Genomic DNA, 70,256 nt, shown 5'->3' with positions numbered 1-70,256 from the left:
GGTGTGGTTTCATTGTGTTAATCTTGTTGTTTTTCTCTAAACATTCTTCTGGTTTCCCTCTGATAGGTCAACTCGCAATCAAGGCATTGTTACTGTATGGACAGATATGATTGGAGAGTAGTAGTCAATCACGCACAGGGCTTTATTCCTTTGCACGTATTTACGACAGCTACTTGCACGCATTTATAGCTAGAGACAAAATTGAAGTCTCATGGTCACATGCCCTCCACCAACCCTAGACAGTAGACAGGGAACAATCCAAGAAAGGCCACGGTAATTTTTCAGATTTGTTCAAGGGTTGTTTGGTCTATCGCAGTAGATTATTTGCCTTCTTCCGTTCTCAACCAAATAGGTCCTTTTCAGACGGGTAAGTTTCCAGATCTCGACAGGAGGCAGAAGAAAATGAAAATGAGAAAATGAAGCAGTGCCCGAGGCAGCAATCAAGAAGCTAACCAGCTCATGCACAGCTGATGAAGCTGAAAGCGAAGTCTATGACCACAGCTTCCTCACAGATCTGGAGACTCCAGAGAAATGGAAGCACTTGACCTAAACCTCCCTCCGCTGTAATCTGAAGGTGCATTTTTGTTACCCCGTTTATTTTCTTGCTAGTGTTGCTAAAGATCTTTTCCCTAAATCTGGATCAGATTTTAAGTTTCAGTATTTATGTTGAAGCAGATGCTTCCAAGTCTGATTTGTTAAAACTCGGGGGAAATTGATCTATCTAGGTACATTGTTTCTCTTTCATGAGAAGAAACTTTGACTGTTGTGTTAGATTTGGTGTTTTTGCCTCTGATTCTGCCAATGTCTGTTTCTTGTTCATAGAATATGCATCCGAGCAGTCTAAAATCGGCTGTTCGCAGATCGTTAACCAGGTCGCTTCTATTTCCCTCTGATGATGATCATGAAACAGTCCAGCCTAGAGCAAATGGGAATGCCAAAACAGCAGCTCGCCGAGGCAGAAATCCAACTACTGAGAAGGGTAAAGAAGAAGAAGAAGAAGAGAAGGCCTTGGCTTACAGAAACAGCAGTGACTTCCAGCTTATGCAGGTGTCAAGAGAAGCTCAGAAACTGACACAGATGATTGATTCATGGTCAATGGCTAGACATGTTGCGGGTAGATCAGAATTTTTCATGGAAGATCTTCTTAAAGGTGCAGTAGGTCTGCAGGAGTCACTGGGCATGCTTAAAAAGCTTCAGGATACATCAAAGAAGATGCCCCGAGCCAGTAATAATCCAAAACAAGAAGTCTTGAATAAGAAAGGCACGGAAATGCCACCACAAGAATTGTGTTTTGAAGGATTCAGAGTCGGTGATTACCGAAGAAGGCACCATGAACCACAACCTTCATCTGATGACTTTTCAAGGAATTGCATGGAAGAGCTGAAACAAGTCATAAAAGAAAGTCTTTACAAAGATAATATACTGTCTGATGATGATAAGAACTCCTCTAGTAGGTCAATGCGATATGGTGCGATCAGTAGTTTGGAGGATAAGTGCTTAAACACTGAAGTACACTATTCATCTGGGCAACCAAAGAAAGCTAGATCTTCAAATCTAGTTGCTAAACTTATGGGTTTGGAAGAAGCCTCCTCAAAAACTATTCAACCTATCAGTAAAGAAGAAAAGGATTTTGTCAGCCAAACGAGGCCTAGGTTCAATGTAGAGATGCCTAAAACAAGGAAGTCACATTTTCTTGTGCAGACTAATGCTCAAGAAGATAATGGACCAGATGACTTCATCGAAACTAAGCATCTCAAAGGACTTTTGAAGCGAAGCCAAATTGGAGGAAAAGGACTAGAACCAACTTTTTTTGGTGCTAAAGAACTAGAACAGTGTCGGGCAAGCCTACAAAGGATTGATCAGCTGCCACCAATTGTGATAATGAAGCCTCTGCATTTGCACCATCGGAATACCAGTGTTCAGAATGAACTTCCTGAGAAGGCCTTGATACAAGAAAGGATCCAAGAAATTAAATTGGGTCAAGTGAACAATAGATTGGATTATTGTAAACATACTTTAGCTGAGAAACAAGAACAGAAAGAATTTAAGCATATGGAAAAGGATGTTGCTGAAACATTGCCCTATTATGTTACTCCCTCTGTATACAGCAAACAGATAAAGAAAAAGGTGATTGTTTCTCACAGGCTGAACGATGAGGAGAAGAAACCATCAAGACTAAATGTGAAGCAGCAAGAAGAAAAGGGACCTCAATCAACAAGGATAAAAATGCTTGTGCAAGCAAAGCATAATGGAGAAACACAACATCCAGATTTGGGGTCTCATTACAGAGTTGGAGCAAAGTCAATCACCGATTCTTCAAGAGATAAGACTAAGTCACAAGTAAAAGCAACTAGGAGAGCTGCCATGACCGTTACTGCAGTATGTCTGTCTCCACCTTTGAGATTCATTTATTCATTTATCATTTACTGCGATATTCAAAAGAAGTAGCCGAGTCAACCTGACCTAAATGTGCGCCTAAGTAACTGAATATTTTCACAACGAGAGATCCATTAATGATATTGATAGACCTAAACAAAAGATGTCTTGGCGTTTTCATCGCATTATAATTCCTAATTCTGCAAATAATGAATCATCTAGTTAGTTATTCTTAATCGAGTATCACTATTTTTTTCCAGATTGAGGACAAAGAATGCTATGATAATGACACGGCGATTAAATATTGCATTCAAGTGAATGATGTTCCAAAACCAGTAGGTGGTTCCAACAGCAGCAAACTCGTTGAGCAGATGAAGAAAGTGAAGAACTCCTTGAATTCAGGTAGGCACAATGATTCTATATTCTGATTCATCTAGAATTTTGAGAAGATTATCTTGATTTCCTCTTAGTGACTAATGGGCAACTGTCTATGAGAACACATGCAATTTGTACAAAACTGTACAATGAAGTTATCCATATGTTTCTCTTGGCTGCAGACAACCTGAATGAAGACCATAAAGCTATACCGAGGGCCTACCAGGAAGAACGAAACTCTAAATTCACAGAAGTCATTCGTCCGCCTGGTTACAAGAAAGTTGGAGCAGAAGCTTCAATAGGAGATGATCTCAAGAGTGCTTTTCTCAGCAGCCAATCATTTCTGAGTTGTGTAAAAAATTTATTCAGTGTCGATGCCACTAGACCCATCAACTATCTGAAACAAAGCACAAACAGTGATAGAAAAGTGGACCCACCTAAGCTATACCTCGACGTTTCAGAGGAGCTAATGGCACGAAAATACAACCAGTTGAAGTATACAATTCATCCCCTGCTGCAAACCCAACCATGGGGGAGGATAACATACTTGTCCATTGACAAATTGGTGGAGGAAGTTAGTAACGGGATCAGCAAATTGATAAGTTACAATGATGTCAATGGCGTCGATGCTGGTGAAGGTAGTCTCCACATAAGGTTGGAGAGAGAGCTAATGCCCAAAAATACTGTCATAAATTCTGCATGGGACATCGGATGGGAGTGGTGGATATGCTTGGAAGAGGCTGACAAGGTTGTTGATGAAGTTAGCAAGCAAATATTCTCTCGGCTGGTTGAGGATGCTGCATTGGAGTTGACACGAGACTGTGCCAAGTGAACTCTCTTTTTCTTTGTCACATAATATCTAGTTGTTGTTATTATTATGAAGATTGATGTATTAATTGTACAGGGCAAATCAAGTGTTATATAGAACTTGTCCTTATTGTCATTGAACTTCCTTTTTTTTTATCTTTCAGGTCCTCAAAAATACAGGAGCCCTTTACAACAATTCTATTCCTGTTTCTTTGTAATGAGAAAAAGGATAAAACTTGGAACCTATGAAAGATAACTAGGCAATAGTATTAACTGCAGTTCTAGAACAAAGATCACTAAATGAACATCTACACATCATTTTTCAGATTCACTCTGATTTACTGTCTTTGCAACAGGTACTTTGAACACGAGGAACTTGAGTCTTTCCAAGCAGAAGTAAATGAAGGTGCCTGTTGAGTGGGTGAAGAAGCAGCCGTAACTGCAACCCACAACACACTGCCATCTGGGACCATGTATCACATCGAATTCCTGCAACAAGGACACTCAAAATTACTTATTCAGAAGATTAGAAGAAAAAGAAGAAGATGATGAAGAAACATTTTTGATGTGAGCAGCTATGCCGCTGCATTCAAGGACATCAAAGAGATCAAGAGCTGCGTAGGCACTGGACATGGCATGCAGCTGCATATTCAATGGCATGTCTGTATCCAGGATCACTGCCTTTCCTTCCAGCATTTCTCTTCTCTGCAGTTCCAGGACTATTTACTCTTATTTGCTCTCCAAATTAGATGTTCGACGGAAAGGAGATGAGAGGGAAAGGCTTTGAATTTATAGACAGGACAGAACTCCAGCTTGGCTCAATAAAGGATGAAGTCAAATGACGACCTCTGCGATTTCAGTGGCGAGATTGCTGACTCATATCATCGTCACTGCTGTGATCTTTGTTTCAATTTAAGTGGTCAAAGCTGGCGCCCAGGGATATCGTGCAGTGATAAATAATTAAATAATCAAAATTTAAATCTCAATAAGATCGAATATATTGAAAGTCCATTTCTCAAAATTTAAATCTCAAATAAATTGTATTTTAAATTTATTAAATAGACAGAATGAAAAAGAAAGATCATTTATCTAATATTATTAAAGTTGGTGGTTCTTGACCAAATGTCATTCCGCTATGTTTGGATTTTCTGGCGCGGAACAAAAGTTGCTTGGTAGAGATTCATATAGGGATTTTTTTTTATAATTATGGATCCTATGAAAATTTTTTATTGACCAGAATAAATTGGAAAGCTTAATATTTTTAATTCAACTGTTTATTAAAAAACTTTATTTGTTAATTCATTAAAACTAAAGTTTAATTTTTAAATACTAAAAATTACGAAGACACTTTTGCTATGTACCATTACTAAGGACGTTGAATTAGAATATATGAGTGTCCGAATAATGGTTATATATATATATATATAATCCGGCGGTAAGATTTCCTTTTTCTAACATCGATATCTGAAGTATGTTTTGAGAAACATGGATGCTTTGAGAAGCTTGGATACTTTGAGAAGCTTGCACCCACCTCTCGGGGTCCTATATAAGGACCCCTAAGCTTCAGCGAAGGTATGAAATGATCCACACTGTAGCTATAGTTCTCGGTGTCTTGCTCTAGTTTTCCTCTCGCTGACTTAAGCGTCGGAGGGTCGTCGCCGGGAACCCCTTCCCGGCCCGACTTTGTTGCAGGTTCGTCGGACGTCCATCTCGTCCATTCGTCTACATGAAGCCAGACAAAGGGCGCCACGTCTCCAACCTTCATCAACTCATAGTTCAAACAGGATCAAATTGGCGTCGTCTGTGGGAACGCACTTGAATCCGAGCAGAGGAGATGGAAGAAACTGGACGCCAACTCATGGTGACGCTCTCTCGAAGAACTCGACACGCTCATCCAAGCGCGAGCGGCTAAGATGGTGGAGCGGCAGCAGAAGACTCGCTGGCGAGTAGCGCTGCAGGCGACGTTGCTTCGGGTGGCCGAGCGGCCCTGGTTCGATATGGGGGCAGAACAAAGGCCCGATCGACACTCAAGTGGAAGCACCGCGACTCGATACCGATCCATCGGGCTGTTCCAGACACCATCGAAGTCACGCAAGCCAACCTCGACAGGGGGTCTTCATCCGACGAGGCACCTATCCATGACATCCGGAAGGGCAAGGCACCCCGAACGGAGTCATCCCAGCGGATCAACCGTCAATTTTCTGAAGTCATCCTAAGAGACCACTACCGAGGCACTACACGCCCCCCGCGATCGGAGAATACAACGAGACCAGCGACCCGGATGATCATTTGGGTAAGTTCGACAACACTGCCACACTACATCAATATACAGATGACGTAAAGTGCCGAGTGTTCCTCACCACCCTTTCGGGATCGGTACAACGGTGGTTCCGGAGGCTACCGGACGGATCGATCACCAATTTTAAGGAGTTCCGAACGGCTTTCCTCCATCATTTCGCGAGCAGCAGGCAATACTAGAAGACCAGCGTTAGCGTGTTCGCCATCAAACAAGGCTCGAGGGAGTCGCTCCGAACTTACATCCAGCGCTTCAACCAGGTGGCCATGGACATCCCGACGGTCACCTCGGAAACCATGATGAACACGTTCACGCAGGGGCTTGTGGACGGCGACTTCTTCCAATCGCTCGTCCGAAGCCACCACGCAGCACGACCACATGCTGAACAAGGCCAATGAATACATCAACGTAGAGGAAGCTCGCGGCGAGGAGAAAAGAAGCGTCGTCCGAGCCGCCGACAATCGCCGAGCGGAAGCCCCCACTAGCCACCAACCACCGAGGGGACCTCGGGCTGAGGGAGCCAGGCCACACCACGAACCCCGGCCGCACGTGGTCCAGCATGTGGCAGTCGATCGACCCAAACCAAAGGGAAACGTATGGACTCTCATGTTCTATTCGCTTCACTAGTCAGCCACCCACAACACCCCGAGATTGTCGAAGCCTTCCACCGATCGCTCACCCCACGCCCCGAAGCTATCGCCGTCGATCACCTTCACCCGATCGGAGACGCCGACACCAGGATACCGGACGGCGAGGGGCAAGGGAATCGCCCGAGCGGCAACAGCAACCGAGGGTCAATCACCAAGCTTTGCAAGAGTGAGCAAGACCTTCCGCTCGGGAGGAAGAGAATAGAAGCAATGCAGCTCGAGGCGAAATCAACATCATCGTCGGTGGCTCCACTGGAGGAGATTCAAACCGGGCCAGGAAGTCACACGCTCGGTAGCTCAGGATTCACGCTGTCAGCTGCAACCAGGAGCAGGCAAGCGGGCCTGAGCTTAGCTTCGGGCCCCGGGACCTCGAGGGAGTCGAAGTCCCCCATGATGACGCCCTCATCATCCGAGCGGTAATAGCTAATTATACTATTCACCGCATATTTATTGATACAGGCAACTCGGTCAACATTATTTTCAAGAAGGCGTTCGATCAACTTCAAATTGACCGAGCCGAACTATTGCCGATGACGACCCCGTTATACGGGTTCACGGGCAATGAGGCCCTCCCGATCGGCCAGACCAGACTGGCTATCTTGCTAGGGGAGAAGCCGCTCAGGAGAACGCAGACCACTAACTTCATCGTGGTCGATGCCCCTTCCGCATACGATGTAATCCTGGGGCGGCCGACTCTCAACGAGTTCCGAGCGATCGTCTCAACATTTTGTCAAAAGATAAAATTCCCCGTCGAAGATCAAGTGGGAGAAGTCCGAGGAGACCAGCTGGCGGCTCGACGATGTTATGTGGAAATGGTCAGAGTCGAGGTAAAGGCCGCCCGGAAACCTCCATGGATCGAGCATCCGACTTGGTGGTGAGTCAAAAGGAGAGGCTGGTCAAATGCCTCCAACAAAACTACGATGGAGACAATGTCAAGCGGAGATTACTCGAACTAGATCTCGTGGACGAGGCACGAGCCAAAGCAACCGTCCGGCTAATGGCGTATCGACAAAGGATGAAGCAGAACTACAACAGAGTAGTAATTCCCAGAGCATTCCAGGTCGGTGACTGGTATGGAAGAAGGTGAAACCGGTCGGCGATGTAATTAAGCAAGCTGGAGGCCCCCTGGGCAGGGCCTTTCAAAGTCATCGAGAAGCTTCGATCGGGTGCCTACTACTTGGAAGATGGGGACGGACGGGTGCTAGAGTGACCATGGAGCGCAAATCATCTCCAGCCGTACCGAGCTGGGTGAAAGGTACGCCAGTGTAATGCATTTCGTGTATGTTCCGTTTGTCTGTATCCTTTAGTTGTTGGAGTAAATATTAGAAAAAAGGCAAAGGGTACGAGTTTTGTGTGTCGAGCGGCGAACCCCCCGGCCGGAAGACCGTCGAGCGGCGACGTTAAACTTTAGGGTTGAAGCGGCGAACATAAATATCCCGCTCGGAAGACTGTCGAGTGGCGACGTTAAATTCTAGGGTCGAAGCGGCAACCATAAATATCCCGTTCGGAAGACCGTCAAGCAGCGACGTTAAACTCTAGAGTTGAACTAGCGACTATAAATCCGCTGGCCTGAAGACCGTCGAGCGACAACGTTAAACTCTAGGGTCGAAGCGGTGATCATAAATATCTCGCTCAGAAGACCGTCAAGCGGTGACGTTAAACTCTAGAGTCGGTGTGGCGACTATAAATACCCCGCCTGAAGACCGTCGAGCGGCGACGTTAAACTCTAGAGTCGAACCGGCGACTATAAACCCCCCGGCCCGAAGACCGTCGAGCGGCGACGTTAAACTCTAGGGTCGAAGCGGCGACCATAAATACCCCGCTCGGAAGACCGTCGAGCGGCGACGTTAAACTCTAGAGTCGAACCGGCGACTATAAACCCCCCGGCCCGAAGACCGTCGAGCGGCGACGTTAAACTCTAGGGTCGAAGCGGCGACCATCAATACCCCGCTCGGAAGACCGTCGAACGGTGACGTTAAACTCTAGGGTCGAAGCGGTGATTATAAATACCCCGCTCGGAAGACCATCGAGCGGCGACGTTAGACTCTAGAGTCGAACCGGCGACTATAAACCCTCCGGCCCGAAGACCGTCGAGCGGCAACGTTAAACTCTAGGGTCGAAGCGGCGACCATAAATACCCCGCTCGGAAGACCGAGCTGCGACGTTAAACTCTAGAGTCTAACCCGCAACTATAAGCCCCCCCCCCCCGCTTGAGGAACGCCCAAAGGAGACGCTGAAACGCGAAACGAAAGAGGAATTTTAGAAGACGGGAGGAAATCAAACCAACCCGCCCGGGATATATGACTATCTATGTTAGACCAAAAAGAGTAAACCAGCAAAGTGCAAGAAAATTTTCATAAAACAAAAGGGAAAGTTCGTCGACTGAGTTGCATAACTACAAAAACACTTCATTCTAGAAAGTCAAAAACATCCTTCGGTATAGTGGTAAGAAGGGCAGCATGGTCACGGACGGGGAGCAGGAAGGACTCCGGAAGATGACCCTTCGCCTTCAGGTAGTCCGTCGTTGCTGTAATAGCCAACTCGAAGGCGTGGACGAGCCGATCGCAGACCTTCTGAACGAACTCATCCGAACGGATGTACTTCTTCCTCAGTACAGCGAACCGGTTCGGCTCAGCCTCCTGATACTCCTTGAGAGCAGAGAGAGAGGCCTCAAGGGCCTCCCGAAAAGTCTTCAGCTCGTCCTTGAGATTCATCACCTCGGCCGAACGACCCTTCTTCTCGCTGTCCAGCAGGTCCGCCAACTCCTTTACCCGTTGTTCCAAGGCGCGGGCCTCCACATTCTTCGTCTCCAGATTAGCGATAGCGTTATTTTTCCGAGTGGTCGCGAGTTCTATCTTGCGATCATATGTTTTGACTTGCTTTTCGAGCTGGCCAAGCATGTACGCTTGGTCAGCCGTCTTCTTCCGCTCGGCCTCTAGCAACTCCTTGGTCTTGCCCAGCTCCTTCTGCAACTCGGCATATGAAGGGCCCTGGGATGAGGGTGGCCCGCCAGAAGTCTTGAGATGCTTCAGCTCTTCTTCCAGCATCGCCAGACGAGCGGCAACCGCCATGTCTTCCACCCAACGCTAACGAAAAAGGAGCTTTTTAGTGTCGAACGGGGAGGCAATGCAAAGAAGTTTAGGTGGACAGAAGACTTACGCCAGTGACATGCCGCATGTGACTGTTAGCTAGTAGACCAGTAGGCATTACGACAATGCGAGCTTGGGCATCCGCCCATACCTCGGCGAGTGGCCCCCGGATGACGATCATGTGCTCAGGGGCCGTGGCCCGATCCGACTCTGCCAGGTAATCCTCGGTAGGAAGATGCAAAGTGGCCTTAATGGTACGGCTCCTGCCCGGCGTCGTGTGAGCAGACGCGGAGGGATCGGATGCTGGGGCGGACGGCGCTGAAAGCATGGCTGAGCGGCGAGGCCTCTGAGACGCCGAAGGCAAGGAGCGGACCGGTTGAGCCGCGATGGGATCTGCCGGCAATTCCAGCTGGGAGGGGGTCCGGTCGAAAGAGAGGGCCTCAACAGATGGTACCTGCTCTCTCGGGAAAGGAACGCCCGCCCGCTCGGACGCTTGTATCGCGGAAGTGGCCGAGCGCAGGGCGCCTCCATTCTGCGTCTCTTCCGACCGAGGGGGATATCATCTTCTGTTCGGAATCACCGGTAGTCGGACCCCTGCTGGTGGTTGCCTCGCCGTCGCCTCCGTAGGGGCGGTCGGAGCGGCCGACTCCCCAACGTCCGCTTCACTCTCACCTTTGAGAGTCGACCGAGCGATGTTCACCTGCTCCATTCCCTTGGCCGCTGCTGCCTCAATTGCCGCTTTCTTCTTCAAGATACCGAACAGGATGGACTCCATCACAATGTTAGTGTGAAAGAAAAATAAGAAAATCAGTTAGACGCAAATTATAGACAAAGATGAACTTCTTACCGAAGGTGTTCGGGAGCTTGGTTCGGCTCGGGCTCAGGCCGAACATATACATCACCCCTTCTGGTAGAAGCTTATTGATATCGAGCTTGAGGCCGACCAGCATATTCGCGGCCTGGAGATAGTTCGGCCGGGTCTTGTACCTCTTCAGCTCGGGGGAGGTCGGTGGTCCGACCTGCCACTTATTCAAGAAGGGGAGTCGTCCGGGAAGACGAAGGAGGAAAAAGTATTCCTTCCAATGTTTGTTGGAGGTGGACATCTTATCGAAGAAGACCAAGCCGATCCGAGACTAGAACAGATAAGTGTCCAGCTCGGATTGCTTGGGGTAGTAGAAGCAGTAAAAAACCTCCGTGGAGGAAAATATTGTGGATTTTGAATAACACAACAACTCCACATAAAAGACCGAAGGAATTTGGTACCGGTGACCGAGCGGAATACCGAAGAAATTACATACTTCGACGATAAAAGGATAAAGAGGAAAGTGCAGACCGGCCACAAACTGATCGCGGAAAAAATAAACAGTGCCGAGCGGCGGTTTGTGTGGCCGAGCGGAAGGCGAGGGCAGAATAAGTTGAAAATCAGAGGGAAGATCAAAAGCGTTAACTAGGCCCTCCGCGTCACGCTGATCGAACCGTGACTCCATGGTAGTATACCACGGACCGGGGGCGAGGTCTGAGGGCTGGGAAGAACTAGCCATTGCCGGAATGGTGGAAAAGACGAAGTCAGAAGAAAAAGCAAGGGGCTCAATAGGGAAGATGAACGGAACAGTGACCAAGAAGCAAGAACACGGCGAAGAGTGCAAAGAAAACACAAGAACAAAGGAGCAAGAGGCAAAGGATCCTTACAGAAAAGAGGACGGTTGAAAGAGAAGGCGAGAAGTCGCTGGGGCGCTGAGACTGGTTCGCCGGAGCACTGAGCGCAAAAGGAAATTCTTGAACGCACGAACGCAAAGATGCGGCAGAAGAGGGCGACGAAGGCTTTATAAGGATGGGTTCGATTCTTCCGAGCCGTCAGATGCAGGTCACAGGACCCGAAGCATGTATCCAGCCGCTCATTTTAAACCGCTGAAGGTCCCATCGGACGCGCCGCCGCCGCCGTACAATGACTACAGTGACGACACGTGTCATCAGGTCACAGGAGCACATTTAATGAGCCCCATTACAGGGCAGGGGCTGCGTGCTCATCCTGAGTGGTAAGAAGTTGCACACATTCCCAGGAAGTCCCAGGGACGTCAGCGTTGACCGCTAGCGGGCCGGCAGGGCAAGCATTAGTACTAGGTCGAACGACGTTAGTTGACTGCCTAGTGGCCGAGCGGGAGAACATATTCGAAGGTGGCAAAGCGGCCACCACTCGACCAGACTCGTAGTCCGGTCTTTCGGACTTGGCGCCTCCTTCGACTAGACTTGAGGGGGAGGCATGTGATCCGGCGATAAGGACGGGGGACCCGCATAGGAGGAGGTCAGTGACACGTAGGAGTCAAAAGTCAAGGGGGTCAACCCTAAGGTCCTGCCGAGCGGAATCTCTTAGGCCGGACGAAAGACAGCTCGACCATAGGTCGGGTTTTTGACGCAAGGTAAAGGAGCTTCTGTGCCGATCGGCCAAGCCGCCCGACTGAGCCACAGATCAATGTGGCGCAATCTCATCCGAGCACATGACCGGGGGCCTTCCCGCTCGGTCCGATACACTATATCCTGCGCCGGGAGCGTCCGACCGGACCGCCCGACCCAAATAGATGAAAGATAGAAAAGGACAAAGGGGACAACTGGGGAGATCAGCTTAGAGACAGCTGTCGCCGACAATCGGCATGGTTGGTGGTCAGGCCGTACACAAAATCGTACGGTGGAAGTTTCCACTGTCCCATCAGGGATATGTTCGGACGGTTGCGGAATGACGTCAGATGCGCTTTTGCTGACATCGATGTCTGAGGCATGTTTTGGGATGCGTGCACACCTCGAGAAACGTGCACGCACCTCCCCGGGGTCCTATATAAGGACCCCTATGTTTCAGCGAAGGTATGAAATGATCCACACTGTAGCTATAGTTCTCATTGTCTTGCTCTAGTTTTTGTAACGACCCACCTTTTACACTACTGCTACTACTCTAAAGGTGGACGTTACCTAACTACTACTCTACTTAACAGGTATGATTAAAAACCACATGGAAACCCTACCGAAAAATTTTGACAGAATCTCCCCTGTACCGGTGACCAAATCAACAATACAAACAGTGTATACTTAGCCACAGGTGGCTGGAACATATAATTACACAACCACACAGTAATAAAAACACAATAACTCAAAGGAAACTATTCTAGCAATGGTAAACAACACAATAACTCCAACAATAGGACATATCATCCTACAAGTACGGAATAAACTCAATTACAATCCCAACTTCATAATAGCGTTTAAGGAAAACCAAAAAGAACTCTAAACAGAAAGGTCTTGACAATTCCTTAGCAAACTCTTGATCTCCCCATAGTTCAGCCATCACACACCTTCATCACTACCACCTTGTCGCCTTCCTTTCATACTTTAGCTTTTCCTTTATCTGCAGTAAGAGGAAGTGCAGTCTATAAGCAAAATTTGCTTAGTAAGCGCTATCTAACTCACAAAAACATGAATATGCATGTATACAGAAAGATCTAGAAACTATATGCTCTAAACGAAAGTAAAGCATAAACATAACTGCTCACGTCCAACCAATAGCAAAGAAAAGCTAAAGAATCTACTCTTGTAATTCTAATAGCTAATCATGCTATACATGGATAAAACTGCATGTTGGAAGATAAACCTAATCATGCTAAATATCAAATCAGGAAACAATTAAAACTAATACTGCATGCTAGAATTCAAATGAACTAAACTTACTGATTCTAAGCATATGTGAAACTTGTTTCATTTGTTCCAAAACTTATTCTTTATTACTTCAAAACAATAATAAAGTTCTTCTTGATTAAAAACTTATACTTTAATACTTAAAAATAATAATCAACTTCTTTCTTGGGCCCAGGCTTAGTACCAATGTGCGCTCCCTAATAGAAACTATGGTAGCTAATCATCAGTCCTACGAGGGTAAAGACCTTGGTCTTACCAGGGCCAAGATCTTGGAATTGGTCACCTGGATTTGTTTAACGACAACCTTGGAGGTCGGGTACTAGCCTCTTTAAAGTAAAATACTTATTATCTTTTATTACTTCTTCTTTAAATGTCTTGACATTTAACAAGCAACTTGTGTGCCAAAATTCCTAAAGTCTTGACTTTGGTAATCTACTTAAGGTCTTGACCTTTTTCTTTCTTTTCTTTATCTTTCTTATACATGTTCAAGTAAAATACTAGCCTATTCCAACATGCTACAACAGATTTAAAACCAAGGAATACAAAACTGAAATCTTTAGGCATGCTACAGCAGAAATAAATCAAAGAAGAAAAATCTGCATTTCTAAAAACTACTTACACTTAGGGAGTAGTTGTTCATGCTTGTTAAAGTAACGAAGTAACTAAAACTGCAATGCTAATAATAGGGCTGATCATGTTTGTTAAAATAGCAAAGAAAACTAATTATATATACTCAGATTAAGGGCTGTTTGTGCCCTCTAAATAGCACAAAAAGGTCTAAACAGAAAATGCTAAACATAGGGTTGTTCGTGCCCATTAATGGCACAAAAAGATCTAAACTGAAAATACTAAACATAGGGTTGTTCGTGCCCATTGATGACACAAAAAGATCTAAACTTGTATACTAAATATAAGGGTTGTTCCAACTAATTAATAAAGCATACGAAACTAAATCTGAAACTGAAAACCTATACTTAGATACAAGGTTAACAAAAGGAAAACTAAAGAGAACTAAATTTGCAATTCCAAGGAAACTAGATATTTGATGCAGGAATCTGAAATGCTTAACACCTACTGTACATGTCCAATTAATTGCAACCTAACTCAAAACTGAATTACTATCTACCAGGTCTGAAGAAAATCCAAATCACATGCTTAAACTATCCCACTTACTTCCTTCCTTTGTGATTCACGGTAGCAAACTCAAACACAACAGTACTGTGGTTCACGGTAGCAAACTCAAACACAACAACACGGTGATTCACGGTAGCAAGCCCTAAGCAACAACATGGATTCTATACAATCTTCCAAAAACAAAGGAAGGGTTTCAAAAACTCTTAGTAAACTCGAATTCCTGAACAGCATTCATGCAAGGAAGAAAAACCAATCCCGAAACCTCAATTCACGGCAGGATTTCAAAGTTCAATCCTTTCTCATGGCATACCCATAAAAACACAAGGAAAACACCAAAAGCTCGATAGCTACTCCTACTGCAGGCGAGTAAGCAACTTACCTTAGGCTTTTCGTGAACTTACAATCGACGGCAGCTTCTAGGGTTAGAGCGGCCGGAAAAAGGCCTAGCTCCGTCGCTTTCTCCGCCCGAACAGTGGAGTCGCCGCCGTTCGCAGAAGATTTTGAGAGGAAATTTAGATTTTCCGAAAATAAAAACCTAAATTTCTTTTCTTATATTTTCGGTTCCAAAAATATCGCTTAACTACTACTGGTTTCGATTTTCTTTAAGAAACATTTGCTTGCTCACTTGGTCAGCCTGGGCTGATAAAAGCTTGGCTGGGTCGAAGATCGGTAGTTCGAATCTTGCCTCAGCCCCTTATTTTGGTATTTTCGTTTTCTTTTATGGCTTAATGTTAATTCTGACTTAAGATCAATTAAGTTCCTATTTGTTCATAAAAAGGTTGTTGACCTGTTGGCTGGCCGAATTGGTTCAGGTCCGAGGTCATGGGTTCGAAACCCCGCTTCAACACATTTATTTTTTATTTTTTTATTATTTTTTTTAACTTCTTCTAATAAAAATACCAAACGAACTCCAAAAATTGAATAAAAATACTCTAAAAATTTTTAAAAATCTCTAGAATATTTTAAAAGTATTTCCAAATATTTTTAAGCACATTTAGAACTCAAAATAGGAAAAATTGGATTGTTACAGTTTTCCTCTCGCCTGACTTAAGCATCGGAGGGTCGTTGCCGGGAACCCCTTCCCGGCCCGACTTTGTTGCAGGTTCGTCGGAGGTCCATCTCGTCCCGCCGTCTACATGAAGCCAGCAAAGAGTACCACACCCCCAACCTTCATCAACTCATAGTTCGGACAGAATCAATATATATTATGATTTTTAATGCATATATCATATTAAAAAATAATAAATATGTTATATTTAATATTGTATTAATTATGTGAGGACAAAGTTTTCCCTATGAATTTGTTATTTTGAAAGATAATTAAATTAAATAGTAGTAATTATCTATAGTTTGGTTATTTAGAACTAAATCGGTAGATTCAAATCGAGTGATTGGTGCACCATATGGAACCGGTTCAATTATTGGTTCAAATACTAGGGCATTAACCTCAGTCTCTCTTCCCATTGCCCGACGCCGCAGTTGCTCTCGTTGCGGAGCCCGGCGAGCTCCGGCTGCGATTGCTGCGAGCAGCGCCGAGAAACTTTGCTTGGTCGCTCGTCGGTTGCTTCAGCGAGCGACGCTTTGCTTCGGCCCTTTTTTCTACCTAGAGGAGTGTGAGCGACATCTTCTCCGGCGAGCATCGCGCCATGGCGAGAAATCCGCTCATCCGAGCGCACGGTCAGGGAGCTAAGTCTGCGCGTGAACTCGAGCATCCGGTGGATGCATTCTGCCTATAGCCTCCCGAGTGGCAGTCTCCTCGCGACGTTTTCCTCTCCATGTTGGTAATCCCTAAGCATTTTGTTTCTGTTGATGCATGGTTTAGAGTACCTTTATTGAGTAGATAGAACTTTTGTTAGGGTTTCGAAGTGTCTGGCTTACTAGATTTCTTGACAGTGTAGTGGCGAGATCTGAACTTTCCTTCTCTGATCAGGTGCGTTCGTGTTTTTTTTTGTTGTATTGGGCAGGCTTTGCATGGAATTATAGTTCTCCATTTGTCAGTTGTCGTATTGAACTTTTTATAGTTGAGTGTTGATCATGTTGTGCTTAATCTAAATAATGATACAGTAGAGTCGATTTGGTGAGTTGGCGTTGTGTAAGTGGGTCTAAATTGACTTGGCTGGAAAATAGCATGCTACTGGAGCAAGCCGTGGCTCAGGTTAATAAATGTTGAATTGGGACTGGGATCATGGGTGGCTAAGGTTGGAGGTGTCTTATTCGAGTTCTATTGTTGGGATAATTTTAAGATTTTAGGTGGCTTTGAGTTTGACTACATATTGAAGTTGCTGAAACATGTGAGTTATTGTTGTCGAAATCAGTGATTACTTCTAGTTGTAGATAAATATTGCTAAGGTTTGGTCTTGACTCATGGAATATGCATAGAAACTGATTTATCTTGTTCATTTATCTATTTGATTTGCTTCTGCTGCTTTTATTTTTTTGCTGTTACCTCCTTGTTTGGATTCTTGTTGATTGTTAATGACTTGCACACGATGAATCACACTGGATAGTGAGATGTGAAATAGCATGTGGTTGTATTTGGTGTTTTATTAGCTATATTTGCAATTTTTCTTCCTCTTTAATAGTTTGTGGTTTTTTACAGGTTTTTTTTGCTATTGTGTTTTATATGCTTGTATTTTATGGATATTAGGGGTTATGTGGTAGACAAGATAATCACTAAAAAAAGCAAATGATGTAAAAAATAATAATCAGATAGAGATTTCATCGTCTAGCTATGCTTTTAGTTTTAGCCCAAGGTGTCGTTAGACATGACCGTAGTTGAAGTCGCAAAAAGTAATAAATAGCCTTGCATTGAAATCATGGAGTTGATTAACCATGTAATACTAATAATTTGTTCTTAAAATTCTTTTGCTTGGTTTAGATACGTATAGGTGCATCTATTATGTATTGAGTGACTATGGTTATAGAGCCTGATTGATAGTGGTGACTGCCAGCAAATAGGCCCATTAACAATGGAGATGACAACAACAAGAACTATGATAATGCTGTCAAAATTCTTCTGCTCTACTTCTTCATTCTAATCTTGCTCCTTAGCCGTGATAAGTGTTTGTCACATCATGATTTCCAATTGGCATGTTGAGGACTTCAATCATTGTTGGGAGTAAAAGTGTAAAGTAAAAATATAAAATTTAACAAAAGGAATAATATGGTCCCAAGATTCCTTCATAGGATCATCAATTTCGTGAGAGATCTAACTCTTAGGCCAGGTTTCCTACCAAGGAAGGAAATACAAAAGCAGGAAACAACTCGGGAAAGGAAGGGTAGGGAAAAATTTTACAGGAAAAGAATTGTGAATTTTTTTTCATTTGTCTCTTTCAAGGGGGAAGGAAAGAGGGAGGGATACAACAACAACAATAACAACCCAGCTTTATTCCGCTAGGTGGGGTCGGTTATATGGATCATTTATGTCATTGGGCACTATCCCTTACTATATCATCATCTATACTTAAATAAATTTTATCTTGTTTTATTGTTGCTAACCAAATCTTTTTTTGATCTTTCTCTTTCTCGTTTGATGTGTAGAAAGGAAAGGAAAGAGGGAGGGATAATTTTTAAATTTTATTTTCCAAAAACATACAATAAATCAAAAATAGATTTGAGAAGAAAAAAAATTGATTTTTTTTAATTGTCCACCCAAATTGGTTGAAAGCAATATAGAGAAAGAATAGGAAAAGATTTCTCTTGTTTTTTTTTCTTCCTGAAACCAGTCACATGAATAGGTTCAAACAACTAACTAATTAGTGTTGTTGAGACAGCAACAATAGTGAAAGTGATATCTAGTGGCGAGGATGGGTGTTTATAGTTGCAATAGGAGCAGAGAAGAGAGGACTAATCAACGGGTGGCTCTGACCCAAGCTGGCACTAGAAGATTTCAGAATTATGTCTTGCTAGAAAGCCAAAATAGGTTACAATGAGACTTGTTTTACCAAAATACTTAAAATATGCTTCTAATCTACACTATCATAAATATCTGAAAATGTTGCAGCGTCAGAAGTAAGGTGTAGTGAAGTATACAATTGAGAATGATAAGCCAATAAATATCTACGTGGCACAGAATAATAAATATCTCCATGGCACAAAATTATATTTTGAACAAAATATCTGTGTCAGGCCAGGCCGTGCTTGATCAACTTGTCTACCCATTTAATTAAACACGTAAATGAGTCAATACATTTATAAATGAGCCCTATGTAGGTTACAGATTTCAACATCTATATTCATAGATCGGGATTGGGTTGATACTAAAAGGGTTGTGAGTCAATAAAGCACAGCCCATTTATGACCCATCACCTCAGGTTGTAAAGAATGGAAGTTTTACCAAAGTTAAGTTTTGATCATTTTTTATTTGGCCCATGTAAGGGTATTTTCATCATTTTAACTTGAACAAAATTGATTTAGTCAAAGATAGTCTTGCTCCTAGAGAACTAGTTTTGGAGTTTGATGTCACCAAAATGTGGCAAATTGAATGTCATCGTGACTCAATCAAAATTTTGAAGTATTAAAATATAAACAATATTTTAAATAATTATTTTAAGATAAGTTTTAAGTGAATTTTTTTGGAATTTTTAATTTCATATTCATATTTTTTAATTCTAAGATATTTTTCTGGATATTTAAAAAATATTTTCTGAAGAAAGATGAAAATATTTGATTTAGATGTTATCTAGATTGATCTCAGGAGCTTATTTATCCTTTTTGCATGAACATAGGCACGTCAAATATGGATTTTGAAGGGGTGATGCTGACAGAAGACACTGATAAAATTAATGATCGAACAATTGAAAAGAGTTCTGACAATGCCAAAGGTAAAAGAAACTTTAGGAAGATGCGCTCTCAACTTTTTTTGGGCGCTTGTCATTTTTTCTTCTATTTCATTTTGCTTCTTCAATGCAACATCCATACATTTTTTTCCTTGTAAATATTAGAAAAGATGTGTCAACTTTTCTCCATGGATAAACTTAACATCTCTGTATCATTGTATTAAACCTCACTTCAATATTGACTGATATATGTTTGCACTGGCGTCAATAAGTTCGGTTCAAACCAATCAGTTGGTGCTGAGTTGGTTGATCCAAATTATGTGTTAAAAAAGTGATGCTGCAATGCTATTCTTAGTTGCAAATCTATGTTGGTGTCTGAATTGAATATTAAATTGAAGTAACATTTGAATTGTTTCCTTGCTAAAGTAGTTTGTGCAGGCTTATTTGGCCTAAAGCTTGTGATTCTAACTATGTATTCTTCTACCTTTGAATTCTAAAATATAGCATGCTTTTGACTCTGAACTGCAATCACTAGGATAGCCTATTTTTATTTATTGTGACTATACCCATTATTAATTTAATGCCTTCTCCTTCTTCTTCTTTAACAATTCCACGGAACATTTCTGTGAAGGCCTTTCTTTCTTCGAATGTTACAGGTTCTCTGCAACTTTGTTATTCAAAGCCATTGCCAAACTCTGTAATTCCTTATTGTCTCTTTTAAATTGTAAAATCTAGAGTTTTGATTTATTTGGTTTGTATTTTGTTGGACAAACACATTTTGGAGTTGAGCTCACTAGAATTGTAGCAGCTTAACACCCCTACATTGAAGGGTATGGCTCTTGACATCGGAGTGTCTTTTGACATTCATTTAAAAAGAGAAACTAAAGGAATAGTTTAGCTTTATAGATGAGACATTGTTGCATTCAAGAGACTTTTGATATCTTGGTGCTATTATTTATCATGAAGTGATTGACAAAGGTACTCACACATGTAAAGATTGTGTGCATGGTAGGCATTGTTAGGACACTTGAGAGCTTGAGGGGGGTGAATAGCTTGCTTGGATTCTTCTTCTTGATTTTGCAGCAGATAGTTGAAGCTGAGCACACCACAATGTTAACACTTTGATTTACTCGGTATCCATCTCCTTGAGGTGACTAATCCAACCACACCAGCAATCACAATTTTCACTATGAACTCTCCTCAGAACAACACCAAAGGTGGAGAAACCTCTTACAACAATATTAAGGTTTATATCTCTCACTCAAGTAAAAACATAGCACAAAGAAGAAGTAGAAGAGGTTACAGATGAAGCACGATTCTCCTTCTTTGAGTTGCTTGAGAGAGTGTTGCAGATGAGAACTTGATCTTGAGCCTGGGCACAAAAAGCATAATAGAGCTTGATCTTGGGCTTGGGCACAAAAAGCATAATAGAGCAGTGGAACAGTAGTCTCTCCTTGTGCCCTAAGTCCCTTTTTAAACGCTTCAGAATTAGGTCGTTTCTTTACTTTTTGGTTGCCACTAATCAATTGATGAAAACCCCTAATCGATTACTGATTGTTTGCGTTGAACCGTCATTGACTCTATATCAATGGCTAAGATTATCTCATTTTGAATCCTAATCGATTGGTAGTTCCAATCAATCGATTAGACATCTTAATCGATTGAGCAATCGATTTGGCAACCTTCGGTTTCTTCTTGAAACTTCTGCCAATCGATTAACAAGTCCTAATCGATTGACCAATTGATTTGGGAGCATTCTGTGCTCTTGAAGAACACCTTTCAATCAATTACACCAATCAATTGATAGTGCCCCAATCGATCGACAATCAATCGATAGTGCCCCAATCGATCATTGAATCGATTTGAAATGCATTTTTGTGTTCGTGAAGAAAGCCCCTAATCAATTGCACCAATCGATTAGCCAATTCAGAATTTATTGGTTGATCGATTTGGAATGCTTCTGTGTTCGTAAAGAAAGCTCCTAATCGATTGCAATTCCTAATTGATTGGTTGATCAATTTGGAATGCTTCGGTGTTCACGAAGAAAGCTCCTAATTGATTGCACCAATCGATTAGGGCTTCTATATGCTCGAGTTTGATTACCTATTGATTGGCAATTCGTGCCAATCAATTGGTACACCTAAAATAGGATTTTTTAATCCTAAACCCTCAAGCACATTACCAATTGAAACCAATTACCTCATGACCTTTTCCGTTCCCAGCTTGCTAATAATTCGATCCTCAACATTCTTGGACTGATCTTACTTTGCATCTAGTCTTTCGACCTGCATGTACTTCTTGCCAAGAATTTAGCCTTCAACCTTCTTTGACTTCTCTTGTCTTGCATCTGGTGTTCTGAATTGCAAGGACTTATTTTTGCCAAGAATCTAGTCCTCGACCTTTTTGGACTTCTCTTATCTTTCAAACTTGTAACTCAAGTTAGATCCAACATATTAATCTAAACTTAAATAATTGTCAATCATTGAAACTTCTCATTCCGGACATGATTGCATTAACAATCTTCTCTTTTTTGATATTTGATAATCTATTTAAGTTTAGGTTAATTTCCAACATATCATTATATCAACAAGATGATATCAATGCAATAAGCATAAAGATTGCAATATCAAGTTATAGTCAACAAGCATGAAACAAGCATGAAAAGATCATGTTATAACAAACATGAACTTAAATACAATAATTCTCCTCCTTTGTCAAATATCAAAATGAAGTTAATACGAAGGGAAGGAAAATATGAAAATGAAGGGAAAGTCCATACATGCACGCAAAAAATATAGGGCACATCCTTATAATTCATAGAAACAAATACATAATCAAGGAGAGGCACTTCCCCTAAACATATGGAATGATAGGGTACACCCTCACGTATCACACAAGCAAACAATCTGTCACGCCCCGAGAGTAAGGTTGTTCGACGAAAATCGGGCAGCACCTCCCCTGTAACACTGACAAATAAATCATGTATACATAGTTACAAGCTCACATAAGAAATAATCTACAACCCACACGGTTGGAACATACACAACCACGTAGTGATATGCTCAGCCCATACAGCTGGAATAAAAATAACATAACCACGCAGTTATATAAGCAGCCAGTGAAACTACGCAAGATAAAACACTGATTGCTGCTAGCATGACTTACACCACAATACAAACCCAAAACGAATAAATGGGCCACAAGGCTCAAAACCATAAGCAAATCCACATAACACAATACTAAAACCAAATGCAAAGTACCGATAGCATAATGCCCAATAGCATGGATAGCCAATCTCAGATGTGACGTGGGACTGGCAACCAGGATCCTCTAAGCAACTCCTCATACCTCTACCTATTACTCGGCGAAAGAAAACTAGTACAAGGAGTGGTGAGTGCGGATCATTCAGCGGGTAATAAGAATATGGTAGTGCATGGATAAAAGTGTAAAACAATCAAAGATATACAGTCTCAGTAGGAAAATGAGAACATGATCATATATGACATGATAAACATACATACCAGTACCGGTCTAACACCCATGGTATAACGATCAGTAAATTATTAGGGATCAGTAATAGACCTGCTAATAACACCTGGGCATATATATATATAAAGCATAACAATGTATGTTAAAACAGTGATAGATCATCAAATGTGAGAGCAACGCCCCATCATAAGAATACAACATATGTGGGAGCAGCGCTCCACCACAAACAATCGACAATATATGGGAGCAACGCTCTATCACAAATAATTTGAAATATGTAGGAACAACGCTTCACCACACACAATCTGCAATATGTAGGAGTAACACTCTACCACAAACAATCCGCAAGTGACCAAGACATCTAGCTATCTAGCTAGGGACTGCGCGAGGTCACTCTACCACAGATCACTGTGGGCAAACAGGAAGTAGTTATCTAGCTACAGGCTGCAAGAGATCACTCTACCATAGATCACTATGGATAGCCAAAGGTATAATAACCCAAAAATAAAACCACAATTAAGCCATCATACGTGGGAGCTATGCTTTGCCATAAGAAAATACAAGTGACTAAGACATCTAGCTATCTAGCTAGGGACAACACGATCATTTTACCACAGATCACTGTGGACAGTCCGAAATGTCGAGGTCCCTGTCTACGCGAGATCACTCTATCACATATCACTGTGGGCAGACAGGAGGTAGCTATCTAGCTACGAGCTGCACGAGATCACTCTACCACAACCACAGATCAATGTGGGCAACCCAACTACTAGGGAGTAATGGTGATCAAACTAGCTCATATCACATGAGAGCAATCACCGTCAAACTAGCTCATACCGCAAGGGAGCAATGGTCGTCAAACTAGCTCATACCGCATGGGAACAATGACCGTCAAACTAGTTCATACCGCATGGGAGCAATGACCGTCAAACTAGTTCATACTGAAAGGGAGCAATGGTTGTCAAACTAGCTCATACCACATGAGAAGAATGGTCGTCAAGCTAGCTCATACCGAAAGAGAGCAATGATCGTCAAACTAGCTTATACCACAAAGGAGCAATGGTCATCAACATGTATATAATGCAATGATGGACATGGTGTAAATAATCATGATACCGCTATAATGATCATCAATGCAACAACTCCCTCAACATAAGTATAATAAAATCAACATGTTCCTCTAATAGTACACACCAGACACGTGTGCACACAGAACACGAGTATAATCAACAAGATATCTCAATAATATACGGCAAACATATGTGAACACTCAACATAGGCATAATCAACTAGATATCCCCAATAGTACACACCAGACACATGCACGCAATCACATAGGTATAATTGACAAGATACTTCCAATAGAACTCATATGCAAATCCAACACGCGTAGATCCAGAACATTATCCCTTAATCACATATACCTATATGCATGAAAAGATCCAACATGCGGCAACCAACACCATTTACAATACATGACAACACCTATACACATGTGCACACTGACATATGCGTAATTAGCATGATAGCTCCTATATCACACAATAACCTCGTGTGTATGCTACTACATACAAGCAATCTAAATGCAAATTTCTATCGTACACACCATACACGTGTGCACCTTATAGAATAGGAATATCAAACAGTGAGACTGTATAGATAATAAAAAGAGCATCTCAAAGGTCAAGCATATAAGTATCAAGTGCAGATAAAATACGAGTGGAGTCAAAATAAAGCAACCTAATCATCAAATAATCCATGCACTAAGTTCAAAGAACTATAGAGGCCAAGAAAGAAGTACCCTCCTTTATCTGTCGATCGTGCTAAATGTCCTCCAATTTGTGCTCCGATCTCAAATTAGAAACCTGAAATCAGTAACGCAATCAATTCCCAGATCTAACATAGATCGGATAATGCAAATCAAACCCCAATTATCCCACCATACCTTCACCTTACAAATAATAAGAACTTAACCAAACTAAATCCACTTAATCCTTGATACAAATTCCACCTATTACTTGGTTAACTACACAATTCCATTAGATCAGAAACTATGTATTAATCAACAGCAATTCTAATTATTCAAGATTTTCCCACATCCAAACATCGCATTCTAATTCTAATTTCCAATCAAAACTAAGTTAACTAAGTTTAGGTTAAGGATTTCCTTACCTTCAACTTCTTCCCATCGGTTGTTTGTTGCTCCAACAGAGGGTCACGACAAAATAGTGATGGTCTCGGCCAGAACACAACGCCAGGTGGAGGCAACGATACTGGTAGCCGAAGACCAGTTATCTACCAAGGCTTCTCAACGGAAAGACCCACTGTGTTCACAGGCGTCCGGTAATTAGGGTCGCCGATGCACCACTGCGGATCTCACGATGGGGGCGGATCGAGAGTATAGTGAGGGATCAGTGAAGAGAAAGGCGACGATGATTCTCACATGGCCAGCGGCGTCGCTGTCCAGGCCTCTCGCGAAATGGCGATATCGGCTAGGGGAGGAAGCTAGGGCTCGATGCTGCTCGCTGTGATTGGTAGATCAGAAGGCTTAGCTGATGGTGGTCGCACGGCGCTGACGCGATGGAAAATTTATGGCGTCGAGTAAAGATCCGACGCGATCGGAGAACAAATGAGCTTGTCAGTGACAAGGGATCGGAAGATCCAGGGCTCCTTGCTCGATTTTCTGATAAGCTTTGACTGACTGCGGACAAGAGGGGAAAGGCAACGGTCGGATCAGAGCTCAGGTGGTCGGCGTCGGTGATTGGTAGCGCCGAGCGTCGGTGTCTCTCGGTAGGGGTGGCACAGCGAAAGAGGGAGAGAAGGGGGAGTCGACGCGAGAGGGAGAGGGAGGAAGGGATCGGGTGAAGTATTAGAGAAGTTAACCTAGGTTTTTATTATATACTTAGGTTTAATCAATTTAACCCTAAGTTAATTCCTCAATCAACTCTCTCTTAATTGATATATCAAACAGGTTTTCTCTAAGTCTATTCGATTCATCCCCTTAAGCGAAGTCACACGGACTTCGTTTAAATCCCGATTTTTTTTTAAAATTCCTGAAAAATCCAATAAGTGTATTTCTCCAGTAACACTTATTATTTAATTTGTCATATCTCACAGACTCACACAATCAATCAATGGATACTTCCCTTTAAGATATGCAACAAAAGGGTACACCCCCTTTCCACATAAGAAACAAGCAAACAAAAAAAGATATCAAATAGTAGTTACAACCCACCATTACATAGAGACTAAAACCATCCATACAATAAGTGTTGACAACACATATCAAATAGGTACATAGAACTCAATTATATCATCACCATCCGGAGGATCAGTATCATCCGGAGGATCAGTATCATCCGAAGGATCAATAACAACCCGAGGAACAATAATCAACGGAGGAGGCTGAGGAGGATGGCCCGACATTCATGAGCACACTAGACCATTCAAAGAAGTAATGCTCGTCTAAAGATCAATCTGCTGACGCTCAATAGTCGCAAGCTCTGTGTGCATCTTAGCCATATCAAGGGCATGATCCATATGCAACTCCTCAGAACGTATATCCATGATCTCCTTGAGCTCAAGAACGTGAGACCGAAGTTCATCATCCTCACTATACGCAGCATCATCCTCTCAACAAGATGCATCAAGATCTCTAACTAGTGCCTGCCCAGCAGCTTGTGGTCGTTGCCTTAACCCCTCATCTAAACTTTGATCATCAATCCATCTCAAGCGATCGCTATGGGGCTCGATGTTGCACAAAGAAAAGTATCAAATGGAAATTGGGAGTACTTCGAATTGTCGCGAGATACGTCGATGCCCATCGATGCTAACCATGTCGTGATAATATGACCAAAGGGTATATGATCAAACCAGTCTTTGGTATGATTCATATGCACTTTGTTCATTTTATCATGACATGGTTAGCATCTGTGGGCATCGACGTGTCTCGTGGGAAGTTGGAGCCGATGTTGAAGAAGTACGCTAGGGTTTTCGATCGATCCTTTTCTTAGTGCAGCATCAAGCCCCAGAGTATTGCTTGAGATGGATTGATGGTCGTAGTTTGGGTGAGGGGGCCAAGATGGTGACCACGAGCTGCGGGGCAGACACTAGCTAGAGATCCTAATGCAGCTGGTTGGGAGGATGAATTTGGTGTACTTAGCACCAATGGTTAAACTTAAGTTTTGATGAATGACAAATGAATTAAAGTTAGATATTGTGTTATCTAACCTTGTTACCAAGTGTGCAGGAATTGACGGGTTTAGAGGACTAGACTAAAACCCAGTTAGGTCTGAGGACCTGATAAATGACACAAAGTTCAGATAAGTCAAGGAGTGATTCGATATCTGGCAAGAAGTCCAACTGTGTCTGCGAGACTTGACAGCTGACTGAAGTTCAGTGGGTCTGCAGACCTGACAACAGGAAAACTTAGTGAGTCAAGAGGTAAGTCAAGTGTCTGTGAATGGTAAGTGAAGGTAAGTCACTAGAGGAGAGTGATCCAGTGAGCACGAATCCTGGTGGGACTTTAGGCGCGGTTCAGCTTAGAGCCATTTGGGATGTCTAAGTTGAGATCTTGACTAGATCCTGGTCTTGGTAAGACAAAATCTAATTAATAATGCTATTTTATATTGTACTAACTCTGTTTTGTAGGTTATATTTTATTTTTTTGACTAACGCATTTTGCATGGTTAAATGGCAAAAATCAGCTTCGGATGAGCAGTGTTTGTGGCGCCTCGGCGGTGCACGGAGGCACTTCAAAGCAGCCCTTGGTGGCGCCTGGACTTGTTGCAGGCGCCTCAAGGAGATGAAGTTTGCGCTGTGGGGAGACACCCTTACATATTGGAGGCGCCTCAAAGCATGTTGAGGCGTCCTCGCGCAGATAAGCTGCAAACTTTATGCGGATAAGCTACGGACGTTACAGATCTAATAAGCCTCCAATGAGGCACCTCGGAGCCGTTAGAGGCGCCTCCAATGAGCTTTAAAAGGAGGTCACAAACAACACTTCAAACACAACTTTGATGCAAGCTCCAACAATCAATTTGCCGCTTCTTTCATCAACTGCCGCGACTCTAGCCGAATGTATCTTTGTTTTTCTCGTGTTCTTCTATTCTTTCCATTGTGCACTTGGTTTATAATACCGAAAAAGGCAATTTTTTAAAAGTACATGTGATTCATCCCCGTGTTACGTGCACCGATCTTGTAGCGTATGGTGAGGAGGATGATCTTCGGTCTCACGTTCTTGAGCTCGAGGAGACCATGGATACACTTTTTGAGGAGTTGCGCATGGATCGTGCCTTTAATATGGCTAATATGTCAGACGAGCGTTACTTCTTTGACTGATCTAGTGCACTCATGGATGTCAGGCTATCTTCCAACGATTGTTGTTCCTCCGGTGATGCTGATCCTCCGATTGATCCTCCGGTCAGTGATGATATGATTGAGTTTTATATATCTATTTGATATGTGTTGTCGACACTTATTGTATGGATGATTATAGTTTCTATATAATGTTTTGGTGGGTTGTAGCAAGTATTCATGTGTCATTTTTATCTGTTTATGTTTTGGCGAGGGTGTACTTCGTCTTTGTTTGTTTACTTTTTTTTTTTTGCGTGGAAAGGGAATGTACCCTTTTGTTGCATATCTTAAAGGGAAATACCCCATTGTTTGATTGTGTGATACGTAGAGGTGTATGCTATTGTTCCATAGCTTTAGGGGGAGTGTTCCTTCCTTGATTATGTATTTTTTTCTATGAATTATAGGGTGTGTCCTATATCTTTTGAGTGCATGTATTGAGGGGGAGTTTCCCTTCATTATCGTGTTTTTCTTCCTTCTGTATTAACTTCATTTTTTATATTTGGCAAAGTAAGAGAATTATTGTATTTAAGTTCATCTTTGTTATGACATAATCTTTTCATGCTTGTTGACTATGACTTGATATTGCAATATTTATGCTTATTGTATTGATTTGATATTATGATATATTAAAAATTAACTTAAACTTAAATAGATTGTCAAACATCAAAACTTCTCATCCATGACACGATTCCACCAACAAATTTTGATGAGAAGGCATGATTGCACCAACAGAGATGAATGCTTTCTTGTGTGATCCTCCCTTAGGCTAAAAAGAAAAAATTGGTTAGAATGTAGTACTGCTATATATTCTTTTCAAGGATTAAAATATGAGACAATTTATAAGGAAGTTAATTTGGAAAGCATGAGAATGCTGAGATAAATATTTTGTTGACAGAATAGGTTTCATAGTTACAAAAGCTGAATCAATTGAGTAAGTTGGATACATGGTGCTAACTAAAAAATAGAAAAATAATAGAAAAATGTTGAATCAATTGAAAGGTAAAGGGGTACCAAGAAAATCTGTCTAAATGAGTTTAGAGCTCAATGGTTATACAAGCTCCTTCTAGTGATAGTTGGTACACAACTTTTTATTGTTATTCTCTTATACTGCTAATTGATAGTGCTTTATTTGCTTGCTGATTTTTTATTGATCCTTTTTTCAGGGGTACAAAGTTGCTATGTTTTCAAGAGTCGTTTGCAAGAGTATGCACAAAAAGTAGGTATTCCGACACCTGTTTATCAGACTCTCAAGGAAGGTCCTTCGCATGAACCTGTCTTCAAGTCAACTGTTATTGTTAAAGATGTTAGATATGATTCTCTTCCTGGTTTTTTCAACCGCAAAGCTGCAGAACAGTCTGCTGCTGAGATTGCATTATCGGAGATTCACAAGTCAGGCCTCATGACAGAAAACATGCCCACAGTTGTACGCCTCCTGACACTATTTAAGGATTTTCAAAGATTACGATTCTAGATTTAATACTAATTGCTACTGCATTGCTTGAATATATTTCTTCCGACTGTTGGTCTGTATGTTGTCATATACATGCACAAACAAAACAATATTTTGGTTCCTTAGTTCAAATCTTTGAACAATTTGGAAATTTTAGAATATAAATAAGGTACATTTTTGAACAATAGACAAAAAAAGTCACCATAAAGATGCAATAGCCAAAAACATAGCAAAAATGAAAAAGACATCCACTTAACATAACGAAAAAGAACAAGGAATTAATATAAAGTAGAATTACTGTGGATGAAACAAAAATATAACAAGGCAACTAATAGTTACTCGATAGTGAAGCTGGATAGGACAGACAAATCAAATGAATCAAAACAGCAAAAATACAATCAAAGGTGAAAATTAATGAGTGAAAAATGAAATAAGAACTATAAAATCAGAAAAATAAAACCCTTGCTTTTAGCTTTGTAGCACAAGCCTTTGGAAATTTTATGAAATTTATAGCAGTAAGATATATTTTCAAAGAAGTGGAAACAGCCATTGTGATGATGCAATAGACAAGAACATAGTACAATAGAACGATATTAGCAGCTTTTTAATAACAAAGAACACGCCAAAAGTGATGAAGTAGAGTTCACTTCTAAGACTACATCGGAAGACAACAGAAGAAACCAGATGAAGCAGCAGCATGGGTGAAACAGGTAATAAATTCCAGTAACAGTGGAAAAAATATAATGAAGGAAAAATCTTTGACTGAGATAATGAAGATTTTCCTGACTACTTTCATCGTACTCCTTGACAGAAAATATAATAGTTTTATATGCTTGTCAACTTAATTAAAGCTAATCACGGCCACCAATGCAATGAGATCTTAAGTCGTAGAATCCAAACCAATATGTCATGCCCTATTGTCTTTCGGGAGTACTGCATTGTTTTAGGTTGACGAAGAGAACCTGCATTCTTATAGCTTTGCTGGGACCATTGGTGTCATCTATAGTTACTTTCCTCACTGTTGAATGAACTTCAAACTTTGTGCTACTTGCTGATCTTGTGTGTGTGAATTTGTGCCCTCAGCATGAGACTGGCCTCTGCAAAAATCTGCTCCAGGAGTATGCTCAGAAAATGAACTATGCAATCCCATCTTATATCTGCACCAAAAGTTCCTCTGGAGCAACACCATTTATATGTACTGTTGAGATAGGAGGAATTCAATATATAGGAGCTGCAGCTAGAACAAAAAAGGAAGCTGAGATAAAAGCTGCGAGAACTGCTCTTTTGGCTATACAAAGTAGGTTGAACTTGTCTTTAGTTCATAGAATGTACGGGTGATAGAAAAACAACTAGTTTTAAATCAGATTCTATTTAGTTATGTCCTCTGGTTTCTCTACAACCAACTACACTTCAGTTAAGGGATGCACCTTTTGTTTTTTTTACTAACTCCTTTTTGTACAGGTCAGTCTAAGGCAGGTATTGATGGTGCTTGCCAGTACACTGTGCTTCCTGGCAAACGGAAAGTTAAGGAACTAAAGGCGGAAACTGAAGTAATGAAGAAGATCAAATCTAAGAAGTCTAGTTTCAGGAAGAAATGGTCCAAAAAGAAGTTCCCTCGAAGCAAAGATTGTCATTTTACCGAGTCTCACAAAGATGAACCTCAGAGACAGCAAGATGAACCTGGAACAGTGATGTCAGAAGACACCCCAGCTATTCCCACTAGTGAGGTGCACATTCAGGAGATGGCTAATCATGATTCTTGAACTTGTGGAGTGCACAATTTTATTTATTTTTATTAACTATGAGATCTTGCATCCTGAAAAGCTTGGTATTGCTGAACAGATGAATGCGGATGTAAAATTCGAAATCCGCTTAGAGCTGAGTTTGTAAATTTAGTTTAGTTGTGCGATAGAAACTGGCAGTCTAGTTCAGGGTCAAAAAGAACCATAGATTGTTTGTTGATGTTATGAATTTCTATGGGACTAGGAGCCCTCTTTAGTGAAACACTATTCTCTCTTTTTTTATATTGAACAGATGGATTTAGATTCCTACAACTATCAATATATTTGGTAGTGACAACTCAGAGAGTTATTTGTTGGTCGACTTAGCGTACAAGGAGCATGCTATTAGTTGTAAGTGTTCTGGTAATGTACTTCCATACACCAATCAGGACAAAATCCACTAGATTTAGATTTGTTTGTCAGCCAACAGTTATTTACTCTTCCTCCCCCAGTATGCAAGAGCTTTAAATTGAATTTTGAACTTGAAACACAGCTACGAGTTCTTCAGTTGGGCATGAAATGAAAAATGAATTCGTGTCTCAAGTTTACTCGAAGAATCTTGACTAGAAGTCTGAATGAATGTAATGGAAATGCCTTTTCAAACCTTTTGATCATGCCAAATGTTCTTCGGGAATAAATATTGTCACTTTTTATTCTTTGTTAAGTCCTCCAAGCACCAATATATATTGCCTATTAAGAATGCATTGAAGAACCTTGTCCTCCTCCATACCACAGGGCACACGTTATATCATAATTTATATTGCCGAGGAATATATTCCTCCTCTATTAATTTCTCAAATTCTTCCAAAGAAATAAATCATAGTGCACATTATCCACTTCACAGTAGATATATATACATCTAATCCAAGCTTGAACTATCTAAACTAGAGTTAGAAAGACCCACCAGCCCTGGTTAACTGTATCTGATCCATATCTATACAGAACAAATCACTGAGATTCTTCTCCTCTGCTCGAGGCATTTGGCTTGGCTTTCTTGTTCTTCTCAATCACTACATTTGTTTAAGAATTAAAAAGAAAAAAGAAAGAAAGAAAGAAAGAAACTAGTAGATGGATTCTCTCTTGATCCAATTGTCTGTGCACCATTGGTACAAGGTTTTATATTTTGAAAACAATAAACCTTACAATCTTCACACAATAACACTAACATAGTTCCTTATTCCTTTGACTATCAATTTACTGTAAGAGTTGTCACCACTTGGAGTTCAAATGCATTCTTTTAACAATACGTTAATAACAAAACAAAAGTCAAAAATATATTCCCATGCCCATCCTGAGGTGAATGGACGGGGGAGAAGGTCCTTTTGGCTTTTGAAGATTAAGATGAATAATTCGAGAATATATTTAGTGGTGTAAATTTGGTCAGGGCAATCCAAAAAACCCTCATAATCTTTTCTTCATGTCTCCCCAAATCTTCCAAAGCATCAAGCAAAGGAAAGATGAGATGTGTGTGGCTTTGGTCTTGTTAATAACGTCGAACTTTAACACTCCCATTGTATGGTCGCATTGAAAAAAATAAACATAACATTAGATTAGATAAGGTGAATGCCAAAATTATTACTTGAATACGAAATTGATGTTCCTTTTCGCCTTTTGAATTAGGCCCTTTGAAGCACTCATATTACTTGTTGAGAATGATCTTTCCTCTTTCAATGACCAATCTTAGAAAACAAAACCAAATCTTAAGATTTGGATCTTCATAACAGTACACTAATCTCAGATTGATTCCTGGACCATCACTAGACTCTATATAAATGCTCCATCTCTCCCTGCCATTCCCACATTCAATCCATTGCTCACCACCATCAATCCAATCATGTCGAGAGATCCGCTTGTAGTTGGCAACATTGTCGGTGACGTGCTGGATCCGTTTGTCCGGTCTGCTTCGCTCGTAGTGCTCTACAACAACAAAGAGCTGACCAATGGGTCCGAGCTTAAGCCTTCAGTCGTGGCTAACCAGCCCTGGGTTGAGGTCAAGGGACATAATTCCAACAGAGCTTATTACACTCTTGTAAGTGAATTTCTGCATTCGAGTAGGTCAAGTTTCTTGAGTTTATTGGCCATGATGCTGTGTGCTCAGGTGATGGTAGATCCTGATTCACCAAGCCCCAGCAATCCAACCAAGAGGGAGTACCTTCATTGGTAACAATCATAATCATATTTTCCTAGCATAAATCGATTACTTAGAATCCCTGACACTTTTCTTAAAATGTTGCCATAGGTTGGTGACTGACATCCCAGAAACATCCAATGCAACTTATGGTGAGTGAGGAAAGTGATGCTAAAGAGGAATAAGAACTTTGTTCTTAAGATTGATCGATGAGCTTTTGCTTGTAGGAAATGAGATTGTAGCCTACGAGGGACCCTGGCCGACTGCTGGCATCCATCGGTTTGTGTTTGTGATGTTCCGGCAGTCTATTAGGCAAACTATTTACGCACCGGGATGGAGGCAAAACTTCAGCACCAGAGACTTCGCAGCAGTCTACAACCTCGGTGAGCCAGTGGCCGCAATGTTCTTCAATTGCCAAAGGGAGAATGGATGTGGTGGGAGAAGGTAAGTATACATATATCAAACTACTCAGTCGACAGAATTGACTCAAACAACTGCTTGGAATGTTTCTATGTTCTTCAATTAGTTCACCTTTTACATAACTCTTTTGTTTGATAATTCAACAGGTACCAAGCAATTAGTAGATGGATGCAGTGATCCGGATGACCTTATTGCAGCTATGCAAACTGTGAATTATGATAAGATGTGTGTTTGCTTGTTCAACTCTGTTTCTGTAATTGAAGACTGAGGAACTAGAAACTGAGTTGAGTGATAATCAAACAATTATCAATTTCATTCACGATGCTTGCAACTGATACAAAACTAATCAAACAAATAATCAATCTCTGCCATAGGAAGAACTTAATTTGACTGCGGTAAGAACTCAAACGATACACACACATGCTTATTTCAGTAATAATTCACAAGAACTGGGAATCAAGGCTGCCAAGTGCTAGTGCCTTCCTGCTGATGCGTTTTGGCAGTGCTGCTGCTCATCGTGCAGTTGCCTCCTTGGTCCGTATAGGCGTAGTACCTCAGCACGAAGGCCATCGCCATGACCACCCACTCCATGCAGAATATGAGCACGCACAGGGCTCCCACCATCCTCAGAATCACCACACCGTCCTCCTCCCGCACGTACGACTTCAGGCCGTCCACCAGGAAGTTGGTGGTCCGGGTGAACACGAGCACCGCCACCGCTCCCTGGAGGATGGCTGCCAGCACGGTGGCGACCATGTGCGCGCCGTACCAGCGCGCGGAGGGGCCCCCGGCGGCTGCGCACCCGGACACGGCCGCAGCGATGGTGAGGGCGTGGAGGAGCACGAGGAGGAGGCCGCAGGCGGAGGGGATGAGGCGGAGGGAGAGGGTGAGGAAGACGCAGCTGGAGGCGGCGCCGAGAAGGAGGTAGTTGGAGAGGAGGAAGGCCTTGTGCGCGCGGCGGTGCGACGGGGAGCAGGCGGCCGGCGGCGGGGATGCGATCGACATCATTCCCATGGTTGCTATCGCTATAGCAGCGAGCGAGAGAGAGAGAGAGAGAGAGAGAGAGAGAGAGAGAGAGGTGCGTGTGCTTTGAGATCAATGAGATGGGCGAGGGGGGAGTCGTATTTGAAAGCAGAAGAGGGAGCGGAGATGGGAATTCGACCGTTGGGAAGTGTTAACGGCTATGCTTACTTTTTTGCCTTTTTAGTCCTTCAATTTTTAATAATGTTTATTTTTCAAAATCATACCGAATTATATGGCTTTGGTTGAAATTTGAGAGAGGTTGAATGCTCGATGTTTGTCAAAAAATTATGTTCAATAAAGAATACGATGTTTGAAACAAGAAGTTAAAATCATAAACCAGCTTATGCTCGATAGACACCCTTCTCATTGTTTCGTCCTCCCTAAGGGCGAAGTCATATTTATGACTATCCGGATGTAGCTCGGGGGCTGAATAAGAGTGAGAGAGACATTTATGTTGGAGGAAAAAAATATGAGGGAAAAAGAAGATTAGCCTGGGATGACGATGTTGGCATTGGCGAAAAGAGGAGGCTAATCCGGCATGATGGCTTCGGCATCGATGCTCATAATCCACAGTTTGAATAAATTACTCGGACGAGCTCCGCCATTAGTCCTCCCATTCATCATCGAATCACAAGCAACGTTAGATTGGCAAAATATGAACTTTACTTGAAGTCTTGTGTTCTCTTGTTAAATATGTTAAAAAATGATTTCTGAAATATTATCCTACCTTACATTGTACATTCCATTCATACTTAAAAAGAAAAATTAATTTAATTTTTTTTCATACTTAATACTATAATTCAATCATTAAACTTTAAAAATATATCCTCAAACTAAAAAAAAAAAAAATTCTGCCACAGCAAGGCGTAAAATATATATCTTTGAAGTAACTTTTATTTTATCTATCATCATTTTTTTACTTTAGTATTGTCTTTGATGTTAACGAGGAATCTTTTTCAAGAAACAATAATTAAAGAATACCTTTAACTTAATCTTGATTATCAAGAGTGTATTTTTATAAATTGCCTATAAACTGTCATGATAATTATAAAAAAAACGTGTAACTAGTGAGCAAAAAGAGAGACTGATAATAATTAAAGAAAATTAAAAAAATAATATTAAATTTGTTAAACATTTCACTTTATTAGTCACTCTTCTCTGCGGGCCCAACAAACTAGTCATCTACTAAAAGGCCTACTCATTCGGCCCATTTATTGCAGCTATAACTTCCAGTGTGCAGGATACGCGTCTCCAAGCGGAAGGGAAGCAGCGATATGGAGGCTGGCGGCAGTAGTGGCGGAGACGGGTGGAGCGAGGCGGTGGAAGACTTGGTTGAACGAGGAGATATTGAAGGAGCGATCTCCGTTCTTGAGTCCGTCGTCTCGAGGCTGCAATCTGAGGAACCCTCGTCTCCGTCCGGCGACCTCCGGCTCGCCACCGCTCTCGAGGATCTCGCCGAAATACACTCCTCCCGTGGATTCTCCCTCAAGGCCGACGAGATCCGGTCCCGCGCTCTGGCCGTTCGCACTCGCGGCTCCATCGCGCCTTTGACTTCGAGACAAGAGTAAGCTACGACATCGATGTGCTATAATTAAGGGGATTGGTTATTGAATTGGCACTCGTAAATCACTTCTTTTGTTTGGAACCTTTGGTCTGTGGTTTATCGAAGGGAGTCTGGGTCGGCGAGTGAGAAGGTTTCACTGCAAGAGGAAATTAGGGTTTCGGCGTCTCGTGGCGATCAGGAAGACGCGGGAGATGGTGCCTTTACTGCTTATTTTTTTATAATTCGAACCATTCTTGGAGTTATAATTGATAACGGAAATTCTTGTGGTGCACGGCAGATTGGGAAGCAATTGCAGACCGCGGCTACCCGGACGAATCTTTTCTTTCTTCAAATAATAGGAGCGATGGGAAATCAAGCCCGCCAAAGGTTGATGCTGAGGTACATATTACTCCAAAGCGGCGTGGAAGGGGGTCATTCATGTATGAAAAGAGTTACTTGTACAGTGAACAGTTGGATTCAGCGACAGCAACTGATGACCGCTCTCAGTCAGATGTTTCTCTGCTGATTAAGGATCGTGAGCATCGTGTTGAAGATGATGCGTGCTTGGTTAGGAACTGTGAGTATTCTCAGCTTTATTTTGCCAGTTTAGGTATATTGGAATTCACCTTTAGCCGAAAAGGAAATCTTGAATGTAACATCTTGACTCATGCTCTCAGTTGGATATGGTACTGACCATGTCCTTGTGCTATACAACTTTCCACCTAGCACCCAGACAATAGAATTAGAGAAGTTGTTTGAGAAGTTTAAAGATGATGGTGTTGCTATTCGATGGGTCAACGATACTGTTGCACTTGCAGTGTTCCGAACTCCAACACTTGGTATGTTTGTACGATGCACCTCTTTCTTTCCGTTGCCTATTAGGAACTTTTTCCTTTTATATAGTATGAAGATTGTCTTACGGCCCGAAGAGTTAATTATGAGTTGTAGAATTATGGCAGCTCTCGCATATAAGAAACTTTCTTTCTATCAAAAATGGATATTTTCATGTTTTAACTGAAGAGATGGAAGTTGGATGAGTTGGTTTGTTATTCATGCCATAAAAAAAGTTTGACATCTTTCTAATGTTTCTTTTATGCTTTGCCTTTTACTATATTGAAAATTAGGAAAGTTGACAATTGACATTTGTTATTATGAAGAATTGTGTGCATCCTGATTAATCAGAGCTCTATAACATACAATAAGTGGACAAGATTCAAAACCAGATGTGGGTTTGCATCATCCTTTTTTTTTAATGTTTGGCAAGTTATTTGAGCAAAGGGATTCTTTGTCTATTATCTATGTGATGACAACATTATACTTTTAGCTTTAAAAAAGAACTATCTAAAGTTTTGACCAAGTATTCTGGAGCTACTGTTATTTTTAGTTCTGTTAATTTCATTTCCTTTAATATTAGTTGGAAAGACAACAATATTGGAGCTATTGTTGTTAGAATGATATTGGAACATCAAGACATGATTGCTCATATAGCAAACATAACTGTGTTTCATAAAATCGTAGCCGAATTCAGATCCTACTTGACATTTGGAATATTTAGGTTATCTTGGATTGAAAGATCACAAGATCCTATGGTCTGGATCACAATCTTAACTGCCATGGATAGCAATCTTGACTACCATGATGATAGCTAATGTGGACTTGACAATTAATAAGCATTGAGAAAAAAAAATCTTATCAAATCAATACACAAAATGAGGTGAAATCAAAATGATTTCGAAGTCATACTATGTCTAAGTCATCAACATATGTCAATAATTTTTATAGATCAAAAGCAGTTGGTTAGAAAATTTCCTATTGAACCATTTCATTTCAAATGGAATGAAAGGGGTAATAATTTGTAGATTCTGGAAGATATGAATCTACATATTTTGGTTGTGACTCACTGTCAGCATAACTTCATCAATACTACTATGCTATTAAAATAAATATTATATCATTATCATATATTTTTAGTATATTTTATAATTTGTTTCTTAAACTTTACAAATCACAGTTTGATATAATTTACAAAAAATTCACAATAGAAACCTTGATATTACAACCTTGACTAGTAAAAGAAAGTTCATGAATGAAAGATGACCTGGATTTGACCTCAGAGATTGGTTGAAGTGCTGGGTGAGGTGACGAGTTGATGCACTAATGTATCTGCTGATTATTTGTTGTAGTAGTTCTTCTTACATAAAGTATTTATATTTTTCTCACATGTATGTGGAAGTATCAATTCTATTCATTGATGATGTGACAATCAATTCAAAAAGGAAAGGTATAAAGAAAAAAATAGTTTTTTATTAGATTGTCATCCATTTTATCTTGGTTGATGGTTCAGTTTTGACCTAAATTGTGCCAAATTTCTACCTAGTAATAATAATATACCTTCTCTGATTGATTCCAAAGAGGAAGCAAATGGTTTATGTTTCATGGTTCAGTAATGTTCTACTATATTTTTAATACATTATGGGAATAGACGATGTATATCTAATTAATTTTCAGATTGTTAGAATCACTCTCTCATTCTTTCAATGTGCACGTTATCTATTTTCCTATAAGATAAGGTTTTGGACCACAGGTACTATCCAATTAGGTATAGTAAAGTAAGCTTGTCTCTTCTAATAAAAATTAGTGGTTGTAGATCAGTTCTTGGTCTTAATTGGATGGTTTTGTTTGTAATTGTTTACTCTAATAGATCTTTGGTACATTGTCTCTATTTGCAGCACGCGATGCTCATAGCAAGATTCCTTTTCTGTTCAAAGTTCGTTTTCTGCAGGAGGATGATAGTCTCCGGGACCAGATTTCCGCCAAAGGTATTATTATTATTATTATTTTCCGCTCTCCTCTCTCTCTCTCTCTCTCTCTCTCTCTCTCTCTCTCTCTCATGTTTTTGGTGTGATTTTAGTTGTTTTTGTTTGTTTGTAATTAAATATTGCGATCTTACAGATTTGGAACCTCCATATCCAAGGCCTAAGACTTCTGCACGAACAGCCCAAAGGCTGATTGCTCAAGGGATGGGAATAAAACCTTCCACAGAGTTTAGATCCGACGACCTAAGAAAACAGGAGGAAGCAAGAAAAAATCGCATTGTTGCTCGAAAATCTTTGCGCGATGATGCCTGGGGTTCGGATGATCCATAGCAAGTCATTCTGTCTACTTCAGTTGCTTGTTCTCGCAATCTAAAGCTGTTCTTAGTTTGCAATCTGACCTAGTGATTTGTAATGAACTGGTTATTTGTTTTGCTTGGATGTTGTGGTCTGGGCTTCTCACGGTTACTTGTTCAAAGATGCCGGAAGAGAATCGTTTGGTTTCTGAAGCTGGAAATGCCGAGTGCAACAATGTGACAGTTAGCCTTGATATGCTTGTAAATTGTTTTTGAAATTCTTTGTAAAAGGGATTTAAAGTTCAGATAATTCTTTTTTTCATCCCGTTTTGTTGGACCACGTTGACTGTTTGTTGGTATACGGCACCATGAGCTTTAATATCCATCCCTCTTCTTGAAGAGGTTGTTTGTAGGAGTTTATGGAGTTCCGAACCAAGGGAGTGGATGAATTCTATGGAACGCCTTCTATATATTTTAAGTTCTAAAAATTTATTGTTTGGACTAATTTCGGAAGTGAGTCGTCTTTCTCTCGGTTCGCTAAATATGAAAGCGCCCGCGGTAATACGTCAAGCAATGGACCTTCACAGCTGGAAAAAAAGAGTAGTTTGAAATTGTAAAATTAAATATATTGAAATTTTAAATACTCATGCTTTATATGTATATATATACACACTCACTCTCGTGGGCGTCGCCCATCGACACCTCTCAACGCGGAGAGACGCCTCTGATCATTGGAGGTGTCTTCGTGCGTGAAAGGTGCCCACGGGTGACATTCACGCACCCAGATCTACAGTAGGGGTATCTGTAGGGGATATCTGGGGAAGTCGAATAAAGAAGGCAGAAGACTAGACTGCTGCTCGAGGCCGCACACAAAATGTAGAAGAAGCAGCTGCTCGGCGCCGTGTGAGATCGCACGTCGCAGCAAGAGGGAAGGGAAATTAGGGCAAAACACTGGGTGAACAAAACAACTTCTTGTGGCTTTTCTGGGGTGGAACCCTAAATATGAGGCTGAGATGGAAAAACAGAAGATTGAAGAAATAATTACTGGGTTGAGAGAGGAACTTTCAAGATTTCCAAGTGATGTTTTCATCTACCACTTTATGTTTTTAATTTAGTTGAGAAACATATATTCTTAATCTGTTCCATTTTGTTTGTGGCAGAAGAAAATATATGATTTCCTTTGTAAAATAGAGACATTCTTTTCTTAAATTGTTCTATTTTCTTTTTCTCCTAATTTTTTTCTTTAAATTTTCTATTTTAATCACTCGTATTGAATTATCTGATGATCATTTTTTTTTTAGGATTTTTTTGATAAGTCAGAGGAACAAACTACACTTACTTTAGTCTTGGTATATTTTGTTTTAGAATATAATTTTTTAATAATATTAAGTAAGTCTTGGTATATTTTGTTTTAGAATATAATTTTTTAATAATGTTTATAATTTGACCTAACATAACGGATTGATGGTGCAACGATTTGATTTTTTAAATGATTTAAAAATTTATTTGATTAATGGTTGAACATAGGATTGATATCTGCACACCCTTACCTTATACATTCATGACAATCCTGGAATGTCCGAAACTCTACTAATTCACTTTTCAAAATCAAAATATCTGGGAAATTATCCGGATGATATATATATATATATATATATATATATATATATATATAATATTCGAGACTGTTAAACTAAAGCGCATGAACAATAAAAACAAGTAGACTAAACACGAGGAAAAGCTCTTCCACGTGCTATATAAAGCTTGGTGAAGAAGCTTCAACCATATTGCCTCACCGTATTGACTTGACTCATCTTAAATTATCATTTTATTAATTGATACACAAAACTTCCGCCTTTCCTTTTCCTCCCTGAAAAATAAAAATAACCCGCATAATTGCGGTCTGCACTCATCCGCTGCTTCTCTTCGATCGCCGCCTGGACTCTATGGATCCCTCCGGCTTCCGCCCCTCGCCGCGGCAGGAGATACAGCTCAAAGGCCCCCGCCCGTCGGCTCTCAGCCTCAAGGTCAGCAAGGACTCCCACAGCATCAGGAAGCCCGCCGCCGCCGCCGCCGCCGCCGCGCCGAGCCGTGACCCGGTCATCATCTACTCTGTCTCCCCGAAGATCATCCACGCCGAGCCGGGGGAGTTCATGACGCTGGTCCAGAGGCTCACCGGCGCCACGCTGCCGTCGCCCGGCGCCTGCGCCGGCGCGCTCTCCCCCGCAGCGCGCATCGCCTCCTTCGAGAAAGCCTCCCCGCCCGCGTCCGCGCTCGTCGATCTGGAGCCGGATTGCGGTCCGGCGCTGGGCCGGCTGGGCGCCTTCCCCGGGATCCTGTCGCCCGAGCCCGCGGCGCTCTCGCCGATACCGCCCAACCTCTTCTCGCCCTCGTTGTTCTCCCCGGAATCGAGTCCTGCTTTCGCCGACGATAGCCCCACCAATGTCGGCTACAACTTCCTCACTAGCCCTAGCAGCAATTTCCTCTCAACACCTACCGTTCCTTCTCCCGGAACCTTCTGGGAACTCCTACACCAGTTCCCCGATTTGATCGAGAAATCAATATAAAAAAAAATATCAAATCAAAATCAAAATCATTGTGACCAGTAGCCGATGGCTTGCTCTGTTTATGAAACTATACAGAGATATATATTTGAAAGCATCTTCAGAAAATATATATTTTTTAAGAATTTTCAATGTCTGTACTTTTATAAAAAGATTATTTTTGTTAAAAAAAATAATCATAAAGGTAGTAGATGAAGCCAAATGGATAAGTTCGGTCATCTACATTGTTTTTTTTCTTCTTTTTATAATGTATGTTAATTCTGGAGATAATAAATTAAAAAGTATTTACGAAAATTTATCGTTTTTGGATTTGTGATAAATGAGCTTTCCTAGTCCATTAAACTCGGCAAGTTAGTCGGACCAGACACGAGTTGGGCAGAGAGGTCAAGTTGTTCAATTTAGTTGAGCCAGTGTTTGCTTGGTTTGGACATAATGATCGAATCAATCGAACGAATGGGTTAGTTCAGGCAAGCTAATTAGATGAGACAGGGCTGAGTGAGTTGGAGCGGACTAGTCAGGTCGGTCATGTAGGTTGGCCTAAGTGGTCCGAGGGAGTTGGTCAGGCCTAGTAGACCAATCAAATCTAGCAGACCATTTGGACCATGTGAATCCAATGCATTAGGCATGTTGGGCTCACAAACCAAGTGAACCATGTTATATGATCGAACTAACTATATAAATTAAATTAATTTAAAAAATAATCTTGTGAGACTCTCGGATGGCAATGGATCAATTAAATTATATATTCTCGGTCTTCATCCCTATTTACTATATCCATCCTCATCCCTATCCAATTTTAAATTTTTATCCTCATCCTTATATCCATCAAAAATTAAATATTCATATACATGTTCCAATAAAAACATATTAGAATTAACGTCACATTTAAAAAAAAAACACATTAAACATCTATAGATTACTCTAAATTTAATCAAATTCAATAAAAATTAATTAAACATCAATAAAAATAATTAATATTTTTTTTTAAAAAAAATCTTTGATATATATATAAGGTATGAGTACAATTCTACTGGATCTACCTTCATATATCCGATTATTTACCCATATCCAATTATTTAACTATTTAATCGAATCCAAAAAATCCCTTCACACCTCGGTTGGTCAGATATCGGATCCTTCATTGAATTCGGAGAAAATTGCCATCTCTACTCTCTTCCTCCTAGAAAGTTCTCACTTTCCATCCAAGTAAACACAGCCTTTATGATCCCTACAGTTCGTTCTCGAGAGAAAAAAAGAAGCTATTTGAGGCTTATTATAGTCGTACAGAATTACAAGGTAGAACTATTCAGTTTGCAGTCACACAAGCTAGCTCATTCATCGATATTAAAAGTATATAATAACAATCTATACAAATTCCATATCAAAGTTTCTGCATTTAAGAATGACAAATGATTTTGTCAAATTGCAGCATCATTAAGAAAAGAGCATTCTACATTCTAAGAAGAAATTTCATCTCTAATAGTATGAAAAACAAAGGCTACATCCTAGTGTTATCGTATCTGAGACAGCGCACACACACACACTACATTACGGTAGGTAATAGAAATGGCCAGACCTAAAAGAGTAACCAAGGAAGATGCGACTCTAGACAAAAACATGTATCTTGAAAATGGCAGATCATAGACCAGAAGTTTCAATGTCGATGGCAGAAGGATCGAGTGAGGCTGAAAAGGGCACCTGGAACTTTTGCGCCTTTGATTTTGGATAATCAAACTAACATCTACAATTAGCAGGTGTGCAAAAATCTTCTTATGATCTATGAGCAGAATGAGTTGATACTGCTGGTGATGCCCTGTCCGATCCATGAACATTGTATCTCTCATAGACCTTTTCGCGGTTTTCCGACCACCAGGCTTCTGCCTGATGCTCCCCAAATTTTCTTCGACTGCAAAAGTGTGCATCCTCAAGTTTCTAAAAACAATTGTTGCGTGCACAAATACCAGCGCTAATTGGGAATTGGAATACAAGAAGACGTGAATCCAACTATACGATTTAACATTATGTTACTAATCACAAGAACAGAAAACTAATTGAAACCTGGAATGAATAACCATTATTTGGCAAGATACCTAAGATACTACACGTTTAATGTTTATGAACAAGCGAGAAACAAGAGCAAATTGAAAGCACCATAAAATGTAGATTAAGCATAATCACATTAGCAATCTGAGATAATTCAAAAAAAAAGGAAAGTGAATGAACAAGGTTCAGAAGGTTAACCAACCTGAACCGGACTCTCTTCAAATCTCGAGTTCCATCATGAAGGGATAAGAGAGTTATATATACACCAGGTTCAAACTGTTCAATCCATTCAGCCTCAGCTTGATTACTTGATGAAGTGGGACTTTGGGACTTACAAACCTTATCAAAATTTTGAGGATATTCACTTTCATTGTTATCCACACCAGGTTTACTGATGGATGATGATCTCTCTGCGTTACTGTCGCGTTGTTGTGCACTAAAGTCTTGCTCCATTTCATTAGAACTCACTGGATTAAAGTTTTGTAAATTTGTGCCCAGCTGGTTAGATTCACAGCTATCTGTTAATGAACAATTCTGATTTGAGTTTCTGTTGGCAATAACTCCAATACAATCAGGAGAATTGATTGGATTGCTTGTTGGGTGATAATCTCCATTTGGAACGGCAAGACCAGGATATAAGTCCACCCCATTCGCCAAATCTAAGTGTCTTGCTGCATCATTTTTGTAGAACCCTTGAGGAAATATCTCGGCCATGTCTTTAAGCTGCATCACGTAGATCATACAAGTCCAGATAAAGCAAGTGCTTCAAGGAATGAACCAAATTAAAAGAGTCAAAAAAATAAACGAAGCAGGTCCAGGATACAAATGAAGCCTACAAAGTCAACAAAATTGACTAAATGCAAGCCTATAGTACCAAATTTCTACTAAGTGATAGCGTTCTATATAAAATAAATTTTATGATTTCGGTGCTATAATTCAGAACAAAGAAATGTACAAAGAATACTCTCTAGTCCTGGAATTTTTCCAGCAGAGACTAGGAAGACAAATGAACTAGGCTCCAACAGGAAAGATTAATATATCCAACCATCAAATATAGGGATAAGGAATTGATAAGCAAAACTTATGTGACCCCTGGCCAAAAAGTAACTTTTGCTAGCATCCCTAACTTTTGTAGGGAAAGGTGATTACGCTCACCCCTGGCATCCCTCATAACCCATCCCAAGTTATGTGAAGGGAGGTAAATCACGGGACCAACCTATAGCCAACCGTCAAGTGACTAGAGGGTAAGAAGAGTTTTTTTCTCCAAGATAGCAAATTTGCCACCCTCTAGCCAACTGTGGCTAGCATCCCTAACTTGATCAATAATCAAGATGCTCAATGATATATAGGATTTCCACATGGATAGCATACATATCTAAGATCAGTAATAGTTTAAAAACTATGTGCTCACAAATCTAACATTTTTTTCCTTTTTTCAGAATTATTTTGTGTTTGATATCTAAACTAACATGCAAAGTTCAACAAGTCAAATGCTAATTTGATTGTATTCTTTCTTTTTCAGATCATGTCATGAGAAAGTCCCCTGCTCCATGAATAAGAAACTTTTGTATCAATCCTTTTGGAAGCATATAAGGTAAAAAGTGAGCATGACACAAGTTTGGTAACGACTAAATTTAATGAGTGGCCACATGAAAGAATTAATGTAGGATGATCTGTGAGAAAAACTGTAAATTCTTGCCCTCGTACAGCCTTTGGTGAGACATGTGCTATAGAATTCCAAAAAGGATTGAAGGCCCATTTGGTTAATTAAAGGACTGATCTAGACATTAAGTGCCAACTTAAAATTCAGTTATGAGCTCATTTCACCTCAACAAAAATCCTTAAACACATAAAAAACAACTATGGAATTTTCCCCCCATATCCATGACAATCAATTGTTGTTTATTGCTGGATCATTCTAGAATCTAATGTCATTTGTAGGGCTTAAAACAGAATACAACTGTTAAAGAGACAAGTCAAATCAAAGAGAGTGATGTATAGTATGATGTAGTTCCTTGGATCTAACAATATATCTAATTGCCAAATACCCATTTTGTATTTTATCTAGGGCAAAAATTGCTAATGTTTAGTTAATGTGTACATAAAGAATGGACTATCTAGGACAAGTACAAGGTTTCATCAAAAGCTCCAGCACATTCAATACTGACCCCAAATATCACAAATAACAGGCAATACCAACAGAAAAGACAAAGAAAACCTAAATTTTCAAGGCAGATATATAGGTGTTGGCCTACCAAATTTTCTGCTTTTTACAAGTAGCAAGAGACCTGAACCAAAATGTCAATTTTAGTTACGTTAATACAAGCAGTGAAGACAGCCAACCAAAACAACCTGTGCTGTTAGGGATTTAATAACTTCTTTTGCTGCTTTTGATTTTGCAGATTCCTCAGCAGCCATTGTCATGGCCTCTTGAGCTTTCTTGACCAATTTTTGCAATTCATGTTCTTGAAGTTCACATTGCTGTCTAAGGTTTTCAACCTAATGCAGATCCTGGTTAAGGCAGACCGCCAATTCAAAATAAAGTATCCAATAAAGAAGGGAAAGGTACCTGGGCACACAATTTCTGAACTTCTTGTGTCAAGAGTTCATTTGTTTTCCTTAAATTGTCTGCAGAATTTTTTAAGAAAGAAACTCCAGATGTTGTGGGTACTGGTGTTGCTGAACGTGGAGGACTAAATTTCCTCGAAAAGGGTGAAACTGCTCTTGAATGATTTACAGATTGAACCATGGATGTGCAAAGTGCTCTAGGAGCTGCTCGTTGCAGATCACCACCAGCAAAAGGAAAATCTTTCATCTGCATGAGTGAGCTAACTTGAGGAGCTCCAATAAAGGAGAAAGAATCATGTTTCTTCCCGAATCTGGCAGCTTTAATATCCAGATTCTTTATAAGATCCAAGTTACTTGGTAACATAGACTTAGTTGATTTTGTCTCTACTTTTTCAAACCTGTCTTTGCTTTCACCTGACAAGCGAGGCAAGCCATTTCTTTTGTTGTTTACTCCAAATTCCAATACATTGTTCAATTTCCCATAGCAGGAATCACAAACTCGAAAAGGTTTTGCAGGATCAGGAGACAAGGCAGCTCTTAAGGCCTTCCTTGAACTACATGAGTGGCAATGAACAAGACCACAATGGTAGCAATTATGTCGCTTACGGGTGAAGCCAAATGTTTGTCTACATGATGAGCATAGCGACTGCTCAGAACCCAATACCCACTTATGCTGGCATATGGCAGCAGTGATGTTAGCACCACAAGCAATATATTTCACAGCTCTGTCTTTTAAAGCTTCGACAAGGTTAGGTACTTTCCTATCTTCAAGGTCTCCATGACCCAATCTCCCATTAGCACCTTTTCCCCATGTATAAACCTCACCTCTAATTGTTAGGATTGCAACATGATATGAACCGCAAGCAACTTCGACCACAGATTCACCAATGAGATTATCTTCAACTAAGCATGGAAGCTTTCCATCAGATTGTGGATTTCCAAGCTGACCATAAACACTACTTCCCATTGCAAAAACTTGTCCAGAAGTTGTCAAGCCAACAGTGAGACTATGACCGCATGCTAGCTTGTGAAAAGTATGGTCAATCAGCGAAGCAACACAAGTAGGTTCAAGTCGTGGTTCCTTATCACCATGCCCGAGGCGATATTTGTCCCCATCACCCCAGGTGAACAATTTTCCAGATGGCACACTGTCACTGGGTTGAGCTACTATAACCTCTACTATAGCAGCTGTGTGCCATACACTGCATGCAACTGCAATGGTTTTCAAACCTCTCAAGGATTCTACCTCCTTTGGGCGTGCAACACTTGCTCTGTTTCCATGACCTAAAACACCAAATGTTCCATCACCGAAAGTGAATAACTTCCCCATTGAAGTTATCAAGGCCGTGTTCCAGGTGCCACAACTAACATATACAACTTGAATACCATCCAGTGGCCCAGAAACTCTTTTTGGTATCCAGTGACTGACATCAGTACCATGTCCAAGAAGACCAACATTGTGAGTGCCATCACCCCAAGTAAACAATTCACCTGAAGAAGTTACAGCGCAAGTGTGGAACTCCCCACAAGCAACCATATCTGCATTACTTAGTGCTAAAGATTCAATAAGACGAGGATGAGTGACATTATCTCCAACTCCATGGCCAAGTCTCCCTCCAGATTCTTCACCCCATGTGAATACTTCTCCATGTTTTGTGACAAGAGCAGCATGTCGAACACCGCACGCCACATGGTGAACATCTAAAACTAAATTTGATTCTAAGGGCTTGGGCAAAAGTAAATCAGTTCTTCCACTGGATAAATAGATACCTCTATCAGTGCCAGTTCTTGTAGAAATTTCACATGTAATCTCACCCCATACATAAACATCACCTAAAGTATCACAGTCATCTTGTGCAGAACCATGACTAGACGTACTGGGTGCACTAGAAACACTCACTCTAATAACATCAGAAGAGACACCTTTTACAAGCATATTCACAACATCTGATCTTTCTGAGCGTATAAAACTTTCAGAAGAGATTGCTGATGAAGTTCCAACACTAAAATTCATGTCCGGAGAACTACTATCCGAAACAGAGCCAATTGAACTCACACTGGGGCTATTTGATATGTGATTCAGATCCTTGGCATCCTGTAACATTATCCAGATTATCATGCATTAACACCCATAATCTCATGCACTCCAGAAAGAACACTGAAATAGTTTCCCATCCTAAGAAAATACACGCAAAGTTGCAAGCATTCTGTGGCTACTTAAACCATGGCTTCTAGGATAACTATAGGCAATGCAACACGAAGTTGAAGAGTTCAGCGAGTCATTGTAACCATATGACTCCAATGTCCAAGCACAACAGCTAAATATCTTGTTAGATTGAAACATCAAAGCGAGTCAATCACAAATGTAGCTGAACAGACACTTCTAATCCACAAGTCATAAGTGCGTCCAAACTCTTTGTTAAAAATATTAATTGTATAAAGGAAGGATGAAAAACAGTAAAAAAAAAAACAAATCAACTTCACAGAGACTATATAATCATGCAACAAGTTACTTGTTAAAGTTAGCCTTCTTAAAATCATACAAGTAGACAACCTGCATCCTGAAGGCTGAAGTTAGTCGAGACACCTCATTGGAAAGAACAACTTTAAATACTAATTAACGGATTTGTGAGAGGTGTTTCATTTACTTCAAAATACAGTCTGCCATTACTCCATCCATCAATTTTTGGCCGTTCACCTTGACAGGAACAAATCAGTGCCTGGAGGCCTGCAAACCACACCTCTGTCTCAAATCTGTCTTTGCATATCTAAATATAATCCACAACATCGAAGTGAAGGATCAGATTTAATTAAAATATGAGAAATATCAGACAGCAGCAATGACTTGGTTAAACTTACCAGATCAAGAGACCTTGTCCCATTGTCATATATGAGTGAAAAGGAGAGGTTGTCCTTCTCTGAGCATATATGCCGTCTAAAAACAGGCTGGGGAAAAAACTAATCATAATCAGATTCATATAGGTATGAAGCACCAAATAATAAATTCTGTTTACCAGATAAATAACTGATGCCAAATAGAAGCCAAAATACTTTAAATTATTCCTTAGTAGGAAACTCTCCCTGAGATTACAGAATTGGCAGACTAACTTACAGTTCTTTGACCACGGACTATTTCCAAAACAGATGTTAGCTTCAAACTTTTTTCTTCACCATTTGATAACCAAATTAATGATGATTTGTCCTGTGAACAACAATAAAATGGGTATATCGAACCAAATATAATGAAGATATCAAACAAGGTGTGGCGGCGTGGGGTGTGGCGGCGTGGTTGTATGATACGCTGGGATACAATGATGTGACATTTTCTCTACTATGGTGTAACATCCAATTAATGAGGAAAGAAGTATTATTTCTCTTGCAACATTATAAGAGGAGCCCGCTCCCACGGGCAAAGGTACGCCTACGCATACGTGCGCACGTACATTCATCTCCTTCTGCCCAAAGACTTACTTGAGCGTTGAAATAGACGAGTTGGGACACCCCGCCTCTATTCGAACCCTCTTCTTCTCCCTCTCTTTCTTGTAGACTTGGGAGACTCCCATGGTGGTTGACCCACTTTTTCGGCGCCCGATGACTTTGTCAACATAAGCGATAGCTCATAGGCGGCTCACGGCGGTCTTAGGCAGGAACAACCACTATTCCCCCAACTCAAATTCTTAGGAAACAAGCTCTCACATGTGTGTTCATTGTGTGAGCGGCCAGACAGCATGCAAATGGAAGCATCGAGCTGCAGGCCAACAATGCTACTTTTCATGAGTTATCCATCTAAGTTGAAACGGGTCTTCAAAAGCCAATCTAAATAGATAAAATCGTGGTTTCCCTTTTTGACCATACTTCAGCAAATGAGTCTCTCATCAATTCAGAAATTACCTTCAAGTAGAATGAAGGAGATCAAAAGTATATAAGGATAAAAATGCATAAATACAGCAGGGAAAGCATTTTTTGAATTGTTAAATAACTTAAATTGAGCAACCAAATTTGGAGTTGGATAGCCACTGATATGGAGCGTATTGGAGGCCTCCACATATGTTAAGAAGGTCAATAGTCCTGCTGAGATGGAGATCACAGTCCAGATAGGTCAACCCGATCGTTTCTCGTCACGCTAGAGGTGGCCAATCGGTTCAAATAAACCTAGGCACTCCACTCATCTCCGATTGGCCTACTCAGCTAGATAACAAATACATTAAGAATGGCTTTCAAAGCAGACTCCTAGCGCAAGACTCCTCTGTTTGCTCGACTCGAGGGGCCCACCCCCCCCTTCCTTTTCCTTCAACTTGCCCGACTCTAAGGGCTCGCTCAGCCCCTCGACAACCTACTTCGCTTAGTAAGCTCCACTCGATCCCTCTAGTCGGTTTGTCTGACTCTAGAGGTCCATCCGACTCCAAGAGCTCAGCTCCTTGACTCCTCCCATATGAACAGACATTAAGAATGATCTTCAAAGGTACATCTGACTCTAGGGGCTCAACTCCCCTGAACTCAATGCTTCGCTCCCCTGATCCCTCCGGTCAGTCCACCCAAGTACAAGAGCTCGGCTCCCCCGACATACTGCTCCAATCTCCTGATTTGACATGCCCACGCTATTTGGTTTCTCCTTATCGATTTGACTCAATTCTTCTTCACTTATTGGGCCAGACCATTTGGCCCAATTAATTATATGGACTTGTGCCAGTTTCAGGATTAACGCAACACATGGGATGGCGTGTGGGGTGTGGCAGCGTGACTGTATGGTACAACGGGATACAATGATGTGACCTTCTCTCTACTGTCATGTGGCATCCAATTAATGATGAAAGAAGTATTATTCTCCAACAACATTATAAGAGAGCCTGCTCCTGCAGGCAAAGGTACGCTTACGCATACGCGTGCACATACAGTCATCTCCAGCCCTAGAGATTGACTTGAGCGCCGAAGTAGACAAGCCGGGGCACCCCGACCTCCATTCTGACCCTCTTCTTCTCCTCTCTTTCTTACAGACTTGGGAGACTCTCGTGGTTAACCCCCACTTTTCTAGCGTCCGGCGATTTTGTCAATAAAGACAACAACTCACACGTGGCTCACCTGTTAGCGGTCTCAGGCAAGAACAACCACTATTCCTACAACACAAATTGTTAGGAAAGAGGCTCTCACATGTGTGTTCATTGTGTGAGTGACCAGACATCATGCAAATGGAAGGATCAGGCTGCCAGGCAACAATGCTACTTTTCATGAGTTATCTATTGATACGGCAAATAAGGCGAAGCTCCCGAAGTCGAGGATAGAGTCATGAGAGTTGGCTGACATGACGGTCAAAGTCAGGGAGCAGTCAACACTCGGGACTAGCACAGCCACATGTTTCAGCCGAGTAGTCTTGCCGATTGGACCTCTAGTCCAATCGGATCTCTAGTTTCTTAGGGTCGATGAAACTTTTAGTTGTTTCAATATCATTCGGAATCGAGCCGCATGCAGGACTAACACCGGCATGTGTCTCGGTGGAGTGGTATGGCCGAGGTTTGATAGGGCGATAGAGGCGACTCGGTCGGCTTTCCATTAGAGCATATTAAGGGTCCACCAACCCAACGACCTAATATTCCTTTTTGACGATTTGTGTAACGGTTGTTACACAAGCACAAGAATATTCCCTATGCAATCTCTATGCTAAAAGCTTCCACCTTACAAAGCGCATAGGTGGTGGTTCTATTTTTGGAATCAGAATGGTCAATCCTTTTTTGGAAATGCATCAATATTCGAGCACAAAGGAAAATTGACACTATATAAGGTGTCTTCTCCTAAAGGCACAGGTACGCTACGCTACACGACATTACCCACTCAGAGCTTACTGTTCATTTCTATTGTTCACTACATTCTTCTTCCTCTCGATCATTTAACTAACTTGAGGAGTGCATGCGCCGTTTTCTTCCCTACACATTTTTTTTTTGACAGGATCGTTCGGCACCCTATGCTCCCAGGATAAAAGTCTTCTCACGGTCATTAGCGAAGCCACCTACCCAGCGCACTATCTTTCCCGATTTCAGACAGGATCATCCATCTTGGAAATCATTGAGTGAAACGGGTCTTCTTATCTATATGCAAGTTTATTGCCACTGACAAAATGCATATGAAGGTGAGTCTTAGCGCAATGGTAAAGTTGTTGCTTTGTGACCAAAAGATTACAGGCTCGAATCCTGGAAACAGACTTTTGCACAAAACAGGATAAGGCCGCGTATAATGGATCCTTCCCTGGGACCTGCATAGTGAGAGCTTTGCGCACCGGGCTGCCTTTTTTTTATTAGTATTCTTCCATCTTGCAAAATTTAAGTCTCATTCACAAACGATCCAGATCAAGACTTCCTATAATTATATAATAATCACCAAACTATTAATTCAAATAACCAAAATTTTGAACTAATTAACTAAAATGTAACAGCGGCAATTTTTGAGTAAAAATTTTGATACCTACAGGATCCAAGCACAAAATGAGAGAGAAAAAGCATTCAAAGAAACAAATGAAAAGAAGGGGAAAAAAAGTAACTAGTGAAGATTCATCAAGGAAGCTGCTTCAAAAAGGCAACCACAGAAAGCAATTTTTTATACAAATGAAGTAATAAAAACAAGAACCACTGACCTTCTCAACATCCGCGGAGCTTGCCATTCCATCTGCAGACAACTACACTGCACCACCGGCAAGGATCGCACTTCGTCATAGATGCCAGATCTTCCCTCGGACTCTCATCAATCTTAGCCAATCCTCCGCGAGAAACCCTAGCACAAGTTCGTTCTCCCAAACCAACCCTACCAAGGAACTCCTCGAGCGCTCACAAGGTGGGGAGCTTCTAAGTTGCACACTTCACCCCGAGTCCACACCGCTGCCTTGCCGAACATGCGAGGGCGGCTCCCGGACGGCGGCGCGACGGTTTAACATGCGGCCCTAGGCTACCGAGAAACCGCCGACAGGTGGAGGTGGAGCGGAGCGACGCAACGAAGAAGACAGCGACCCACGGGGGCGGAACGCCAGACTCGAGCTCGCTTCCGAGGTGGGGGAAAAAAGGTAAGTCAGAGCTGGGGAGCGTACATTCGGGTGACGAACGAATTTACAAAAACAAACAAAAAAAAAATAAAAGTAATATATTTTACAAAAAACGGTGTGGTCACCGGTGGTCAAGTAAAGCCTTCTCTGTTTTGCACGTCGGAAGGAGCGCCCACGTGGGCGGAGCAGTGCAAGGCATCCATTCCCGAGGAAGGCCAGTACGCGTTGCATCATATCATCGCCCCATATCCGACGTGTTCGCTCTCCGATACGTTCTCTCGGTGACCCCACCAGGGAACTGGGGGCCCGGTACACGCTCCACGAGGTCATCTACTTACGCCCAAGTTTGTTTAATACAAAAGTAAACGAGCTCCAAACCAGAAACTCGAGCTTTTATCGATCAAAATTAAATACAAATCAAAATTGTTAAAAAGATTGTTCTATCACCTGGACACCTTGATGGTTTTCGATTCTTCGAGCAGGCTGTGCTTCAGAACCTTGGAAATGCTAAGCTTGTTTGCTCGAGTGAGGAAGCCGATGAGAATGATAGTAGGGGCCTGGTGGATTTCCATTGTCACTTGGGATTTCTCCGGTTGATCTCTTCAGCCTCTGGACTTCCTCTCGCACTGACTCATTCAGAGGTGTATTACGACCCCAATTGATTTTCAGGTTGTCAAGTAGATTAAACAAATGATAGCTGGGAAAAGAGAATGACAGAATTAATCTAGTCGGAAAGCTTAGATCGACATTCTGAATGCTTACCTTCACGAAGTTTAGCATGTTGTTCCATGGCTTGCAAAGCAGCTTGAGTTCTTTGTTCTCGACAGTCAAACCAGTGGTGCTTCTGAGTAATAAAAGACATAAAACTATTTAATTTTACTTACCAATTAATCAGCCAAATCTAGGATAAATAGGTAAAGAAACATAGATGCATTTTGTTATACTACACATCGGCCTTCAACTGATTTTTGTAAAGATGAACAGACTCTTGAAGTTTCTTGATCAAATGTAGTAAAAACTGGAGCTTAGAACAATCTAAGACAGTAAGTTAAAGTTTAAAACACTTGCGGGCTTCTCTGGAAGGACGAATCAAGATATTGGAGACTCGTGATGGTGGCTGAATAATACAAGCACCAGTTTGTTGCTACGAATTTGAAATGATTCAAATTACCCACTGAAAAATAAATTGACAAAAATGTTAGGCGATTGAACAAATGAACAGTATGTTACAAATTTTATTTTGCAGATTGTTGGACAATATGCTGTCAGAGATATTAGGGAATTAATTAAATTGAAATTACATAAAATCAATTCTAATTTATCTGTCGAGATGATCTAAGATGATAATCTCAGGCTGCCAGCGGGGCTGATTCTGCCAAACTTCTGGTGGTCCAAGTCACGGAGTCGATGCGGTGTGTAGCAGAATCGGGAGTTGATCGCTGAGTCGAAAAGAGAATTCACCGAGTAAGATGTCGAGGATTGCACTCAATGCAGTTTCCTTGAAACAGATCCGTCCCACCTCCAACTGTGCTTCGAGATTCTCTCGGGTAGTCTGTTTCCCAGGATACAACAGCAAAACCACAAACACTAGTTAAACGTGGCGAATTGAGAATGCATCTGAGTGCTATCACGAGTAGTTCAACCTAGCGAATGCACGACTGAGAGAGTTTTGTGAGAGAACATGAGTGGACAGAGGTTCGCTCCCTGCTCTTCTTCTCATTTTCCCTTTCGCTTATCTTCCGCTCTACTCTTTGCTCAAGATCCAGCCTCCTTATATAGAGCTCTCACTTTGCCTGCAATAAATGATCAAATTATGATAATTTAATGTTGGGTTTAATGTCGTCATTAATGGATTTAATGTCTTCATTAATGTCGAGACGTTACGAAATCATTATTAATGGGCTTAATGTCGTCATTAATACTGAGATGTTACGAAATCATCATTAATGAGTTTAATGCCGTCATTAATGTCAAGACGTTAAGAAATCACCATTAATTTTACATTAATGCTTCAGTTACACTTTTGAGCATGTAGCAAAAAGATATTCAAGCGGCAACATGTTAGTTTATTCTTTTGGGCAAGTTTTGTCTCGATCGGTCCGACATTTGACATGTGCAGGTCGTGCTCGCACACGAGTCAACCTTGGTTCAGTACAATCCGGGCCCTGTATTTACACTCACCCCTGCGCACTCATGCGTGAGAGAGTCTCTCCCCATGCATATGTTTACAACATCAATGCATGTGTCATAATTTAAACCAATAATAAAGCCAAAAGACTTCTAGTATGAGACTAAACCCATGCACAATGGAGTCTCTTCGTCTCCACATTTTTATTCCATTCACATTTCCAACAATCCCCCACATGAATGGAAAATAGGGTATATGATAACATTTAACAGTTGAGTCAAATATAAGATAAGTAGATTTTACTCTTTGAATCTTCCCTTGTGAAGATATGTTTACTTACTAGCTGACAGTAGACGTGATGTCCTTGAACTGTACTGTCGTCTATGTAAGCATTGACAAATTTCACCCAAGACTCTCCCTGATACAACCCAGTTCTCATGAGTGTGTTTGTTCTTGACCATGAATAACCTGGTTCTGTGAGAAGATCTAAGAATTATGCCTTCAATTCTCTTCGAAGCGGACCCACTTCTTTCTCACATAGGTGATCCCTCGAGAGTAGTCATATACTCTTCTTAATTATTAAAAGTTGTGTGCTTAACTTCTATCCTTCACTAATTCATTGGGTCGTTCCCCTATAGTGTGTTTAGTCAGTGCAGATTAGTTGTCCCTGTGAACCTAGTTCTTGGGATCTCCAGTCATCATAGGTTGGGTGTCCTCTGCACTGATCGCTGACAATGACATCAAGTCCATTTCTCGTGATGAGCTTACAACTAACTCTCGATTTAACCCTTTGATTAGCGGATCCGCTAGGTTATCCTTTGACCTCACATAGTCAATAGTGAAAACTCCCATTGAGAATAGTTGTCTAATGGTATTATGTGTATGACATATATGTCTAGACTTACCATTATACAGATGGCTCTGTGCCCGATTAATTGCTGATTGACTGTCACAATGTATGCAAATTACCGACACAGGTTTCGGTCATCTTGAAATATCTTCTAAAAATTACCGTAATCATTCAGCCTCTTCACCACATTTGTCAAGAGCTACAAACTCAGATTCTATCGTGGATCTGGTTATTACAGTTTGCTTAGAAGATTTCCAGGAAATGACTGCACCTCCTAGAGTGAATACATACCCACTCATAGACTTAGAGTCTTTTATGTTAGATATCCAACTTGCATCGCTGTATCCTTCGATCACAACAGAATATCTCGTATAGTGCAGTCCATATTAATAAGTATACCTCAGTACTCTTATTATCCCTTTCCAGTGCTCCACACTGGGATTACTCGTGTATCTACTCAATTTACTTGCTGCATAGGCCAAGTCTGATTGTGTACAATTCATCAGGTACATTAGACTTTCAATCATTCGAGAGTACTCTATCTGAAAGATACTTTCACCTCGATTTTTTGATAGATGTTGACTTGTATCTATCGGCGTTCGTGCCAACATAGTATCACCCTTGGTGGATTTCTCAAGAATCTTGTCCACGTAATGAGACTGACTAAGAATAAGTTCTTCTGTTGTTCTAAGAATTTTATTTCTAAAATCACATCAGCTAGGCCCATGTCTTTCATGTCAAATCTTGAGTTCAATATATCTTTAGTGGATTTGATTATCTTATCATTACTCCCAATGATAAGTATGCCATCTACATATAGGCACAAGATGACGTAGTCATTCTCTGTGACCTTCATGTAGACACATTTAACACATTCATTAATCTTGAATTCACATTCGCATTATCAAATTTCTTATGTCACTGCTTTGGTGTTTGTTTCAAGTCATATAATGACTTCACCAATCTACAAACATTGTTTTTCTGTCCTGACACAGAAAACCCCTCAGGTTGTTCCATGTAGATTTTTTCTTCTAAATCCTCATTTAAAAAGGCAGTCTTTACATCCATTTGATGTATTTTGAGATTCCATAGAGCGACAATAGCCAACAATACTCTAATGAAAGTTATTCTCGACACCGGAGAATACGTATCAAGGTAGTCAAGGCATTCTCGTTGTCGGTATCATTTGATTACCAATCTGGCCTTATACTTATCAATTGTGCCATCTGATTTTATTTTCTTCTTGAAGATCCATTTGCAACTTAGTGGTTTACTTCTCGGAGGAAGATCCATAAGTTCTCAAGTGTGATTTTGCAAGATAAATTCTATCTCAGATGCAATTGCCTCTCTCCAGTGAGGTCCATCAAAAGAGCCTTCAACTTCTGAGTAACTTTGGGTTTACTTTCCAACATGAAAGTGACAAAATCTGATCCATAGGATTTTTCTATCCAAGCTCTTTTACTCCGTCTAAGCTCAACCTCGACTGGTTTATCATCTGTTGGTTGATACTCGGAAAACCTAGAGGTTCCACTGTACAAAAATTTTGTACAAAGGTCTGAACCTTTTCCTAGCTACCATGTGTTCTTTTAAATTAAATTTTGGATCGCCTGCGGAACTTAACATGTTTGATCCAAAACTTAATCTATTCGTTCTTTTAGGTTTTGACTTGGGTCTCCTGCGGAACTTAACACGTTCGACCCAAATCACCTTAAGTTATTAATTCCATTAAATATTAATTTCCATAATTGGTTCCCAGTACTGACGTGGCGAGGCACATGACTTTCTTGGATATGAGAGCAACCACCACCGACTAGACAAAACCTTTTATGGAAAGCTAATATTTAATTTCCTAAAATAACTTTAGGTTAACCGAAAAGAACAATCAAATCACAAGGGAAAGAAAAACAAAAGAACACTATATCGAAAACAAATTCGAAACTCTAGAATTGTATGCCTCTTGTATTTAGTATTATTTCCAAAAATAACTAGTATGATGCGGAAACAAAAATTACTAGTTATACCTTTTAGAAAGACCTCTTGATCTTCTACCGTATTCCTCTTCTAACCTCGGACATTGTGTGGGCAACGATCTTCCGAGATGAGAACCACCAAGCACCTTCTTCTTCCTTACAAGTTTCGGCCATCAAAACTTCTCCTAGGATGAAGAGGTTCGGCCACCACCACCATGCTCCAAGGGATGCTAGAAAAGAGACTTCTTTTCTCTCATTCTTCTCCTTCTTAGATCCGGCCACCAAAGCTATCTCCACCATGAGAAGGTTTCAGCCACACAAAGGAGAGGAGAGGAAAGAAAGGGCCGGCCACACCCAAGGAGAAAAGAGAGGAAAAATAGAATAGAGTTGATCACCCGTGAAGGCACCTCTACCCCCTCTTTTATAATCCTTGGTCTTGGCAAATAAGGAAAATTTAATAAAAACTTCCTTAATTCTTTTCTCATTGAAAAGGAAAATTTATTTAATTAAAATAATTTTCTCTTTTCAAATTATAATAGCCGACCACTCTTCTCCCCAAAACAAGGAGAGTTTTAATTAAAACAAAATTAAAACTTCCTAATTTGTTTCTAGAAATTTATAAAAATTTCTCCAATAATTTTAATCCCTTCATGATTGGTTAATAAAAGAAATTTTATAAATTAAAATCTTTCTTTTAAACATATGGATAATTTCCAAAAGGAAAGTTATCTCTAAAATTAAAATCTCCTTTCAATCTACAAATAAGGAAAGATATTAAATCTTTTCTTAATCTTTTGTAGAAACTAATAAAAGAGAATTTTTAATTTTTAAACTTTCTTTTAAATCATGAATATAATTAAAAGGAAAGTTTTTACCAAAATTAAAATCAACCTTTTAATCTACAAATAAGGAAAGAGATTTTAACTCTTCTCTTAATCTTTTGTAGAATCTTATAAAAGGAAGGATTTAAATTTTTAAACTCTCTTTTAAATTATATTATCCACATAAGAAAAATTTAAAATTAAAATTCCTTTTTATTTTAATAGGGACGGCCACATGAATTCACCCATGAACATACCCATGGTCGGCCCTAGCTTGGTCTCTAAGCTAGCTTGGTCGGCCCCTATAGGATGGGTAAGAAGGTGGGTATAGGTGGGTATAGTACTCTATAATTAAGAGGCTACGATAGGGACCGAGAGGAGGAATTGGTTTTGGTCTCCCGATAAAATTAAGCATCCCGTGTTCGCCCCGAACACACAACTTAATTTTATCAATAATAATTCATTCCACTAGAGAACTATTATTGAACTACCGCACCAATCCCAAATTACATTTTGGGCTCCTTCTTATTATGAGTGTGTTAGTCTCCCTGTATTTAAGATAACAAATGTCCACTAATTAAGTAAGTTACTGACAACTCACTTAATTAATATCTAGCTCCAAGAGTAGTACCACTCAACTTCATCGTCATGTCGGACTAAGTCCACCTGCAGGGTTTAACATGACAATCCTTATGAGCTCCTCTTGGGGACATTCTCAACCTAGATTACTAGGACACAGTTTCCTTCTATAATCAACAACACACACTATAAGTGATATCATTTCCCAACTTATCGAGCTTATTGATTCATCGAACTAAATCTCACCCATTGATAAATTAAAGAAATAAATATCAAATATATGTGCTTGTTATTATATTAGGATTAAGAGCACACACTTCCATAATAACCGAGGTCTTTGTTTCTTTATAAAGTCAGTATAAAAGAAATGACCTCAAATGGTCCTACTCAATACACTCTAAGTGTACTAGTGTAATTATATAGTTAAGATAAACTAACACCTAATTACACTACGACCTTCCAATGGTTTGTTCCTTTCCATTATGGTCGTGAGCCACTGTTTATAATTTATAAGGAACCGATAGCATGATCTTCTGTGTGTGACACCACACACCATGTTATCTACAATATAAATTAATTGAGCAACTACATTTATCATAAATGTAGACATTTGACCAATGTGATTCTTATTTCTAGATAAATGTTCATACCAAAAGCTAGGCTTTTAGTATACACTCTAACATCATCATCTTCTTTGCTTTGTGTTTCATATGCCCGTTTTAAGGGGCTAGCAACCTCTTGGGTCTTATGTGGAAACATATGCTCGAAGAACGAGGTATTTCTTGATTTGACTATCGAGTTCTTGTCCATCTCCGGTATATGTGACTCATACACACAAAAAATGATATGCAATGCTGTTATGTGCATACCCAATGAATATGCAATCAGCAGTCTTTGGTTATATCTTAATCCTTTTCGGATCAGGCACCAAAACTTTGGCAAGACACCCCCACATTCATAAATATTTGTAGGACGATTGTCTCCATTCCACAACTCATAAGAGCTCTTATTTATTTTCTTTTAGGACACCTTATTTAAAAGATAATTAGCTATTAACACAACTTCCCCCCACATGAACTTTGGTAGTCCAGAGCTCAATAGAAGAGCATTGATCATCTCTTTAGAGTTTGATTCTTTCACTTAGTAACTCCATTTTGCTGAGGAGTATAAGGAGCTGTAATTTCGTGTTTGGTTTCATGTTCAGTACACAACTCAGCAAACGGTGATACATATTCACCGCCTTGATCACTTTGAACCACCTTAATTTTTCTATTAAGTTGGTTTTCAACCTCATTTTTATAGAAAGCAAATTTCTCTATAACTTCATCCTTACTTTTGAGAAGTCCATATGAACGATATAATATTTGGATAAACTAACTCAAAACTATTACAAGAATTTAGAACGCTAATGGAACATGAGTTCGAAATGAGTCTAGTAGGACAACTAACATTTTTCATAGGTCTACAAATCAAACAAATAAATGAAGGTAACTATGTTTGTCAACAAAAGTATATACTGGAATTACTTAAGAAATTTCGAATGGAAAACTCCAAAGATATTAAAACTCCAATGGCTACCAATGAAACCCTAGATAATGACCCAAGTGGAAAACCTATAGACCTCAAATATTATAGAAGTGTCATAGGAAGCCTACTGTATCTAACTACAAGTCGACCAGATATCTCATTTACAGTCAGTATGTGAGCTAGGTACCAGACTTGTGCCAAGGAATCATACTTGGCTTGTGTTATAAAAAATTTTCGATACTTAAAAGGTACGCCCAACGTAGGAATGTGGTACCCTCGGGTATAAAATTTTAAAATCTTAGGATAATCTGACTCCTATTATACCGACTGTAAACTCGATTGGAAAAGTACAGTGGTGGCTATCAACTACTTGGATCATCACTTGTCAGATGGTTTAATAGAAAGCAGCACTATGTTACTTTATCTACTACTGAGGCAGAGTATATTGTAATAGGAGAATGCATTGCACAACTATTATGGATGATGCACATCTTAAAAGATTACAATCTAAATTTTAACACACAAAAGTGTTAATTAATAATATTAGTTCAATCAACTTAATAAAAAATCCAGTGCATCATTCAAAAACTAAACACATTAAAATAAAACACCACTTTATCAGGGATCATGTCACTAATGTAGATATTGAACTCAATTATATTGAGTTTGAATCTAATTTGGCTGACATATTCACCAAGCCACTCCTTGAAAGTGAATTTAGTAACCTATGACGATAACTAAGAATGTGTTTCATATAATAGGACTACTATTTTGTTACTTTCTTTAAATAGTTTAAAAATTCTATGATAAAATCTTTACTTTTATTTTCTTAAAATTTCCATTTCCTTAGACTTTCAAAATTGATTTTAGCTTTAGTCTAGATCAGATCCATAGAAAGCATATTCCTATAGATCTAGAACTTGAACATCTCATAAATACACTAGGATTCCCTTGATTGTGTATTCCAAAACTTAGAATGGTGTGAGATGCGTAGACCCTTTGCTTGGACTTAAGATGCTTATATTAGTGCATCAACACAAGTCTAGGCGAGAAATACCAAATTACAGTGAGTTCAGTAATCCATCTTAGATAAATACTAACTGGATGCATGTAATTAACTTGACTAACCAAGTGAATACTGTTATATTCTGATAGTTAGTTAGTAACTTCTGGTTAGACATGGAAGGACACTTTCTAGGTGTTTAGATTATTTTTAATATCATATTCAGAGGGAGGATATTTAAAAACTAATTTTCAAATTAATTTTAAATACAAAGTGTCTTTTGAAAACTACTTTAAATATACTTTGAAAAATATTTTTGAAAACACAATCAAACATTTCCAAAATTCTTTTTGAAAAATATTTTGAAAAATTACATTTCCAAATAATGTTGACTACATTTTGCAAGTAGGTTGAGAAATATAATACAACTTATCTTAAGAAATTATGGAAATATTTTTAAATTCTTGTTTAAGATACTTTGAAATTCCTTATTAAAAAAAATTCTTCAAAATTCATTTTAAAATTATTTTTTTTACCGAAGTACTTTTCAAAACCACTATTATGCTATTTTTAAAAATTACCCTGAAAGTTTCTTGAAAACTATTTGAACTTTAAACTTTATAGTTAGTTTTGTAAAAGTTATCTTTCAAAACCTAGTATACAACTTCTAAACTTTCCGTGCATAAAATTCTAATATTTTTTTGATGAAAGTTTTTTAAGGTTTATAAAACTCTTTTAACTCTTTCCCCAATAATCCTGAAAGTTTTTTTGTTAAAAAAATTATTATTCTCATTGATTCCTTTACTTATCACACATTTTTCTATTATCTACTCATATTTTTTTTATGAATGTCAAAGGGGGAGCGTTAGGGGTTAAGTAAGAAAATAAATGAAAATCAGAATAACTTAACTCCAAAAATGATAAAGAGAAACGAAACGAAACTATCTATCTCATTTTTTTTTTGTTGCTTCTCTTAGAATAATTGATATGTATTTGTTGTATATCTTTCCTAACTTAACTCAGGTTGTCATTACATCAGAAAGGGGGAGATTGTTGGTGTATTTTTACACTAATGGTCTAACTCAAGTTTTGATGAATGACAAGTGAGTTAAGTTAGGCATTTTATGATCTAATTGCTTTATCGAGTATGCAGGAATTAACGAGTCTAAAGGATCGGACACCAGGCTGAAATCCAGCTAGGTCAATGGACTAACTAGATATATGGCAAAAAGTTTGGTTGGGTCCGAGGGACCGGACAGCTGGTAGAAGTTCAGTTGGGTCTACAAACCGGACAATTGTCATGAAGACCTGGTGGGTCAGAAGACTAGTCAACCAACTGCAAGATGGTATGTAAAGGTAAGTCACTTGAGGAGAGTGACTTTGTGAGGGTGTGTCCCGGTTAAGGGATAGTAGGTGTCGGTCCAGGTTAGGTCCATTTTGGATGCCTAATCTGAGACCTTAACTAGTTTCTGGTCCTGAGAGGACAGAAGCTAATTACTACTTCTTCTTTTTATAGTGCTAATCTTATTTTACAGGTTAGATGTTTTTGTTTTGGACTAATACAACTTGCAAGGAAAAAGAAAAAAAATCTCTCGGATGAACAGTACCCAAAGGCGCCTTCAAATAGTGGAAGACGCGGTGAATTCAGGATCAGATTTGACCCATTGGAGGTGCCTTCAACGCCTATGGAAGGTGTCTTCCATGGCCTTTATAAGCCAGACTCGACTAAGCTTCATACAACAACTACTATACGAGCTATTACGTGTCTATTTGAGATTTTGACTGCTCTGACTTCCTGCTACGACTCTGCTGCGCCTGACAACTGCTCCGAGAACTTTTAATCATGGCCAACAGACCGACATCGACACAAGAGTGCTCTCACATCGATCCCTAAGTGTTGGTAAAAATTTTTTTGTACTTAATTACTAAAAAAGGGAAGTGTAGCATGTTACACTTCACCTAAATTCTTTGTACTCGATTCCTTCTTCCGGAGGTACAAAAAGACATATTTTAGTGGATTATCCATCGATAAGTCTGCGAGACCTGGGTCTTAGAGTAGGAGTCACCGAAGGCTCCGAATCAAGTAAAATCAACCATATTTTCTTGTGTTCTTTTTCTTCTTAATTTTTCACTGCGTACTTATCTTTTAAATTTCAAAAAGAAACAAGTTTTCAAAACCATGTGATTCAACCCTCCCTCTCACATGTGACTCGATCCAACACACACGTCATCTTTCGGTTGCTCCTCCTCCACTTGAGTCATTTCATCGCTTTCTTCAAATTTTTCTTCTTCTTGCGTAGGCTTAGGTTTTTCGCCTAGAACCATTTTTATCTTGCTCCACAGCTCATGAGCATTTTCATACTCATATACACGTTTCATCACATCATTAGATAAGATATCAATTAAAATTGATATTACCTTTGAATTTACCTTTGATCATGAGGCTTGTTCTTCCATCCAATAATGTGGTCGGAGTCTTTTTCTGTTCTTGTCTCTTGGGACTTCGAATGGCTCCTCGACAACCATCATGGTGTCCCAATCTATCTCAAAAAATGCCTTCATCTTCATCATCCAAAATGTGATGCCCCATAGACTTCCTCCTTCATATTATGGAGGTTCAATCAAGTCAGCCATCCTTGAAAGTTACTCCTCTCGGTAGTTAGTCGGTGAAATGCGACTTGGCTCTAATACTACTTATTGGGGATTATATGCCAGCTAGAAGGGAGGTTGAATAACTCGTTACCCCAAATTGCTTTTCACTACACGTCGATTTACGTAGTTCGGAGATAAAACTTTTACTCCACGGTTATCCATAATGTGGAAGATTCCAATCTGTCTGTGGATGACTCTCTAAAAAGCTTTCGGTTAGCTCGCGTAACTCCTTGTGGGTGGAGAAACCTCACTACAACTCTCACAAGAACACTTGAGATGCTAGGACACTTGGAAGACTACTAATAGAGGTTAACCACTTCTATTTTGTCAACCTTAACCAAGCTTCATAACCTTATTTATATAGGCCATAGGTTGGATAACTATGCCTACCAGTCAATTGGTAAGTATGTCAGTTGACTATCCTTTATGAAAATTCGACCGTTACACCCCAATGGCTCGATACTAATCGACTGCTCCACATTGGCTGAGCGAACAGAAGCATTCTGTTCGCTCCTAGTCAACTGCACAGTCGAATGAACTAGTCGACAGCAAAGTCACCAGTCGAATGTAAACCCTAAACATAAGATTTTACCTCGAGTACAATCTCTTAGCACTCGAGCTCTTATGACTTACTTGACTCTTCTTTGTAGTCTTGACCTCTTGCCTTTAAACCTTCTTCCTTTGGCTTTCATCCCTCGGATGCATTCAAACCCACAGTTTATCTTAATGTTATCCTTCGCATATGCCTCGAAGTACGCTTCCCTCGGCTTGTTCTTGCTGCGTTGTCCATGATCTCTCGGATGCTCCATCGTTCACCGGACCTGAAGTCATCAAGCTAAATCATATGTGTATCTTGCAAATCTATACAACTCAAATACATATATCAAATACAAGAAAAAAAATCTAATTTAAACTCTTTTCCCAAATATCAAAATATATGGTTACACTGAACCCTCAAGATTGCTTCCAACACTCTTTGAAAAGATTAGAAAATAGCTATGAATTGAATACAGAAATTGATGTTCAAGTTGTGAATAATTCCTAACTCTAGGGAGCTTTTTATAACCTCTTGAGATCAGTTACCATTGGTTAGAGGTGCCTCCAAGAGGGTCTAGGGCACCTCAAAGTGGATAAATATTTATCCTCAACTCAACGGTCACTACTAACGGATATGCTCTACTGGAGGCACTTTCAATAAGCTCGGAGGCACCTTGCACTATTCATACGAGGCACCTTCAAAGCCATTGGAGGTGCCCTCACATTGCACATCCGATGCACCTCCCAAGCCATTAGCGGCACTCAAAACACTATTTATATGATGATCAAATCTAGCCTTGACCATTCTTTCTCCCTTGCTCGCTTGGGTGATCTCTGACTGTCTGGAGTTGAGCTCACCTAAACCCATACTTTGACCTTCTCCTTGAGCAAACTTCCTCCTTGGCTTCTCATCCCTCTGATACACTGCGCGCGTCTTTCTCATCCACCGATGTACTCTTTTTCAGCTTCTTGTCACTCGGACGCACCGAGCCTATAGACTCGCTTCGTCTTCCGCTCAACTTTTTGTGTTTCTAAGCTCCTACATACTTAGACACGAGGATTAAATATAACATGATCTAACTTGACTTGGTTGAGTATATCAAAACTAACCCGGGATATTTACAGGATGCACCGAGCTCATCGGCTCCCTTACCGTACCATCATTCTCGCTTGCTATGTCTTCTCCTCGACTTCTTATGTTCGTAAGCTTCTATATACTCAAACACAAGGCATCAAAACCATAAGATCTAACTTAACCTGGTTGACCATATCAAAACTAACCTGAGATACTTACACAATCCAAGCGATCGGGGTAGTCCAAGCGTTCGGAGGAGGATAAGTCAGCAGAGTCCTAGACCTTCTTGGAGGCACCCGAGGATGGTCCAAGCACCCAGAAAGGATCTATAAAAAGGACTTTGACCAGAGGCTTCACTACATGACTCGCTCCAACTTCTGTACTAGCATGCTACTCCCAGAAGACTCCTACGTCACTGAAAAGTTGCCCCAACAACCTACAACCAAACTTCCATTTATTTTATTGTCATTATAACTTTACTTTTCTTGTATTGTACTTAAACTTTTATAATCTTTTTAAGCTTATAATGATTGCCCAACGAAAGCACTCAACACATGCGAGCTTAGGAGTAAGAGTCATTGAAGGCTCCGAACTAAGTAAAATGGACATGTGTTAGCGATTGCTTCTTTCTATTTTGCTGCCTTTTTACTTAGCTATATTTTTACTGCGTACTTGATTTCAAAATGAAAAGAAGGTTTAAAAAATCACATGATTCACCCCCCTTCTCATGTGATCATCGATCCAACGCGAGGTCCTTGTCTTCTTTGTGCCAACAAAGTGATCAACAAACTGTGGAGTAAACAGTAGACGGTCTTTTACGATCTCCATACAAACTCGAGATTAAATGTAATTTTGTTATTTTCCTTGTGATAGTTTTCATACCAAGATGCAATATATTCTCATCACTGTGACTGCTACGATACATGCTATAAATACTATTATAATTTGTATTGAAGCGATATACCTTTTTTTGTATAGTATGATGTTAGTGCGATCGTATGACACTTGCAATTCTGCTAGGTGTACCTGGAGAGCGACTCTCATTGTAGTATCTTGTAACATGTCCCAGAAAGCATCCACCTTCTGATTATTGTTGATAATTGGATCATTGCTGACAGTGACTGATCTGGTGGTAAGGCCGGGCCCGCTCAGCAGAAGGGTTAATGATACGATAGTGGTCAAAGTCAAGGCGGTCAACACCCCGATAGTCATTGTCTCATTGGAAGTAAGAGAACCCGATCGGATATCAATACAGCTCTGCTCCAGACCGAGCTTCCGATGCTCAGAAGATCAAATATCAATGAATCCAGATATCGAGCGGCCAATCCGCTCGGACTTGCCTGAAATCTCAGAACCAACAGAGTTGAGTCACGACCAAGCGGATAGTGGAGGGATGATCGAGCGGCTCTCCCACTCAACCCAAGGGCAAGGTTGCCCGGATGAATGAGGGCAGGCCGAGCGACTCTCCCACTCGGCCCCAGGAGGGACAATCGTCCGAATGGACGAGGATCGACCGAGTGGCTCTCTCGCTTGGCCCAGAAACAAACAAAGGGAGTAGATGGTGATATCCTTTTGGGAACTAGTGCCACCGACAGGCGGCATGGTTGACGGCATGGTCAGGCAGAGGATAATCAGACGGAAGCTTCCACTGTCTTGTCAGGGATATGCTCGGGCTGTTAAGGTATGGTGTCAGAGACGCTTTTCTGACACGTCTTTTCAGGGTATATTTTGAGAAGTGTGCACACCTCGAGAAGCGTGCATGCGCTCTCCGGGAGTCCTATATAAGGACCCCCAAGCTTCGACGAAGGTATGAGATCTCTGCTGTAGCTACTATTATGTTGTTGCTTTCACTTCTCTTATTTGCTTGCTTATTGCTACTGTCGGTGACTGACTTGAGTGTCGGAGGGCCAATGTCGGGGAACCCCTCCCTGGATCGACACTGGCGTCTTGTGGTTGTAGGCTTATCCCGTCAGAGGCTCATGCACATTCAACAGGAGTGCCACATCCCCATCACCCATCACCTCGACTCTCAGATAAAATTAAATTTGGAACCGTTTGTGGGAAGGCACCTGCATCCAAGCCGGGAAGATGGAAGATGCTGGATGACTTCACACCGTGACACTCACCCAAGAAGAACTCGACATGCTCGTATAGGCTCAAGCACAGAAGATAGTAGAGTAGCAGCAGCAAAAGGCGCTAGCTGATCGACTAGCACAACAAGCAATGTCGACCTTAGGAGGCCGAGCGGCGCATGAAGACCGACCGGAGCAAATCTCCGTCTGGGGGTAGAACAACGGGCCGATCGACATGCATGGGGAGGTGCTACCCACCCCAATACCATTCCACCGGGCTCTGTTCCAAATGCCCTTGGAGATTGCTCAGGCGAATAAGGAGAAATGATCTTCTTTAGATGAAGCGCCCATTCGGGATGTGAGGAAAGGCAAAGCGCCCCGAGCTGGCGTATCTCCTGAGCGAATTAATTGACAGTTCTATGAGGCGATACTGCAAGACCCACTACCAAGGCACTATGTGTTGGAGTGTATACTGAAAGCCTAAGCTTTGTAAACATTTATTATGAATAAAGAATCACATTTGGTCTAATTGACTACATTTGTTTGTAGTTGTTCATTTAATTTATATTGTAGATAACATAGTATGTGGTGTCACATACAGAAGATGATGTTATCAGTACCTTATAAATTATAAACAGTAGCTCACGACCAAAATGGAAAAGGAACAAACCATTAGAAGGTCGTAGTGTAATTAGGTATTAGTTTATCTTGACTATATAATTACACTAGTACAGTCAGAGTGTATTGAGTAGGACCATTTGAGGTCGTTTCTTTTATACTGACTTTATAAAGGAACAAAGACCTCAGTTATTATGGAAGTGTGTGCTCTTAATCCTAATATAATAACAAGCACATATATTTGATATTTATTTCTTTAATTTATCAATGGGTGAGATTTAGTTCGTTGAATCAATAAACCCGATAAGTTGGGAAATGGTATCACTTATAGTGTGTGTTGTTGATTATAGAAGGAAACTGTGTCCTAGAGATACTAGGTTGATAATGTCCTCAAGAGGAGCTCATAAAGATTGTCATGTTAAACCCTGCAGGTGGACTTAGTCCGACATGCCAATAAGGTTGAGTGGTACTACTCTTGGACTTAGATATTAATTAAATGAGTTGTCAGTAACTCACTTAATTAGTGGACATTCGATATCTTAAACACAGGGAGACTAACACACTCATAATAAGAAGGAGCCCAAAAATGTAATTTGGGATTGGTGCGGTAGTTCAATGATAGTTCTCTAGTGGAATGAATTATCATTGATAAAATTAAGTTGTGTGTTCGGGGCGAACATGGGATGCTTAATTTTATCAGGAGACCAAAACCAACTCCTCCTCTTGGTCCCTATCGTAGCCTCT

The 70,256-nt window shown here is 40.5% G+C and overlaps 7 protein-coding genes across 17 annotated transcripts; 5 read left to right on the top strand and 2 right to left on the bottom strand.

The window, feature by feature from the left end:
• Positions 1–169: 169 nt before the first annotated feature.
• LOC122020369 lies at positions 170–4,621 on the top strand. 3 transcript variants are annotated; one of them, XM_042578275.1, is made up of 7 exons: positions 170–273; positions 364–574; positions 676–725; positions 823–2,379; positions 2,637–2,778; positions 2,934–3,579; positions 3,915–4,621. In XM_042578275.1, exons 4-7 carry the CDS (start codon positions 826–828, stop codon positions 3,973–3,975), a joined length of 2,403 nt encoding a protein of 800 aa, XP_042434209.1. In that variant the 5' UTR covers positions 170–273; positions 364–574; positions 676–725; positions 823–825; the 3' UTR covers positions 3,976–4,621. The 3 variants fall into 3 exon arrangements, with proteins under 3 accessions (XP_042434209.1, XP_042434211.1, XP_042434210.1); XM_042578277.1 differs by having other exon boundaries at positions 659–725; XM_042578276.1 differs by having other exon boundaries at positions 645–725.
• Positions 4,622–15,836: 11,215 nt separating this feature from the next.
• LOC122018959 (double-stranded RNA-binding protein 8-like) lies at positions 15,837–31,501 on the top strand. Of its 4 annotated transcripts, none has more exons than XM_042576449.1 (6): positions 15,839–16,182; positions 16,262–16,335; positions 19,133–19,228; positions 29,191–29,450; positions 30,561–30,774; positions 30,939–31,501. In XM_042576449.1, the coding sequence occupies exons 3-6, from the start codon at positions 19,144–19,146 to the stop codon at positions 31,238–31,240; spliced, it is 861 nt and encodes a 286-aa protein (XP_042432383.1). In that variant the 5' UTR covers positions 15,839–16,182; positions 16,262–16,335; positions 19,133–19,143; the 3' UTR covers positions 31,241–31,501. The 4 variants fall into 4 exon arrangements, with proteins under 4 accessions (XP_042432381.1, XP_042432383.1, XP_042432384.1 ...); XM_042576448.1 differs by having other exon boundaries at positions 15,840–16,186; XM_042576447.1 differs by lacking the exon at positions 16,262–16,335 and having other exon boundaries at positions 15,837–16,182.
• A 1,538-nt stretch (positions 31,502–33,039) lies between these two features.
• Positions 33,040–34,202, top strand: LOC122018961 (protein FLOWERING LOCUS T-like). 2 transcript variants are annotated; one of them, XM_042576453.1, is made up of 5 exons: positions 33,046–33,287; positions 33,357–33,418; positions 33,498–33,538; positions 33,614–33,830; positions 33,953–34,202. In XM_042576453.1, the coding sequence occupies exons 1-5, from the start codon at positions 33,093–33,095 to the stop codon at positions 33,981–33,983; spliced, it is 546 nt and encodes a 181-aa protein (XP_042432387.1). In that variant the 5' UTR covers positions 33,046–33,092; the 3' UTR covers positions 33,984–34,202. The 2 variants fall into 2 exon arrangements, with proteins under 2 accessions (XP_042432388.1, XP_042432387.1); XM_042576454.1 differs by lacking the exon at positions 33,953–34,202 and having other exon boundaries at positions 33,040–33,287; positions 33,614–33,834.
• On the bottom strand, positions 34,091–34,900 carry LOC122018960. Its single transcript, XM_042576452.1, has one exon. It carries the CDS (start codon positions 34,818–34,820, stop codon positions 34,263–34,265), a length of 558 nt encoding a protein of 185 aa, XP_042432386.1. The 5' UTR covers positions 34,821–34,900; the 3' UTR covers positions 34,091–34,262.
• Positions 34,901–36,068: 1,168 nt separating this feature from the next.
• Positions 36,069–39,806, top strand: LOC122020334 (R3H and coiled-coil domain-containing protein 1-like). Its single transcript, XM_042578220.1, has 6 exons — positions 36,069–36,393; positions 36,499–36,587; positions 36,671–36,949; positions 37,050–37,211; positions 39,102–39,191; positions 39,325–39,806. Exons 1-6 carry the CDS (start codon positions 36,104–36,106, stop codon positions 39,516–39,518), a joined length of 1,104 nt encoding a protein of 367 aa, XP_042434154.1. The 5' UTR covers positions 36,069–36,103; the 3' UTR covers positions 39,519–39,806.
• A 1,476-nt stretch (positions 39,807–41,282) lies between these two features.
• LOC122020497 (protein MKS1-like) lies at positions 41,283–42,254 on the top strand. Its single transcript, XM_042578450.1, has one exon. The coding sequence runs from the start codon at positions 41,428–41,430 to the stop codon at positions 42,046–42,048; it is 621 nt and encodes a 206-aa protein (XP_042434384.1). The 5' UTR covers positions 41,283–41,427; the 3' UTR covers positions 42,049–42,254.
• Positions 42,255–43,424: 1,170 nt separating this feature from the next.
• Positions 43,425–53,742, bottom strand: LOC122018567 (PH, RCC1 and FYVE domains-containing protein 1-like). Of its 5 annotated transcripts, none has more exons than XM_042575917.1 (7): positions 53,279–53,742; positions 49,516–49,602; positions 49,211–49,424; positions 46,658–48,751; positions 46,441–46,587; positions 44,291–44,811; positions 43,425–43,951 (listed from the first exon to the last, which is right to left on the bottom strand). In XM_042575917.1, the coding sequence occupies exons 3-7, from the start codon at positions 49,214–49,216 to the stop codon at positions 43,816–43,818; spliced, it is 2,904 nt and encodes a 967-aa protein (XP_042431851.1). In that variant the 5' UTR covers positions 49,217–49,424; positions 49,516–49,602; positions 53,279–53,742; the 3' UTR covers positions 43,425–43,815. The 5 variants fall into 5 exon arrangements, 4 of the variants coding, with proteins under 4 accessions (XP_042431851.1, XP_042431849.1, XP_042431852.1 ...); XM_042575915.1 differs by having other exon boundaries at positions 49,305–49,424; XM_042575918.1 differs by having other exon boundaries at positions 49,211–49,384.
• Between the last annotated feature and the right edge of the window lie 16,514 nt (positions 53,743–70,256).

The sequence above is a fragment of the Zingiber officinale genome, chromosome 9A (genome assembly GCF_018446385.1).
Source record: "Zingiber officinale cultivar Zhangliang chromosome 9A, Zo_v1.1, whole genome shotgun sequence".
In the NCBI taxonomy this organism is placed as follows: domain Eukaryota; kingdom Viridiplantae; phylum Streptophyta; class Magnoliopsida; order Zingiberales; family Zingiberaceae; genus Zingiber; species Zingiber officinale.
This window is presented reverse-complemented; position numbering and strand designations above follow the sequence as displayed.

Excerpts from the sequence above, each read along its gene's own strand:
- LOC122018959 (XM_042576447.1), top strand. The coding sequence starts at position 16,125 with ATGCATTCTGCCTATAGCCTCCCGAGTGGCAGTCTCCTCGCGACGTTT. Across the intron at positions 16,183-19,132 it reads CGCGACGTTTTCCTCTCCAT|GCACGTCAAATATGGATTTT; the intron begins GTTGGTAATCCC and ends GCATGAACATAG. Across the intron at positions 19,229-29,190 it reads GAGTTCTGACAATGCCAAAG|GGGTACAAAGTTGCTATGTT; the intron begins GTAAAAGAAACT and ends TCCTTTTTTCAG.
- LOC122018961 (XM_042576453.1), top strand. The coding sequence starts at position 33,093 with ATGTCGAGAGATCCGCTTGTAGTTGGCAACATTGTCGGTGACGTGCTG. Across the intron at positions 33,419-33,497 it reads AAGAGGGAGTACCTTCATTG|GTTGGTGACTGACATCCCAG; the intron begins GTAACAATCATA and ends ATGTTGCCATAG. Across the intron at positions 33,831-33,952 it reads AATGGATGTGGTGGGAGAAG|GTACCAAGCAATTAGTAGAT; the intron begins GTAAGTATACAT and ends ATAATTCAACAG.
- LOC122018567 (XM_042575915.1), bottom strand. The coding sequence starts at position 53,305 with ATGGCAAGCTCCGCGGATGTTGAGAAG. Across the intron at positions 49,603-53,278 it reads GCTCCGCGGATGTTGAGAAG|CCTGTTTTTAGACGGCATAT; the intron begins GTCAGTGGTTCT and ends TTTTTTCCCCAG. Across the intron at positions 44,812-46,440 it reads TTAAATCCCTAACAGCACAG|CTTAAAGACATGGCCGAGAT; the intron begins GTTGTTTTGGTT and ends TACGTGATGCAG.
- LOC122020497 (XM_042578450.1), top strand. The coding sequence starts at position 41,428 with ATGGATCCCTCCGGCTTCCGCCCCTCGCCGCGGCAGGAGATACAGCTC.
- LOC122020369 (XM_042578275.1), top strand. The coding sequence starts at position 826 with ATGCATCCGAGCAGTCTAAAATCGGCTGTTCGCAGATCGTTAACCAGG. Across the intron at positions 2,779-2,933 it reads GAAGAACTCCTTGAATTCAG|ACAACCTGAATGAAGACCAT; the intron begins GTAGGCACAATG and ends TCTTGGCTGCAG. Across the intron at positions 3,580-3,914 it reads TTGACACGAGACTGTGCCAA|GTACTTTGAACACGAGGAAC; the intron begins GTGAACTCTCTT and ends TCTTTGCAACAG.
- LOC122020334 (XM_042578220.1), top strand. The coding sequence starts at position 36,104 with ATGGAGGCTGGCGGCAGTAGTGGCGGAGACGGGTGGAGCGAGGCGGTG. Across the intron at positions 37,212-39,101 it reads GTTCCGAACTCCAACACTTG|CACGCGATGCTCATAGCAAG; the intron begins GTATGTTTGTAC and ends CTCTATTTGCAG. Across the intron at positions 39,192-39,324 it reads GGACCAGATTTCCGCCAAAG|ATTTGGAACCTCCATATCCA; the intron begins GTATTATTATTA and ends GCGATCTTACAG.
- LOC122018960 (XM_042576452.1), bottom strand. The coding sequence starts at position 34,820 with ATGGGAATGATGTCGATCGCATCCCCGCCGCCGGCCGCCTGCTCCCCG.